General features: G+C 36.7%; 8 protein-coding genes across 11 annotated transcripts; 4 read left to right on the top strand and 4 right to left on the bottom strand.

The window, feature by feature from the left end:
• The first annotated feature begins 6,260 nt into the window (after positions 1-6,260).
• Positions 6,261-7,490, top strand: LOC121808539 (transcription factor MYB2-like). Its single transcript, XM_042209083.1, has 3 exons — positions 6,261-6,431; positions 6,614-6,743; positions 6,834-7,490. Exons 1-3 carry the CDS (start codon positions 6,278-6,280, stop codon positions 7,258-7,260), a joined length of 711 nt encoding a protein of 236 aa, XP_042065017.1. The 5' UTR covers positions 6,261-6,277; the 3' UTR covers positions 7,261-7,490.
• A 1,170-nt stretch (positions 7,491-8,660) lies between these two features.
• On the bottom strand, positions 8,661-11,630 carry LOC121808538 (haloacid dehalogenase-like hydrolase domain-containing protein At2g33255). Its single transcript, XM_042209082.1, has 5 exons — positions 11,192-11,630; positions 10,314-10,356; positions 9,661-9,721; positions 9,314-9,448; positions 8,661-9,126 (listed from the first exon to the last, which is right to left on the bottom strand). Exons 1-5 carry the CDS (start codon positions 11,520-11,522, stop codon positions 8,938-8,940), a joined length of 759 nt encoding a protein of 252 aa, XP_042065016.1. The 5' UTR covers positions 11,523-11,630; the 3' UTR covers positions 8,661-8,937.
• A 130-nt stretch (positions 11,631-11,760) lies between these two features.
• Positions 11,761-22,768, bottom strand: LOC121808536. Of its 4 annotated transcripts, none has more exons than XM_042209079.1 (4): positions 22,166-22,768; positions 20,996-21,609; positions 20,794-20,868; positions 11,761-12,460 (listed from the first exon to the last, which is right to left on the bottom strand). In XM_042209079.1, the coding sequence occupies exons 1-2, from the start codon at positions 22,448-22,450 to the stop codon at positions 21,076-21,078; spliced, it is 819 nt and encodes a 272-aa protein (XP_042065013.1). In that variant the 5' UTR covers positions 22,451-22,768; the 3' UTR covers positions 11,761-12,460; positions 20,794-20,868; positions 20,996-21,075. The 4 variants fall into 4 exon arrangements, with proteins under 4 accessions (XP_042065013.1, XP_042065015.1, XP_042065014.1 ...); XM_042209081.1 differs by lacking the exon at positions 11,761-12,460 and adding an exon at positions 20,234-20,324; XM_042209080.1 differs by lacking the exon at positions 11,761-12,460 and adding an exon at positions 20,335-20,440.
• On the top strand, positions 12,852-14,555 carry LOC121808535 (ammonium transporter 1 member 1-like). Its single transcript, XM_042209077.1, has one exon. The coding sequence runs from the start codon at positions 12,866-12,868 to the stop codon at positions 14,363-14,365; it is 1,500 nt and encodes a 499-aa protein (XP_042065011.1). The 5' UTR covers positions 12,852-12,865; the 3' UTR covers positions 14,366-14,555.
• A 645-nt stretch (positions 22,769-23,413) lies between the features above and the next one.
• On the bottom strand, positions 23,414-29,677 carry LOC121808534. The gene is made up of 15 exons (XM_042209076.1): positions 29,212-29,677; positions 28,044-28,196; positions 27,833-27,949; positions 27,650-27,734; positions 27,351-27,459; positions 27,179-27,246; positions 26,977-27,102; positions 25,981-26,912; positions 25,688-25,888; positions 25,537-25,597; positions 24,701-24,814; positions 24,353-24,466; positions 24,180-24,269; positions 23,939-24,019; positions 23,414-23,823 (listed from the first exon to the last, which is right to left on the bottom strand). The coding sequence occupies exons 1-14, from the start codon at positions 29,334-29,336 to the stop codon at positions 23,993-23,995; spliced, it is 2,322 nt and encodes a 773-aa protein (XP_042065010.1). The 5' UTR covers positions 29,337-29,677; the 3' UTR covers positions 23,414-23,823; positions 23,939-23,992.
• Positions 29,678-34,324: 4,647 nt separating this feature from the next.
• On the bottom strand, positions 34,325-35,421 carry LOC121807060. The gene is made up of 2 exons (XM_042207248.1): positions 34,935-35,421; positions 34,325-34,869 (listed from the first exon to the last, which is right to left on the bottom strand). Exons 1-2 carry the CDS (start codon positions 35,296-35,298, stop codon positions 34,619-34,621), a joined length of 615 nt encoding a protein of 204 aa, XP_042063182.1. The 5' UTR covers positions 35,299-35,421; the 3' UTR covers positions 34,325-34,618.
• Positions 35,422-46,022: 10,601 nt separating this feature from the next.
• Positions 46,023-48,288, top strand: LOC121807950 (probable indole-3-pyruvate monooxygenase YUCCA3). The gene is made up of 3 exons (XM_042208288.1): positions 46,023-46,694; positions 46,997-47,368; positions 47,796-48,288. Exons 1-3 carry the CDS (start codon positions 46,023-46,025, stop codon positions 47,997-47,999), a joined length of 1,248 nt encoding a protein of 415 aa, XP_042064222.1. The 3' UTR covers positions 48,000-48,288.
• A 5,833-nt stretch (positions 48,289-54,121) lies between these two features.
• On the top strand, positions 54,122-57,705 carry LOC121809961 (beta-glucuronosyltransferase GlcAT14A-like). Its single transcript, XM_042210824.1, has 4 exons — positions 54,122-54,876; positions 56,324-56,399; positions 56,494-56,609; positions 56,852-57,705. Exons 1-4 carry the CDS (start codon positions 54,366-54,368, stop codon positions 57,349-57,351), a joined length of 1,203 nt encoding a protein of 400 aa, XP_042066758.1. The 5' UTR covers positions 54,122-54,365; the 3' UTR covers positions 57,352-57,705.
• The last annotated feature ends 2,746 nt before the right edge of the window (positions 57,706-60,451 follow it).

Genomic DNA, 60,451 nt, shown 5'->3' with positions numbered 1-60,451 from the left:
AGCCACGAGACGAGCTGTCTCGCCACGCGCCTAGGCGACGTGGCGCAGCCCGGCGTCGTGCGTGACGCCCACTCGCCGGCCCGCGAGTGGGCGTCGTCACGTGCTGACGCAATAAATATTTTTTTTAAAAAAAATTCGAATTTAAATAAAAAAAAAATTTGTAACGGTATTATTACCGTTTTTTTTGTTTTTTTTTATATTTTTTTTGTTTTTTATTAAATTTTTTACTCTATAAATACTCCTAAACCCATCCTCATTTACACACAACTACACATCTATTCTTCCTATCATCTAAATTTTCTCTCAAATTTTCGCTGAAATTTTCATAACCCAACTCAAGATGTCCGGCGACGGCGAGGGCAACTATGGCGGCTCCGGCTCCGGCGGGTGGGATCTCAACTCATTCGGCGATTGGGAGAACATGATCAACACATTGGGCGGTGGAGGTTCGGACACACTTATGGTGGCGTACATGACCGCCACAATGGCGGACACTTCCCGCTTCTCGCACTCCCAATTCGCGGCCTGGTGGAACGGAATTGTGCATATGGCAGCACAACTTGGCCTTCCGACTCCCCCTCAACCTCGACCGCCTCCGGAGGATGATTAGCCCTTCCGATTAGTTTTTTTTTTTATTTTGTGTGTTTTTTTATTTTGTGTTTTTTTTAAAAAAAAAATTTTTGTGTGTTTTTTTTATTTTGTGTGTTTTTTTTTGTTTTAATTTTAATAAAGTGTGTTTGTTTAAATTGAATTGGGTTTTAAAAAAATTATAAATTAAATTGAATGAATAGTAATTAAGAGACGGTATAGAGACGGTTAAGAGACGGAGCGTTGCAGGTTCCGTCTCTTAGTTAAGAGATGGAGGAAAAAAGGACAGTGGGGCCCTCAAATAGTGCTCAAATAGTAGTTAAGAGACGGTTTAAGAGACGGTATAGAGACAGCGTTGTGGATGGCCTTATGCTTGGTTCCATGAATAAAATTTCAATGTAAATTGCCAATCATGTAAAAATCACAAGAGTTTATGCTTTTGATGTTATATTTTTAATTTCAATGTAAAATAAATTATAAGATAAAATGGTAAGAATGATTTTCGAATAAGAGAAGCAAGAAGCATGATTCACCGATCCCCAACTAAAATTTATATCAATATTTAAATTTGAGCTTAATTAGAAGGGTTTACTTAAAAAATAAATGTACAAAGCAAACCATTAGAAAGCATAGTAGTGTACAGCAGCTAAGTGCATAAATAACTTATAATCTCATCATAGTTAGCAATAACAAATCACATCTTTGATATGACTATTCAACTTACCTTTCTAAATTGATAAAGAAATGAAAATCAGTAGTACTACATAATTATGAAAAAGAAATTTTTTTATGCTCTTGATCATTATTTTATATTCCTAAATATTTTTTGCTCTGTTTCATTTTTTTTAACAAAAAAGAAAGAAAAAAGAAGTCGATCCAAATGATGCAAGATTATTGCTTTGTGGTCTTCCACTTTACAAGTCCTTTTCCAAAGCTATTCATTCACTAAATTATGCTTCGAAAACTTTTGGCAAAATAATTATTCCATCCATGTCCGTACCTAGCACGGATTATTTTTAATTTCTATTAATTAAAAAAACTAAAAATAAACCATGAATTATGTGCTCATATTTGAAAAAAGTGGCGCATGGGCCATACGAACGATACTCCACTGAAATAAAGTTATAATTTTTTTTCATCATATTTTGTATATATATGAAACTATGAAAGTATTGAACGTGTATTAAACATAGTAAAATATACAGTATATATTAATGATTCAAGTATTATTTATAATTTGATGAATATATTTGTTTAGTTAATGATAAACAGTAGAAATATGATGCAGGTAGAAATTACCTAGATTGAAGGTTATATGCATGAATATGAATTTTATCAATATTTTCTAAGTCAATGTTTACTAATGGCATGTTTAGCACATAATCCTATTTAATAATTGGATTGTGAAATAGTAGATATAAAGTTTATTAATCCAAAATACGCCCACCAAACTAGTACGAGAAAATTCGATTAATTAAGTACAAATTAAATCAGTTGTCCAATTCCATGAACCCTTCATTAATTACTTCTGAGAGCATCTCCAAGGGTCTCATCTCCAAGTAGAGAAAGTATATAGAAAAGGTATATTATGTACTCCCTCCGTCCCGCACTACTCGCACCTTTCCTTTTGGGCACGGAGATTAAGGAATGAGTGATAGACAAAGTCAACAATTACGGCTGTAGGTATAAATTGTTACTAAAAATGGAAAGAGTGCAAATAACTTGGGACGCCCAGAAAGGAAATAAGTGCAAGTAGTGCGAGACGGAGGGAGTATTTACTTTCTTAAAAAGTGAAATATACCCTTTTGAAAAATAACACATTCCAAAGGAAAAAGGTATATAGAAAGGTAAATTATTTTTTAAAAATAAAATAATAGTGCATTAAAAAACATAAAGTGTAATACATTTCCCCTTGGAGAAGGGTTTTTCATGAAAAGAAGGCAAATATGGTAGTTATAAAATTTTACCTCTCCTTTGATGGGAGGTAAAGATACATCTTCAAGATGGGAAAATGTATAATACCTTCTCAAATACCTCTTCAATTGGAGAATGATTTTTCATAAAAAAAAAAGATAAATATGGTAGTTATATTAGTTTACCTCTCCATTTACCTCTTCCCTTGGAGATGCTCTAAAGATAGAATTAAGGTCATGTTTGGTTGTCAGGATTCTGTATGAGAAAGTAATCTGATTCCTTAAATTTTAAATTCATGTGTTTGTTTCCGTTTTTAATCAAACTGGGAAAGTAATCAAAATCCTGAAACAAGGAAAGTTAGCACAACTTTTCAGGATTCTGAATCCTAACTTTTCTTAGGTATTCTTTTTCCCAGTTTTAGGATTCATACATATTTAATGCAATAGAGTACAGTTTATTATTTTATTATTATTATTTATTATTATTATTATTATTATTATTATTATTATTATTATCATTATCATTATCATCATCGTCATCATTATTGTTATTATTTATTACAATGTTTTAAAAATAATTTAAAAGTATAAAACATACTTAGTTTCAGGATAATAAATAACTATAATTCAAATTATCATAATTATAACTATATTATTAATATTTATTTTTATTTTTATTATCATAATAATAAAAATTTATTAATAATTAAATATAATTATAATTATATAATAATATAATAATTATTAATTTATAAATTAGTAATTAACAATAAAATTGTAGTGAAATTTTAAATTATAAAATTTATTCAATTAAAAATTAAGTAAATATAATGATAATAATAATAATAATAATAATCTTATTTATTATTATATATTATGATGTATAATCCATATTTAAACTATCTATCGTAATAATAAATAAAATAATATAATTATTATCATTTGTAATTAATAATTTATTAAATAATATATATTATTATTTTTTATAAATAAAAAATGATAAGTATATTTTTAGTTTAGTGTTTAAATCAAATATATACGTTCAAATCTTGATATTTTCCAAACACGGGAAAGTAAAGTTATTAGAAATCATATTCCCGGGATTCATTTTCCCAGGAATCATTTTCCTTGCCAACTTTACTTTCCCGCCAACCAAACATGGCCTAAACGTATTTCTATTGCCCTGCATAATGCGATCTTTAAGAGCTCTGACGTTTCCAAAAAAAACCACAAAATAGATTTAAATCAATTTAAAAAATAAACAAAAACTCTTTACTTAATTAGACGATCAAGTCATAAATTTTTGATAGAGATGCATCAACTACAGTACTAGGCACTTTTTTATACACTAAATTAATAATGCACTGTCCGAAAAGCCATCATCCTAGTACACCTGTCGCCTAATGACGCAATTAGAGCGTAATTAAATCAATAATTAATTCCCTCAATGCCCATAAATAGCATCAAACAAATCATATTTAATCAAAAGGATAGTGATTAGCTTGCATCTATCGCCTTAAGAAGTAAGCAAATTCAACACCTGGTCACATCCCATTGGCCACCTAGTGGTTTTCAACCTTAAAAAATTAGCCACCCACTTAATTTAATTTGATTTAGGAATAACAAGACAGTGCTTTGTGTCTAGATGCACAAGCCCTTCGTTCTACGTGGCCAAATCTAAATGAAACTCACCACCTTTTCTTGTCCAAACTTTTACATCAACATCATTATTTGTTTTGATTTTAGTTAATTCTTTTGGAGTATCATACCATGTCACCTATGTCCTTAACAAATCTTTCTTCTTTTTTTTCTATTTTTATGGCGTAAGAAGAATTTTCGATATGCACTCAATAAACTCTTAAAAAGATGCAAGTCATATCTTAAAACCAATTGTGACATACTTATATTAATCAAGGTTATATTGTAATGTTAGAGTATAATGGACATTCTAATGTAAGAGCATATGGTGATGGGTTACTAATTGTACTCCCTACGTTCCATAATAGAGGAGTCATTCCATAGTTATGGAGTACTTATTTTCCATAGTTATGGAGTACTTATTTTCCGTTTTAGTAAAAGTCAACATATTTCTTCTCACTTACTTCACTCTCTCTTACTTTATTCTCTCTTTATCTCTCTACATTTTTCATTTCTTACTTTATTCTTCTTTTACTTAACTCATTTAGGCCATCCGCAATGGGCGGACGATGGCACGCCCGATGGCGCGCATCGTCCGCGCCATCGATCGTCCGCGCCCATTGCGGATACGGACGATAGGTCGCGGACGATCGTCGCGGCCGATACTAAGGGCGCGGAGGATGGCGCGCCCGATGCCTATCGTCCGCGCCATCGTCCGCCCCATTGTGGCGTACACGGACGATGGCTGCGGACGATAGGCATCGGGCGCGCCATCGTCCTCCCCATTGTGGCGTACACGGACGATAGGTCGCGGACGATGGCACGCGGTTTGGTTGTTTTATAAATAGAGTTCATTCGTTTTACATTTCATTTCACAATTTCACTTTCGAAACTTACATTTACATAATTACTACGAAATGGCTTCAAGTCCAAATAGTCCTATGTTTAGTGGAGATGCGCGTTGGCCGGGTACAGAACCCGGCCAATATCGTTCGTTCGACACCAACGCCCAATACGATCCCGATTTCAGTACGGACGATGGCACGCGGTTTGGTTGGGAATTGCACCGACTTAGTTTTTTTTTTTGTAAGTTGAACGGTGTAACTTCTTTTTTTATTAATGTGTCCCCGTTTGTTATTTCGACCTTTTTATTTACTCGTTATTAATTGTTAGTTGAAAACATTTAAATCAATTAAACAAATAAATAAAATGATGATGTGGCGCGCCATAGGGCGCGCCTTAGGGCGCGCCTTAGGGCGCCCCACTGCAGGTGGGGAGGTAGGAGGATAAAACTGCTGACGTGGCGCGCCATAGGGCGCGCCTTAGGGCGCGCCTTAGGGCGCCCCATTGCTAATGCCCTTAACACAATATTTTTTAATCTCCGTAACGAAAAAAAATGTCTCCATTACTATGGAATGGAGGGAGTACATGCTTAGGTTATATTCGATTAAATAAATTGCTCGGGCTAAGAATGGCGAACAATAAATTAGTAGCTCAGATGCAGTTCAAAATATAAACAATAACAAAAAAATAACGAAATCAACTTATTGTGAAAAACAAACGCGATTGATGAGTATAATAGACAATCTAATGTTAGAGTATAGGGTGATGGGTTCGTAATTAGACGTGCTTAGGCTTTTCTCGATTAAAAAATACACTCTCCAAGAATAACGAGCAATAAAATAGGGAGTAGTACAAAGCAGTTCTGGAATAGAATTAACAGTGACAAAAAAGAAATTAATGTATAGACAAAAGCTAACGCTACATCTACAATCACTACAGAGAAAAAGCAGCGGACGAACACAAGAAAACATAAACATCGGACGTGCTTAGGTAAGAAGTGTAATGACATTTGTATAGTATCATGGAGGGTATTTAAGTAATTTCTCCATGTTATTTGAGGTGGGATAGAGTTGATCTTTAGATTGTGTGAAGAGGTGTGATTATACTGATTATGTGACAATGACATCAAATTTTGACTAAAGACCATAGTTTTTTTCCTCCCCTATATAAATATGCACTTATGTCATGGAATTTTGAGGACAACTAAGTAAGATATCTTACATAAAACACACTATTACATAACCCCCCCCCCCCCCCCCCTATATATCCACACTAATCATAGACTTGAGTTTTTCATGTCTTGGAGGGTAATGTCGCAACATATGGGGTGGGATGCCACAGATGAGGGGTGGCGAAAGGGGCCATGGACTGCCGAAGAAGACAGACTTCTCATTGAGTATGTCAAATCCAACGGCGAAGGCCGTTGGAACAATGTGGCTAGGCTTGCAGGTACGTCCGAGCACCCATCCTTTTGTGTGCTCGGTAATCTCTTCTTAAACTTTTTTTGCACCAAAAACGACATAGCAGTTGCCAAAAAACCTGGCAAATGCTCCGTGCTTGGTAAATTATGCTAGCTAAAGCCCTTTTATTAGTGGTATCTTATGATTGAAAGCTTTATACTTGATTTGTAGGGCTAAAGAGGAATGGCAAGAGTTGTAGATTGAGATGGGTGAACTACTTGAGGCCTGATCTCAAGAGGGGCCAAATTACCCCTCATGAAGAAATGATCATTCTTGAATTACATGCTAGATGGGGCAACAGGTGCAATTTTCGTAAAAACCCTCACTTTTTTTTATATATTAATAATAATAATAATTGTTCCCATTTTACTTATTTTTTGAATGAATATAGATGGTCAACTATTGCCAGAAGCTTACCGGGAAGAACCGACAACGAGATAAAAAACTACTGGAGAACTCATTTCAAGAAAAAGTCCAAATCCTCCTCGGACAACGCAGAGAAGATGCGGGCCCGTCTTTTGAGGAGGCAGCAGTTCCAACTTCAGCAGCAGCAGCAACAACAACAACAACGACAACAGCAGCAATACGAGCAGGATCAGATAGACATGAAAAGGATCATCGCAGCGCTGCTCGATGATCACGAGACGAGTACTCCCTCTGACCTGACCGCCTCGGACGAGCAAGGACTCTTGTACTCGGTGATTAGTAACTGCGCGACGGCAGCACCGGAGGAGGAGGTGGTGTGGGATGGACTCTGGAACTTGGAAGGTGTCCATGGGAATTACGTGGTAGCCAAACCAAATTTAGATTTCTATTGAAATTTCCCCTTTTACTTAATTGATCAGTACTATTAAATAGTACTGGTTTTTTATGTTTGTGTGCTACTACCCAAGCAATTGACAACCAAAGAAGGTTTTCAATTGGGAGATTGTGATTTCTTCTTGATTGAAGAAATTTATGTTTTGCAGCTAATAATTTGTCATGGTCTCTCATAATGTATGAATAGTTTGGACGTGGTAGCATGTCCAAATTTATGTTTTGTAGTAAACAACAGTTTTAAGTAGCCAAGTTGGATATATTTTAGTGTGTTTATGTCTCTATATTTTTATATAGTTATATATACACAGACACAAGTATAAATTATCTGAAAATCATAGTACTAATTTTCATTAATATCGAAGTATTTATTAGCATATGAACTAGATGACAGTTTAGGAGCTTATAGATTCTTGATTTTTTCTATCATTAACTAGTAGCTATAACTGAAAAGAACAAAAAAGGGAGAAAAGAAGAAATTTATGTTATAATATGTCCTTTTTACTTTTTAGCCATATAATAATACTAAAATGTTCTAGAATAAGAAAGAGGGTGATAGATTAATTAAAAACTAGTGTTTGGTGATCAAATGCTTTAGCGAAGTGTTTGCTGATCTGTAAGATTTATATACTTAAATATTTAAGAGTATTGTTAAATCAGATAGAACTGGTAATCAAATCGAGCATAGTACTATAAAATTCTATATCGACTTTTTCTACTTATATTAGATTTCATATTTATATCACACATGTTTCGTTATATTTTGGGGTTGGCTTCATTAAGGAACAAAAATTCCAACATAAAATTAAGAACAATTATATGAGTACATTCCAACATAAAATTCCAATGTGCATTATTTAGGAAATGATTTAGAAAAGAAAAATAGTAGTAATAAAAATAAAAACTGTATGAATTCATCCAATAAGACGGTTAAATGGTAAAATTGGATCATGAATGGACTAATAATAATAATAATACTAATACTAATACTAACAAATTAATAACAATATAGTTAACTACTATATCATAATTTCCGTTCACCATGACCCTAACAAATTAATAGTCGTGTTGGAAGATAAACAAAATGGAGAGAAGTTTTTGCTTTTTATTTTTGTGAGAATTTTATTGCTGTAAACTACAACATTCTTATTTCCATTCCTAATTCTGAACCAAAAAGTATCGTATTATCTTACAATTTTTACATTCTTTAAAATTTTATTTTAATATCTAAATCACATAGTTAGATGCACATATTTGTGGCAATCAAAAGGCACCGGATTCCTAACTTATCACATAGTCACAAAATATTTACTTCTTGAAGGTTGAGTGTGATGGATTCTTCCATACAAAACCGAAAACAACAATACAAAATAAAAACAAATAAATCAAAGTAGTCCAGAAATTAACTGAACAATCCACACATCTAAAGAGGTTATGGTACAAATCACATAATGTTTTGGGTCCTCCATCAGGCAAGAAAAAAAATGACGTTTTTAGTTCAAGAAGCCTTCTCTACCAATCTAAGCTATTCAGTTTGAAAGCGAACATTTCGTTCACTTAAAAACGCACCTCTTGTGAATTTTCCTACTACCACAAACATTTAGTAACCATGATACATTGCAAGACAACTACAGAAATATAGAGCTTACACAAATGCCAATTTCCCATTGTGAGCGTCTTCAATTGTGAACCATCGAGTTGGGCTCAGAAGTAAGGTTGAAATTCTTTTCCAGAATAGTACGTAGTTCAGAAAGAGAAGACACTTTGTAATCTGGCTTGAATTCGACATCTTGGTATTCAGGGGCATCATACCTTCCCGTTTCATCGAGCAAGCATGCAAAAGCTCCTGCTCTTTTCCCACAGGCCACCTGAAAAGAATGAAAACAAGATCTTACAGTGATAAAAGACAGCAAGGTCAACTATGTCAACAGACTTAGTGTTATCTACTGTCACAAACTCTTACGAGCATTCAACTATATGAGGAAAAGGAAAAGGGTTTGATTGCCTAACATCAACTATATGAGGAAGGCCTTCTCATCAAGAAAGTGAACTTACGTCATCCTTGAGACTATCCCCAACCATCATAACCTCATCAGGTTCCATATTCCAAATTGCACATATATGTAGAAGTGGAGCAGGGTCCGGTTTGTAAGGTCGATACTCCCTGCTTAATGCAGGGGAAAATGACATCTGGAACAAAAAAAGAACTGGGGATTTGAAACAGATATTTCAAAACTAGACTACATTGGTCAATCCTGACCCAGCTCATGAGTGCCAATTTTAAATAACTCGTGTACGGAAAAATTGTGTATAAAAAAACAAAGTATAAAGTCAGTATAAAGACGATAGTTAAACATGATAATAAAAAATTAGCATCATCTATAAACCATTTTGAATCTTACCCCAAACCGCTTATGGAATATATCAACTGCATCCTTCACATTTCTTGTGATTAATCCTCTCCTGCAAACAAAAACTAGCAATGAAGTCAATACTTACATCATTGGTGTGTACTCTTAAACCTCTCCATTGTATTCAGCATATACACATGGAAGCACATAAATTAGAGAACAATTTAATTTTCTTTTATGGTCAAATGTGTTTGCTGAGTTCTTCTCACTAATTATTTATATTATATCTTTACATAATCTAGATAAAAACTTTACTACTCCCTCCTTCCCACAAGAATATGCACTCTTTCCTTTTTAGTCCGTCCCACGGGAATATGCACTTTCCAATTTTGGAAACTTTTTTCACTCTAATGAGGTGGGACCTATTTTCCACTAACAATACTTTAATTACTTTTTCTCTCTACCCCTTTCTTACTTTCCCAATTTTGCATTAAAATCCGTGTTGAATCCAAAGTGCATATTCTTTAGGGACGGAGGGAGTACTATTAAAGAAGAGCAACAAAATAGAATAGGAAGCCAGTAACAAAATACATATAAAATTTTCTTATACTGCTTTTGCAGACATAAAAACATAAAACAGTACAATATCCAAACAAATGTACTACACCAATATAGTATGCATGAACTATGAACTAAAAAATTACCTAATATTCTTCGAGTTGAGAAAGTCACAAAGTTCCAATGCACCTGCAGCAATACTCAACTCTTTAATCAAAGCAAAATATAAAACCAAAACTTAAGACCGAGCCTATCAAATTCACAAAACATTAAAAATCAGATTCAGAAGTAGGATCCATATAGAAGAATGCTGACAAAAAGATTCAACTAGATGTTTTAGTCCCCTGATCCATACAAGATGAAGCACCAAGCAATGTCATTCACTCATTCTACACTTTGTGCAGCTGAGAAAGCATGGAGAACCCCTCATATTTTGGGAATTCACATTAATCCTAAACATTTTATCATTCATCCATGAATGAGAGTGCTTAGGCATCAGTTGTAGATCCTCCTTTCATCTACGATCACATGGTGTCTTATGGAAGTATCTCCTTCATCAAACTTTTTGGTTTATAGAGCAATGCTGTTCAGCTAAGACCACATGGTGAGAGGTGACAAGTTATCTTATGATAGTATCTCCTTCACCAAACTTTTTGGATAGCAGCAGCATGCTGTACGAAATATTGGAAACCACTAAAAACAGGAATCAAACACGGTTCTTAGAACTGAAGCAAAAATAAAGGTGTCCTGACTCCTGAGCACCGGAGTTGAATGTTCTAGAAAGCTCTATGCTATTGGCTGATTGACTCTATTGCAAGAATAACACGTTGCAAAATCGGAAAGGAGCTTAAGCAACTAGGACCACCTAACAAGATTAAAAACAACAGAGCTTGAAACACACAATTGTTGAATGGCTTCACTTTCAGGCGAGCCATAACTTTGAATCCTTTACATGATATGATCAATTAAGAATGAAATCAAGCAAAAAAAAAAAAAGAAATTGGGGGAAATGAGAAAGGCTAACCAGGCATAATTTGGAGCTTATCCGATCCCTGTTTCTCAAAATCGGCAATAATCTCGTAGGCCCTCTTCTGCTTATCGGGTCTCCAGGTCTCAATGTGGTGCAAAATATCGATGCCGGAGGGGCTCTGGGACTTGATCCTGAGGTACTCTTGGTCGCCGAGGACGGCTCTGTACATGGCGGGGAAGTCGATGACGGGGACGGTTAGGGTTCCGTCCATGTCGAAGACGACGCCTCGCAGTTTGGGGGTAACGGAGGAGGTGGTCATTGACGAGAATGCCCTGGCGGGGTTGAGGAAGAGGAAGAGGAGAGGTCGGAAGCAGAGGAGTGGCATAACATATGGAATGGAGCTGCCCGATAATGCCGGACGGATGATTCAATGGCCTACACTTTACCCACCGTCCAATTTTCTCCCACTAAATTTATTTTTTATTTTTTTATTTTTTATTTTTTATTTTTTATGTTTTTACACATTAGTACTCCATTTTTTTTTAAAAATTTGGAGTTTCATAATTCTTACTATTGACATACAGATTAGCAGTCCATACATTTCAATTAGGGCAGTTTTCATATATTTTCAAGGGTACATATTTTTCATAGACAATCTGTGGACTTGGGCATTTTTAGTTAAGAAAAAGATTGGTGGATGTGGTTTAAGTGAATAAAGTGTATTAATAAAGAAAATGTGGGATTCTTTTGTAATTAAAAATGTGTTTTTTACTTCATTTCTTTAATTTATCTTTTCATTTATTTACCAAACTAGGTAACTATGTAGTACTCCATCCCTTCCACGTTAGCAGTCTCATTTTCCATTTTAGTTTATCCAATATTAAGAGTATCTACTCACTTATCACGTAAATGTTAGTATGCCCCACATTCTATTCACATTTTTAAATGTGATTCACATTCCATTATTTTCTTTTATCATTTAATACTGTTATTTTAATTTTTTAAAATTCATATCCGCCTCAATTGAGATTTTTACCATGGAACGGAGGGAAAGTGTAAAAAATAGAGGAAATTCAATTCTGTGAATTCTGAAACTGATAATTCTCAAAAATTTGTAGTTAAAGAGAAACCACCCATTATAATCAAGAAGATAGAAGAAATGCTGCTGACCACAGAAGAATCTTGGCTTATGCAAATCCCACCTTATTTTCCGCACGTGCCATAAATAACAGCAGTCGTAAAGTCCCATGAATCTCTCGCCCAAGATTCGATTCTACTAGGATTCTTTAAATCAGAAACTGATACTCTCGCATATGTACCTTCCTATCGACAAATTACAGCTAATTACATTCAATTCATCCCAAAACCTCAATCGATACTTTCCTTACTAAAATTCATACCATCTTTAAGTAGGAAGATAAATCATGAACTTCAATTTGCATGAATTCAATATTTTCATTTTATAGGTTCAAACACAAAATACAAATTCATTCAATAAAGTCACGGGTCCATCTAAATCATTAATCATATGGGCTAAAAATGATTCTTAATTTTTATCAGTAGATGTAATTAATACTCCGTATTATAGTTAATTCCAATAAATTAAGCAATATAAAACCATAATCACTCAACAGAAAGTCCTTTTTTTCCTATAAATCTGGTGGCCAGCCCTAATTTTCCATCAAATTTTCTTGTATTATAATTTCTCCGAAAATCGGAAGGCAATCCATGGCTTCATTAGACTGCTCAGCCGCCCAGCTGGCGCCGCTCCTCGGCGGCAACGCCACAAACGGCGCCGCCGCGGCAGACTACATCTGCCGACAGTTCTCCGCCGTGTCGGAAAAATTCACGGCCACCTCCTACGCTGTGGACTCCACTTACCTCCTCTTCTCCGCGTACCTCGTCTTCTCCATGCAGCTCGGCTTCGCCATGCTCTGCGCCGGCTCCGTCCGCGCCAAGAACACCATGAACATCATGCTCACCAACGTCCTCGACGCCGCAGCCGGCGGCATCTTCTACTACCTCTTCGGCTTCGCCTTCGCCTTTGGATCCCCCTCCAACGGCTTCATCGGCCGCCACTTCTTTGGCCTCAAAGAAATCCCCTCCCCTCTCTTCGACTACAGCCACTTCCTCTTCCAATGGGCCTTCGCCATCGCCGCCGCCGGCATCACCAGCGGCTCCATCGCCGAGCGGACTCAGTTCGTCGCTTACTTGATCTACTCCTCCTTCCTCACCGGCTTTGTTTACCCTGTTGTTTCCCATTGGTTTTGGTCCGCCGACGGCTGGGCCAGCGCTGCCAACCCCGGCCGCCTCCTCTTCGGATCCGGCGTCATCGACTTTGCCGGGTCCGGCGTGGTCCACATGGTTGGCGGCATCGCTGGTTTTTACGGAGCAATAGTTGAAGGCCCGAGAATCGGGAGATTTGACCACTCTGGCCGCGCTGTGGCCTTGCGAGGTCACAGCGCGTCCCTAGTAGTACTAGGCACTTTCCTATTATGGTTCGGGTGGTACGGGTTCAATCCCGGGTCATTTCTCAAAATCCTCACCCCGTACACCCACCCGAGCGGCGGATACTACGGCCAGTGGTCTGCCATCGGGCGAACGGCGGTCACCACCACTCTGGCCGGATGCTCCGCCGCTCTCACGACATTATTCGTGAGACGGCTCGTATCTGGCCATTGGAACGTGACCGACGTTTGCAACGGGTTACTGGGCGGGTTCGCTGCCATCACGGCTGGGTGCTCCGTGGTGGAGCCCTGGGCCGCGCTGATATGCGGGTTTGTGGCCGCGCTCGTGCTCATGGGGTGGAACATGGCTGCGGAGCGGGCCAAGTACGACGACCCGTTGGAGGCCGCGCAGCTGCATGGCGGGTGCGGCGCGTGGGGCGTGATATTCACGGCACTGTTCGCGACGGAGGAGTACGTGAACGAGGTGTACCCGGGGCGGGCGGGTCGGCCTTTCGGGTTGTTTATGGGGGGCGGGTGGAGGCTGCTGGCGGCTCATTTGGTTCAGATTGTGGTGATTGTCGGGTGGGTCAGTGTAACCATGGGTCCTTTGTTTTACGGTTTGCATAAGCTGAAGCTTCTACGGATATCGCCCGAAGACGAGATGGCGGGTATGGATCTGACCCGACATGGTGGATTCGCATACGTGTATGAGGATGATTCGCTAGATAATGGGATGCGAAATGGTAGGGCAGAATCATTTCCAGCAGTGGCTTCAATTTAGTTTATTTTATTTCTAGTATAGTTATTTTCAAGAATCATATTTGTGATTGATCAACTCTTGTACATTCCTTTTATAAAGTTTATTATAGACTGTGGTTCGATTAGATTGGCGGTGCTTAGGATTATAGGCTTTGCTTCATTACTCTGTCAGTGGTTGAAATTGAAGATAGTGTGAGAATGGACTACATTTTGATTTACATATATGTTTCGTATGTTTACTGATGAATCCGCGAATTTTTGATGATGATGAATGCAGGAAGATGCAGATCACGACACAGAGATTTTACGTGGTTCGATTTACTGAGGTAAATCTACGTCCACGGGAAGAAATGAGGGCAGAGTTGTATTGCTTGATCTGTTTTCTTACAGCTTACAATACAGACTTGCTATTTTGTATTTTATCTCTAGAAAGCGAGAGAGTCTATTTAGAACTTCCCCTATCTATCTGATCTAGGTTCTATTTATACATTGAACCTAGATCGTGGCATGCAGCCATTTACTAGGTAGTGGATGTCGTGGAGATCGTGGCGATCTTGCATGGGTCCACTATCCTGCATGAGTTAATGACTGCTTGACACCACTAAATAGATCGTGGGTAGTGGAGGTGGAAATCCTGCATGAGTCCACTATCTCCTAGTTCGGTCGAATACTGAGATCGAACTGCTGAATTATGGCCGAGCAGCTTTTGCCGATCTGAGAGTAGAGCTTGATGCCGACCTGAGAGCAGAGTTTGATTGGTTGGCTTTTACCGAGCTGTAGGCTGGGGCCGAACTCTTTGATTGTGCCGAACTGAACTCTTTAGTCATGCCGGACTGATACTCTTTAGTCATGCCGAACTGATACTCTTTCTTGGGCTTTAGGCTGATGGGCTTTGCTGCTGTTGGGCTTGTTTAGTACGTACTCCATCACTACCCCCCCCGAAAAGTGAAGTGAATCACTTCGGCATTCTGGATAAAGGTACGGGGTAAGTTGATGTTTGTCCTCGGTCTGATGAAGTGAACTCTTCTTTGACCGGACTTGGTTTGCGTCCTAATTTGGCGAGTTTTATCGCTCGGATCGAACTTTCCGTTGTCCTAATTTGGGGATCGGACTTTCCCTTGTCCTAATTCGGCGAGTTTTATCGCGTGGATCGGACTTTCCCTTGTCCTAATTCAGGCAAGTTTTATCGCGTGAATCGGACTTTTGTTGCAGTTCGTTTCAGACGAAGTGCTTGATTTTTAAGCCGAATTGTGGTCTTGTATCCTCTTTAGAAGCTTGGACTTCACAATCGTTGGCTTATTGCAGTTCGTTTCAGACGAACTGCTTGTTTAAGCTGAATTGTGGTCTTGTATCCTCTTTAGAAGCTTTGACTCACAATCGTTGGCTTGTATATGTTCTAAGAAGGGGATCAGCCTTCGAAGAACAAGATACCTCAGTAACATTTGTAAGAGACGACACGCACAGAGACAGACAAAACACACAGACAAAACGCACAGAGACAAATAAAGACCAAGTAAACCAAATAAAGCACATTGACCGAACAGGACTCAAGACTGACTGACCGGACTGTCTCTTACAAATGGAACTTTTTGAGGTTGGAAATGTGCCATGTTCGGGGTACCTGTTCTCCTGACACGTGAGCCAATTTGTAAGACCCTTTGCCGAGGACTTCTGACACCCGATACGGACCTTCCCATGTGGGTTCGAGCTTGCCCAGCTTTTCTGCTCGGCTTACTTCGTTGTTTCTCAAGACGAGATCTCCCACTTGAAATTGCAGCTTCTTCACCCTTTGGTTGTAATACCGGGCTACTTGCTCCTTGTACTTGGCTGCTTTTATGCATGCCAATTCTCTTCTTTCTTCGGCAAGATCTAGCTCGGCTCTCAGTCCGTCGTCATTCATTTCTGAGGAGAAATTTAGAGTTCGGGGACTGGGTACGCCGATCTCCACCGGAATTACGGCTTCAGTGCCGTACACCAGACTGTACGGAGTTTCACCGTTGGAGGTTGTGGGTGTAGTTCGGTAGGACCATAGGACTTGAGGGAGATTTTCTACCCATTGTCCTTTGGCTTGTTCTAACCGAGCTTTTAACCCTTTCACCAGGATACGATTTGTTACCTCCGTTTGTCCGTTTGCTTGTGGATGAGAGACCGAAGTGAACCGCTGTTGAATATTCAGCTCTTGGCACCAATTCTTGAACGTCTTGTCGGTGAACTGAGTCCCGTTATCCGAGATGAGGATGTGGGGTATGCCAAATCGGCACACTATGTTCTTTCAGACGAAATCCAATGCCTTCGAGCTCGTTATCGTAGCTAATGGTTCAGCTTCCACCCACTTCGTAAAGTAGTCCACGGCAACGATTAGGAATTTCATTTGCCGAGGAGCTTGAGGAAGTGGTCCCACTATGTCTATGCCCCATTGCATGAAGGGCCAAGGGCTCTGCATAGTGGATAGATCGGTCTGCGGCATCCTTGGGATATTTGCATGGATTTGGCACTTCGGGCAGGTCTTGACGAGCTGCACTGCTTCTTGTACCAAGGTTGGCCAATAATATCCCCATCTTAGAACTTTTTTAGCTAAAGCTCTAGCTCCGATGTGGCTGCCGCACGATCCTTCATGAACTTCTCTGAGGATGTAGTCCGTCTCTTCTGGTCCTACGCACCGCAATAACGGCTGGAGGTAAGACTTTCTAAAGAGGACTCCTTCATGAAGTTCGTACCGAAGTGCTCGGCACGTGATCTTCCGAGCTTCTCTCTTATCCTCGGGCAATTGTCCTTGATCCAGATACTGCAAGATTGGCGTCATCCAGTTCGGCGAGCTGGATACTGAACGTACCTCGGCTTCATCAATGCTTCGATGCATTAATTCTTCCGCCTTTGAGCTCGGATCTGAGGCCAACTTACTTAAGGTATCTGCTCGGCTATTTTCCGCTCTGGGAATGCGGATTATCCGAAAATAGGAGAAACTTCGGCTGATGCTTTGCGCTTTGTCCAAATACTTCTTCATTCTCTCGTCACGAGCTTCACTTGTACCCAACATGTGATTTACTATGACTTGTGAATCACAATGGACTTTGAGAGATTTGACGAGCAGACTTTGCGCTAACTGGAGTCCGGCAAGGAGGGCTTCGTATTCGGCTTCGTTATTAGTGGTTGGGAATGAGAACCGAAGTGAATAGGTTACCTCGTGTCCATCGGGAGCGATAAGCAGAATACCAGCTCCACTTCCCGTTTTATTCGAAGCTCCATCTACGAATCCGCTCCAGCAGTCCGGCGGCTTTTCTTCGGATTCCAAGGGCTGTGCTAGTTCGGCATTGGCAGAATTTTTCTGTTCGGCAATGACAGGGATTGCTTGATCGAACTTGGCCTCTGCAAGAAAATCTGCCAAGGCTTGTCCCTTGATGGCTTTTCGAGGTAGGTACTCGATTGAGTGTTCTCCCAGCTCTATGGCCCATTTGGCGATTTAGTCTTCTCGGCAGGGAGAGCGTGAATAGTTAGGATTACTCCATCATATTGCGGCTCGTTATCGTCTTCGGGATCCCGTTGCCTTTTCGGATCCCGAGGAGCGCAGTTCGCACCTCCCTGCTTTTTGTTCCTTTTCGGCTGCTTGCTTTGGTATTTTTTTAACGTCCCTGCTTTCACAAGGGCATCAATACCTGCAGCCAAATGTTGGCACTCCTCGGTATCGTGACCGTAGTCTTGATGGAAGGAGCAATATTGATCCTGAGGTCGGCGCGCGGCCGATTTCGTCATCCGCCTTGGCTTTTCGAACATATCGGAATGTAGTTCGAAAATTTCCGCTCTTGACTTGTTTAAGGGTACGAACTGAGCGGGCGGCTTCTCAGGATTGAGACGTGGTCCCAATCTGCCTTGTACCGGTGCCCTTTGAATTCTTTCAAAAGGAGTTCGGCGAGGAAGCCTCTGGTCGCTATGATCGGGCTTCTTTTCGTCTCCTCTAGATGAGCTGTCTAAAGACCGTTTTCGACGGTCTGCCTCATCGGCACGGGCGAACTGGTCCGCAATGTCCCACATCTCTTGAGCTGTTTGCGGACTGCATTCCACGAGCTTTCTGTAGAGAGCTCCGGGCAGGATTCCATTTTGGAATGCCGAAATGACAAGTAGATCATTGAGATCATCTACTTGTAGGCATTCCTTGTGGAATCTCGTCAAAAAGTCGCTGATCTTTTCGTCGTGACCTTGACGTATAGAAAGCAGCTGAGCCGAAGTGATCCGGGCTTCCGCTTTCTGAAAGAACCTCCTGTGGAAAGCATCCATTAGATCTTGGTAGGATCTAATGCTGCCTTGAGGAAGGCTGTCGAACCACCTTCTGGCGTTCCCGATGAGCAGCTCGGGGAACAGCTTGCACATATGGACCTCATTGAGACCCTGGTTCGCCATATTATACTGATAGCGTCCCAAGAAGTCATGAGGATCCACTAGCCCGTCATAAGTCATTGACGGTGTCCGGTAGTTCCGCGGCAAAGGAGTTCGGGTGATATCGTCCGAGAACGGAGTCTTTAATGCTCCGTACATGGCGAACCCGATATTTCTTCGGTACGGAGGAGATGGAGTTCTCCTGTGGTTCCGGTACCGAGGAGGAACAGGAACATGTCGGGGTTGAGGATTCTTTCTCCTGGAAGACACGTCACTACTGCGGTAGTGACTTTCATGTCTGGATGAGGAGGGAGAATCCGCCGTTGTCTTCTCCGGCTGTTGGCTCTTCTGCAGGAAGGTTAAGAACTCCTCCTGCTTTTCGGCCAAGAACAGCTTGACAGCTTCATTTAAATCGGGCTGCTGGGAAGACTCGGTGCGATGACTCCTGGAGTGGCTTGTTCCTTCTTCGTGAGAGCCGGAGGTAGATGTCTCCCGAGGCCGTTTTTCAGACCTGCGAGCTGGACTAGCTTCCTCACGGTTATCACGAACGGTATTATGGGTGTTATGTGATCTGGTATGCATTTTTTTGGGGTGGAAAAAGGGTCAAAAATTCGCTTTATCACAAATTTGGTTCTCTGTTTCCCACAGACGGCGCCAGTGATGAATCCGCGAATTTTTGATGATGATGAATGCAGGAAGATGCAGATCACGACACAGAGATTTTACGTGGTTCGATTTACTGAGGTAAATCTACGTCCACGGGAAGAAATGAGGGCAGAGTTGTATTGCTTGATCTGTTTTCTTACAGCTTACAATACAGACTTGCTATTTTGTATTTTATCTCTAGAAAGCGAGAGAGTCTATTTAGAACTTCCCCTATCTATCTGATCTAGGTTCTATTTATACATTGAACCTAGATCGTGGCATGCAGCCATTTACTAGGTAGTGGATGTCGTGGAGATCGTGGCGATCTTGCATGGGTCCACTATCCTGCATGAGTTAATGACTGCTTGACACCACTAAATAGATCGTGGGTAGTGGAGGTGGAAATCCTGCATGAGTCCACTATCTCCTAGTTCGGTCGAATACTGAGATCGAACTGCTGAATTATGGCCGAGCAGCTTTTGCCGATCTGAGAGTAGAGCTTGATGCCGACCTGAGAGCAGAGTTTGATTGGTTGGCTTTTACCGAGCTGTAGGCTGGGGCCGAACTCTTTGATTGTGCCGAACTGAACTCTTTAGTCATGCCGGACTGATACTCTTTAGTCATGCCGAACTGATACTCTTTCTTGGGCTTTAGGCTGATGGGCTTTGCTGCTGTTGGGCTTGTTTAGTACGTACTCCATCACTTACCAAGTACTAGTAGTATATAGTTAGTATGATTTCGTAACACATGAAAATTCTAATGACAAGATGTTTGTGGAAGCCACTGTTTTGTATGTTATGTTTTGATTTGCTAAATTCTTTCTTCAATATTTGTGAATTTGAATTTGTGCGGACTGTGGAGCAATCTCCAAGTCTAATGTATACATATGTTCTCAAACTTAAAATATGGAAATTGGATACAACAATCCTTGCTTGCAGTTTCCGATATAGGAAATCAATCGCATCCTGTATATATAGTCTGAAATTTATTAATATCGACAGATACATTAACTGGTTTGCAACTTGAACAAGATTTGGCGCTATCCCTAACCATATATCACGAGAAGACTACCCACCCCTGTCTGAAAAGGAGGAAAGATTCTCGTGATGTTTAGAGAATGACAAATAACAAAGGTTGCTTGTGCTCAAATTAAACCATCGGTATACTTACTGTGAAATTGCTCACAATTTCATGGTCTAATTTATACTTTCATCCTTTATGTTCTATAAAGAATTCATACTTTATTGTGTACATGTACAAAAGCATGTGATGAGACTGTAAGACGACTTAATCCATAAAAAGTGACATCTCATAATATGCAAATCCATGCTAATATGTTGCTCTATATATATCCATGCCAATTACCAAACTGATAAAATGGTCAGTTATCAAGAAAGTTCAAAGTTGAGAGCAAAATCTGGGAAAACAACTTACTTTGGCTATAAAACAGCACGTAATGGTGGTGCTGCGGGCGCGATCCTTGCCTGACTCCATCATGGAGGAACCAACCTAGGCAAAAAGGCACATAATGCAATGCACAAGAATACGATAAGTATGCTTCCGAGGCCATATAGATGAGTACCGTGTGTGAGTAATCATCCAAATTCAGAATGAAACTACACCACTATTCACCAACCTTTCTGCATAATGTGATCTGAAGATTTCCATTTTCTTTGCTGGGATCGAGCAACAGACGGTGAAGTAAGCGAGCCTCAACTACAGCATCTTAGTCCATGTGCTCAAAAATGGGAAAACAGATATCAGCAACCTCAGTAACAAAGGCCCATCACTCTCCCTCAATATCCTTTTTCCACCCTTCTTTGCAGACGCCCCTCGTGACCCACTCGTTTTTCTCTGTTCCCTTCTGGAAGAGCCTCCTCCTACATTGTAATCCATACCTGAATCTAGCTCATCCCATCCACCAAAATCGGCTGCAGTTGTAGTAAAATCATCTTTGGAACCCCATGATTGATATCCTTTCTGTTTCCTCTGCGGCCTTTGCCCATAAGTGTACTCAGGTGATTCCACCGAACCAGCATCTCTTGAGCTATAGACACGTGATCTTCGCTTCTTCGTCTTGTCTTTCCGCTTTGGCTTGTCCTTGCCCCGGTTCTGGAACCTGTTTATGGCAAATGCAAAAGTTGACTGTCCAATTGGCAGAGCCAATGCCAGAAGAAACGCTTTTAGACCATTCGCTAGCAGCAGCGACAGTAAAATAGGTGGAAGCATCCAACCATACGATCCAAACACCTGCATATAACCAAAATGGTTAGCCATGAGGTATGACTAAAGAATATCTCATAAGATGACAGACTCGTTTCGAACAAAAAACACAGACCTTACACCTCCCCTCCCCCCAAACCAAAACTGTGAATGCAGTAAGTTCATGTGTTTATTGCTTACATTCATATTAATCAATGATGAAAACACACAGGCTTTTTGTAGAGAGAATCAATAAAGGGACACATGGAGTTACTCCCACAGGCATCAGCAAGTTCTTGATTCACATTGGTAAAACTATCCTCAAAATGGATCCACACAAGAAAGTCGAAATAGTATGATTTAGGGATTCTCAATCCCTTTTTTACAATCAGTAGCACAATCAATGTATCAACAATTTCACACTTATCAATTCAAGCAGCCGAACTAATGAAGGCAATTCCTCTAATAACGCCTTGCTCAAAGTTAGGTTCGATCGATCACGTTAATTCGCGATCTAATCTATACCGTGATTCAATCTATTAATTGCAATTGAAGAATCAAAGCAAAAAACTGTAAATAATTAGTACACTAACTTGAAGATCACCTTTAATATCCAGATGCTATCGATGTAATCCTCAAGAGCTGCAGTCCACTGCTCGTCGAAATCCTCAATTTCTTCGGCAGCATAGTATTCAGCGTTGGAGTCCCAACGGCGACACTGGCAGATATGAAGCGGCCATTGCCGAACGAGGAGAAACCGGTGACCGGATACAGAAAGTGGGCGGCAATGGAGATTGATACCGGAACTTGGGGCATATAGGAAAACAGAAGCACGGTGAGAGAGAAACGGAGGCGCGTGGAGATGAAGCGCCACCTCTATCACCGCCATTGCCACAGGCCCACAGTTCGCTTATCTGTTACTAGTGGAAGACCGCCAATCCATACAACAGTTCTTTATTTTTTATTTTTTATTTTTTATTTATTTTTAATTGTATTTTTTTTATCAATGTAGGAGTAACAACTATGATTATTATACAAATTTAAATATTGTACTAGTAGTATAAAATTGTCATAACTAATTTAGTGTAGATGGGTCCGGCCCAGGTCCATCACTAAAGGCCCGTTTCTGTAGTAGCCCGTATAAATAAGCCCAGTCGTCACATCAAATTACAGCTTCAAGCGGAGAAATAAATATCGAAACCAAACGACAGGGCGAGGCACGATGAAGACGGTGGCGATGGATTACTTCGGGGAGGCGGAGGAGCAGAGTGGCGGTGTCTCGGTGGCGATGGACGTCGACGACGTCGATTCATCATTGGATCTCTTCGGCGAGGGGCCAATTTTGGACCTCCACCGCCTTGCCGATGCGGATTTCTTCAACTCTTTCCAGGACGATTTCGACGACGAAGACATCAACTAGTATATATCGTGTGATTCTCTCTTCTTTTTTGTTTGATTTTGTCGCCTTTATATTTGCTGGAAGTATGCATCGGTTGTATTCGATCTTCAAATCTATAGTCGCTTGTACGACCAGCAGCTGTCCTCTTTTTCAATGGTGAACTGTAGTTGATCTTCAAATCGTACACCAGCCGGCCTCTTGTTTGATTATGAAATTTTAGTTGATCTTTGAATCTGTTTTTTGATTGATCGATGCTTCTGAAAGTGATGTGTTCCTCGTCTTAATTTTAGCAGAAACCCTAATTTTGCAATTCGTTCCAACCACCCTATTGACGAATTTAATGTTTTCTTTAGCCTTTAGTAGTACGAAATAAAATTCAACAATAACAAATTTTGTAGTTGAAGCATGTGGTGGTGTTTGATAAAAGAAAATATAAGGGGATCAATCACCAAATAGTGTAAAACAAGTGTTACATTCATGAGAAACCACAATGTTAATATACAAGGGAGTAAAATTAGTCCCCTCTCAATAATCAATCAAGAAATTCTGCAGAACTGCCCAACAAATTCACACTCTAAGCAGCTAAACTTGGTGCCACAAGCAAACTTTTGGTAGTTGTCTCTGTACACAGAATGTAGAGTCGACCACAACCTTCCTTTGTCTACTTCCTACCATACCTCCCTCTTTACCAAATTATCAATTGCACATAATTTAACTCCACACAGTTGTTAGATTCGAAACCAACCTGCCACTAACAAGAGAGGCCGTTAAGACTGCTGGAACAAATCGAGATTCGAGGTGTTTTTCCTCATGATAATCATGTGCTTCATATGAGCCCTTTCATTCTTGCAAGTCGGCATCACCTGAGCAATGAAGCACGTTATTCTCATAGAAAATTGAGTTAACATCATACACTCAACTACCACTCGATTACTTCCATTTCTCAGCTACATTTTGAAGAAGAGAGGTAGAACTAACTGTGTGATCGAGTTCTGAGGTGGTGCATAATGTAACTGCCTTGAGAATTAACAGTCAACCTTCCAATGCAAAAGTTGGAACCTTCAACCAAAAAACATACGTTGATATGATACAAGCAATTGAAGAGGAAAATATGATTTAGGTATGAACATATTAACAACCATTAAGTGATTCACCGGATGGATTGCCAAAAGTTGCATCTATATATGATTACAAATAAGTGTGTGAAAGAATTATATACCTCCACCATGTTATTATCATCAGGAATGCGGGATTCCTTGGAACTGAAGCTGTCCGAACCATCACATTGAAGGATCCTCAGCTTTCCTTCCTGTCACGTTCAAAAGAAAACCATAGTTGAAGTAAAAACTTATCACAAACTCGAAAAACATATGAGATAGTTTCCTTTTTTACCTTGGTTCCGTATACCAGCCCACCTCCAACTAAAGGGTGAAAACAAGCTACATTGACCTCATCTTCAGCACTTGGAAGAACTCGCACAAGTTCCATATCAGAAACTCTGTAGATCTGTAAGATAGCCGAAGATCTAAGAGATGTGGTAGACAAAATAATTACACCGAATTTTATGGCCCTCATGTTCTTAGGCAGGGTTTAGCAAGTAAATCTTGAGATGCACATAGTTCCAAATTCAGAATTAATTTGTACACCAAAACAAACGGGAACAGATAAACAGCCGGTGCAAATCATGTGAAACCTGACAGAGCACAAGGACATCAAATAGTAATTTACGAAGCAGCTTACCTCCAGAATAGTGTAAATGGGTACTGTTGTATCTCCATCAATGACAACACTTTTAAGAAGTGAACTATGGCGCCGGCCATAAGCAAGTAAAAGATGCTCAGAGGTTGGAGAAAACTGCAAGCTCGGAAAAAGGACATAACACATCAGAATCCCCATGAAAAATACATTCAGATTACTATAAATTTGAGCAAGCAACAAAGATTTCAATACACCAGTGAATCAGATAAATGATTTATGTCCAGCCAAAAATGCATTTACAAACAACTTGATCGAGAGAAGCTCACAGCCATAACCGAAAGCAAGATAACAGAACATCTTGCGCCTGTGTAGAACCTAGCCATAGGGACACCAAAGACAGGATATAGTACGTTGAAGTTCTGGCAACTAAAGCCATTGTCCTACCACAGTCAAACCCAGCTTCTCCTACATTTATTTTATTTAGCAACAAACTAGATCTCATAAGGGTATGAAAGTAACAACTAACACCAAAGAATAACCCTACAGAGAAGAAGACCAACAAAAGAAATGATTAAGTATGATATCTAGAAGTCTAGAACAGAGACCACATATGCACTATTTCACCAACCTACTTAGAGTAGATTGATGCAACATATTCTAACGTGATATATAACTCCATAATGTCGGTGGAATCTGCACCCATTATTTAGCAGTATCATAAGCAATGCTACTTATCAACTTTAAATATGGAAACTTCAAACTTCATAAAATCACTTGAAAGCAATAGATATTCAAAATAGGATAAAAGATGGTTTCATAACAACTCTCTTTTAGACATCAAGTTATTACTTCCAAATAAATCTCACAATACAACTAACCTGTATTGATGTCAAACAGTGAGCAGCTCTGATAGCCCGAGAGGCCAGAACAAACCCAAATCTACACGAAACAGAATCATCATCACTTTATAAAATTATTTGACTTGAATGATTATGAAATATTGCAGAAGAATATAAGAAGAAGACTCACGTTGACTCTTCTAAGGAATATATCCTTAGCTCATACATAACCCGCTGAGCTGAAATTGGATGTCTAGTAGGCGATGTTGAGGTACCGGTAACATCATGAATTTGGCTATGAAACCCTGGATCAGCATCCGTTGTTGGTAAAACACATGCTACGCAGACTGCCAAAAACCTTCCACAAGGTGAAAAATGAGCACCCATTTCACTGCAAAAATATATTTCATGTAAGCATTTGGAAGTTGGATCAATCCGTTGATTGCAAAGCTAATAATGAGGTGAAGTCAGAAACAGCCATACCTACAAAGTACAGCATGAGGAATTGTTAATCGACAGCGGTCTGAATCAAGAGGTGCACATGGATATTTCACATTATGAGACCATATTCTTAGCTTTACAGTACAAGGCAACTCAGCAGCTGCTGCTGCAGCTAATGATGTGGCTACCTCAGACTGGATTTGGTTCATGAAAGGCTGTGAATTGCTCTGCTGGGGGCGGCTATTGTTAAAAGCAGCAGCATCTCCTGATCTGGCTGTTGGTATTGCATGGGTGCGTGATGAATGGTGCCGCGAGCCAGATCTTCCAGGAACCCTTAAATTGCCAGCGGTATTAGGAATTACTGGAGGAACCACTGTTGATAGGTCCCCTATACTGTGGGAAGGCAAACCTTCATTACTGCCTCCATTTTGTGAGTGAACTGCACGTTGGCCAGCTTGGCTTTGACCAATCAGCCACCCCTGCAAGAATGGCAGCTCCCAATTTGTTGGGTCACCAAATTGGAAAAATTGATTGTTTCTAGCTTCAGCTGGCATATCTGTGTCCATCGCATCCATTGCATGCTCAGAACCAGCATTACCAGTTTCCCTTGTTGAAGAATTATTTAGCCGCTCATCTTGTGCAGTGGCACTACTAGATTCTATGGGAGACAATACCAGCTCATATTGTCCAGATGGAGTTGAATATGTGAGCAATCGTACAGAGGCAGAATTCTCCGCCCTTTGTTGTGAAGCATTGGAACTCATGTCAACATCACTTTGTTGTGAGGTCCCATCACCTATGCTGACTGAGGGCCATATTAAAAATGGTACAGACATGACAGGAACATCACTTCCTGAATTTGAACGATAATTTGAATGTGCATCTGCCAAATATATGGTAGGAGGAGGGTAGTGCAAGTAGCCACGCGAAGTTGCTGGGGTCATGGAAGGGTCTGATGAGTCTAGATCATTGACCTGGAAAACTCAGCATCATAAACTGATCACTGAATAGATTTACTAACAGCACCAGAACCAATACCTCAGCAGTTAGAATAAATGGTGCAGCGTGTGGGTGGAAATGTACTGCACGGAGCGAACGACGAGTCTTTAATATAATTGTTGGAGAGGAAGCCTCCCCTCCCTTGTTGTAATGCCACATGTAGAGCTGCAACATAACAAAAGTTAAAGGCATATAGTAGCACCAAATCTGAATCAAAGGTGCCACAATCTAGGTTCCTAACCTTGTGACCAGAAGCAACGGCCAAAATTTCCCCTTTAGCATGGAATGCAATCGAAGCTATTGGACGATCTGCAAGAAGGGTATTTCAGCAAGCAATTTGATAGGATTAAGGTGATGTCTGAACAGAAACAGAAAATGAATAGTCTAAACACAGGAAAGTTTTCCAAAATTACAAAAATCACGCGATCCTATGCACTCGGCAGTTTTGGCATCCCATAATCGAACTTCATGGTCCAGACTTCCACTAGCAAGAATGTCGGGATAAAGTGGATGAAACCTAACCTGCAGGAAATTCATAACCTTAGACTCACAAATAGATGCAGCTTCCATGCAAAATAAAGCTATTAGTAATTTACTTCTCTCGCGCCCACTTCTCTTATCACGTTTCTTCAGTAATTACATGTCCAAACATTTCCAGTTATCACAAATGAATCAGATTACAAAAAAATGGCGGATAAGAAAACAGGCTTACCACCCAAGGAGTCCTCCGATGACCACTCAACACTTTTAAGCATTTTCCAGTCTGACAATTGATTATTTTCACCGTATGATCTCCACTGTCACCATGAAAGATTGTGTTTATTTATTATCCAACTGAGATTTTGTATATCACAGCATATCATGAACTACATATATATGTGAGTGAGAGAGTAACTGTGTCGATGCAAGCGTCTTTCCATCAGGACTGAAGGCTGCAGCAATTGTTGACCTAGGTGGAGGCTGCAGGGGACAATACTTGGCTGATATATGCAGCAATGACCCTGACTCTACCCTATGGTCCAAATAAAGATTTGACTTTAAACAATTGTTTACAGTTGATTTGATACTAGCTATAATCCATATAAAAACAGATAAACCACAGATACCATGAACGAAGTTCTTGTCTTGCGTCTTTAGCAGATTCAAATCTAGTTCTGCAAGCGTGAGCACAGGTACTGGAATCCTGGCCCCAAAATCTTCTGGCTGAATGCTTGGTTTGAGGAGATACCTCTCTCCGAGCTAACAATTGGAATACATTGCTGCATGTGGAAGAAAAAATAGAGAATGAACATGATAATAGAAGACATCTGGATTGAAAAGAGTTCCTTAGGTTCCCAATGACCCAAAGTAGGTCATAGTACAGTCATAAAAGTCTTAAAAACTTTCTTCGTACAGATTTTGATAATAAGTTATCCCGCTCAGGTATCTTTTGCAAAAAGCCAAAATTACCAACTCGCTGAATTGTTATAAGTCAAGAATAAGAGCATAGGTGCAGGTTAAAATAGTTATAATCCCTGGAAACAATATCAAATGCACATTCTAGAACATAAGAATCACAAAATCTCTAAAGACAAACGAATAGAACATAAGTTATCAACTGCACATTCTAGAACATAAAAGATTCACTGAAATATAAAAATGCACACACAAACGAATAGCACACCCATATTATCACCTAGATGTTAAAAGATCTCTCATCTCCAATGACTGCGAATCAATTACCATCAAATTTATTCATTGCATATAATGTCTAGCACATTTGAACTAATCATATGACCACATTTAAGCATAGCAGACCAAAGCCTTATAGCTCAGCCCTTCTGCTGTTACAATAGATATAACACCAATACCATAAATTAAAACCATATTGTCATTAAACCCCCCAAAAAGGATCTGTGATTAAACTGCCACAAAGTCATTCCAAATCTTCGAGAGGGATTGATACCAATTTTCAACTAGCGCTTAGGTATCTTTCCAAACATGATTAACAAACATAAGATAGAGTTACGTTAACTAAATTTAGCAGCAAATATAGCAATTTAATTCTAATTTAAGCTTTCTTTCCAAAAATACAATACTACTAATTTATTTAACCGCGTCTGGATTCGCTCATTGACTTCAATTTTCTGAGATTGATTACCGAAAAAGATATCCTAAATTTTCAGGAAATACATAAAAATCATCTAGACAAATTCGAGAGAGGACTACACCAATCGAACTCCATCCGTGTAAAATAAGGCAAAATTGAGGTAAGATTGGGGTACAAAATTGAACCTTTGCCTCGGACGAGATTTCTCGGGAGTGCCCGTAGCCACAGGCGGAGGCACGAGCTGCTGGAAACTCGACGACGAAGACGCGGCAGCGGCGGAATTATCCGGCCAGATCGAAGACGACCTCATCACAGGCAACGATTCGCAATTTCAAATCAACAATTCCGAAATCCTTCTAGATTGAAAATTCAATTACCATACTAATCCCATGCGAATCCAGATTGAACGAGGCTTACACACACAGGTATACCGATGGAAATACCGAGGAAAAGCCCCTGGATTTCGGATAATTCACGGGATGCTGGAGGAGAGGGAGATCTCGGAGGCAGGGGCAAAACGGGGAGGGAAAATTTGTTGGTGGAGGCGGAGAGCCGAGCGCGGAGGAGGAGTGAGATTTTCCGGCGAACGGAGCAAATAAATGAAATAATTCGATGTAAAAAGGGGAATGAATTTGACGGAAATACCCCCGGTAAGGGTTCTGGAGCATCGACCCACGCGAGTTTTTGTCGCGTGAGACAGTACCTCCTTTGGAAATCCCACTAATTTTATTTCTGTGATTGTTTGTATCAAAAAAAGAAATCTATGTATATATCACTAAATTCCTACTAATTTTTGTGTGACTGTTTGTATCAAAAATAGAAATTTAAAGCACTACCATCACATCGAAATTAGAATTTTTACTTTAAAATGTATTGATAATAATGATCGAAATTTTTCCATGAGAACAAGTATAACCATAAGTTTTCTCTAATAGTGATTTACTATATCTCAAAATTTTGGGATATTAAAAAAAATCTCTAAATTTAGATTTCATTAAATACCCTACGCTTTAGCGTTCTCTATTAAATATCGCGCAATGCAAAATTTAATGGAAAGCCTATTCGTCTAAATGAAGTGAACTTAATTAATTACATTGTAAACTTAATTAATTTCGTTGTAAACTAGGGAGTTTGGCTTAATAAATTGTTTTGATTTTATTCACAAGTCAAATCAAATGTTGGTCATTAACTACTCTATAAAATAACAATTCATAACTAAAAAATTATTGAGATTTGTCCAACCAATAATTTATTAATTGTAAATTAATCTTGAGTCATTCAAGATAAAATATATTATTGTGAATCACATTATTTAAAAATCAATTCACAGCTTAATCTATTGTGACACTATTCATTTATGATTAAATTGTGGGATTATTTTAGTTGGAGGGGGGAGGCTATGACTAATTATCATGAGATTATCCATTTAGGATTAAGTTGAAGGGTTCAATCTTATAAACCAAACATGATACATATTTAATCATGAGATTTAATCTTGCCAACCGAACACCCCCTATTGGTCCTGAATTAAGATAAACTAATATGAATGACATTTTATATGTTAGCGGCTACCTTTTTTATCTTTACTATCTTAATATGGATATTTTATTAATCCATCCTCAAATTAGTACTAATATTTTTATTTTATGCTTTTTAGGTATTTTTATTTATAATCAGTGGCTGTCCCACCATATCATCATCCATACTAACAACATAATATCTTCATTTTGTTCCACGATTAAATATATGGTTTTTTAAGACAAAATGTATAATTCATGGAGAAGCACATTTCATGCTAGCAATGAGAGTCACTAGTTGACAACAATTCACTCTTCACCAACAAAATTTTCCATAAAAAATAGTACTACTACCATTTTCAGTCATTCAATAATAAATAACATTATAAATACCCCATAAAAAATCCAAAACTGCAAATCGATAAAACCGTATATTATCTTCATCCATCAACAAATATCAAACAAAATGTCTTCCCAACTCCAAGCAGGCAATACTCAGGTAAGATATTTGTAGGTAATAGCATTTGTCATGTTTTGGCCAAAAGGGCGAAATAGCAAAAACAAAATGAGTTTTGTCAAAGTTTTGGCAAAAAAAAAAAAGAAAAAAAGATATTAGTCCATAAAATCATGAACTTTGGTCAAAATTTGGTACTTCCACAAACTTTTAAAATTGGTCTAAAATATCACAAACTTTGCTTTTGTTTGTTATTTCCCATGGCAGGTCAATCACCATATCGAACGGACTTACGTGCATTTTTTTATCATACTTAGCACTAAATCAATGTGGTTTCTAACTGACCTTTTTTTTTATCATACTTACCATGAACTTAAAAAGTGGTCTAGAATATTATAAACATTTCACGGATGCCCACATAGAATAAGTTTTTCGTCAAATATATCTTACTTGTGTTGGGTTTGAAAATAACAAACAAAATGCAAAATTTGTGATATTTCAAACTAATTTTAAAGTTTGTGAGAAATACCAAAATTTGACCAAATTTTATAATTTTAAGGACCAATAATGAAGTTTTGAGTTTGTACTTAATTATCTCATGCTAATAAATTATATATATATTGTATAATATATTATTCACATTCTTCAATCAATCAGTGTTGTTTATTTCATGAATAAAGAATATTGTTTAATTTATCGGTAGTGGCACCCAATAGTATCTGTATTTTGGTGGCTAGAATCTGACTGAACTTTATAATTTTTTTCAATAATTTTCCCATAATAATAATAATCAGTAATACCTTCTCATTAACATTGCGAATATGGTGAATCAAATCCCAACATATTAGTAAGAGAAAACGTTTTACCAATCAATCTGAATTTCAATTTTTCATACAGGCCAAGATACATGAGTTTGAAGAATCAGCTGCAAGTGCGGCCCATGATAAGGCTGCGGATTTAGTTCATCCGATCCATGTTAGGGCCTCAGAGGCTGGTGGGCAGGCCCAAGCACAGGCCCATAGAACCCAAGAAGAAGCTTCTTTTTTTGAGCAGGTCTTTTTTTTAACACAATTCAAATTTAATTTTTTCAAATCTATGGTTACCATTTTGATATCATCTATGATGATTTTGCATATGAATGAATTTTATTATTTTTTTTATGATTTATGTAGACTGGAGAGCAATTTGCTAACTTGGCTCAGGGTGCCATCGATGGGGTGAAGAACACTCTTGGTTATGGGGAAAAGAAATGAACCGAGGGTACTTTTGTCATTCCACTTGTTTTTTAGGAAGTTTTTATTGTTTTTGGAAATTGGGATTAAGAGAGTTCTAAGATGTAAGAGGTAGATATCGTTTAGGTATTTGGATTTTTTGTACGTACATTTTTTATTTTAGAAAATTTGTATTAGTAACTAATGGTAACGCAGTGTGGTGTACCATATTATCGTAATTCTTTAAATGTGATAAATAGTAGTATTTAAAGTGTATATAACCAATGGATCGTAGTATAGTTGGCAGCGAAGAATTGTGGTGACCTTGAGGTCACGAGTTCAAACGGCGCCACTTGTACAAGTTTGTGATAGATAATGTTTGATTGGTGTCATGTGTCTCATCAGATTAAATAAAAAGGAAAATAATTTAAATTTAGATGTTACATTTTTCCTCTCTATTTTATTTATAATTTGTTTCTTTCTAAATTTCTAAAGTAAACAGATTCTCTTAAATACTACTACCTCAGTCCCTGAAAGTTTGTCTCATTTTTCTATTTTCGTCCGTCCTCCAAAGTTTGTCCCATTTCACTTTTACCATTTTTAGTAGTTGACCTCATATCTCACTAACTCATTCCTACTCACATTTTATTATAAAACTAATATATAAAAGTAAGACTCACAATCCACTAATTTTTTCAACTCACTTTCCATTACATTTCCTAAAACCCATGCGGGGTCAAAGTGTGCCAATATTTGAGGGACGGAGGTAGTAGTATGTTTGAGACTTGAGAGCATCCACTATAGGCGGCCTTCCCCAATAGCCCCGCCCCCTTTTTTGTCCACAGTCCCAATTTTTTGTCTATAGCCCCAATTTTTTCCTCCACTGCCCCACTATAGGCGGACACTTCCAATAGCCCCGAAATTTAATAACCAATTTTCATTTTAATTTTTTCGTTTCGTTTTTAAATCGGCTGAATTGAAATAATTATAAAACGAGGTAATTGAGACCGAATATCCCGACGGCTGGGAAGGATTGCCGCCATATCCCGATTCGTGCGAGCCGGGAAATTCGTCGTCTCCACCGTGCATTTTTTGAGAGTGAAAGTGTAGATAGTGAATGAAGGGAAGTGTGTGAAAATGAAGGGTGTGAAAGTGTGTAAAAATAGATGGTGGAGGAGTAGTATTTATAGGGTGATTTTCGAAATAAATAAAAAAATTTCAAATGGGGCGGACGCCCATCGCCCGTCGCCCCACTATAGGATCGCCCGCCATCGCCCCCTAGTCGCCCCGCCGCCACCACCATCGCCCCGTCCTCGCCCCCTAGTTGCCGAAGCCTCTACCGCCCCAGCCCCGCCCCTTTTTTTCTGTCCGCCCGGGGGCGGACGTCCGGTCCACTATAGATCGCCCCCTCCTCACCCCGATTTTCCGTCCGCCCCTTTGAGCCTATAGTGGATGCTCTGAGAGCTACGTTTATTTGATTTTCAGGAATAGTCAAGTTAACAAAGGCGCCACTTCCACAATATAAACCATGCTTGCATTTTCCAAATCATCGGCGGATAATAGGGCTATATGGGCTGGTGTTTAATTTCATTTCCTCCTCTTCCACCAACTCCAAAGAAAAAAAAAAGTAAAATGCCGGAACTCTGAAAACAAATCTTCATGTTTTGGGTTGTCATTATAAAAAATTAGTTAGAAACCCCATAAATTTTGGATCTATGTACAATTTATCCCACAACAATTATTTTAGATGAAATTGTATCTGATATGATAATTGAGATATCATATGTGCATGACATTACCGATGAGTTATATGATGTTAACTCACAAAGAAGACGACGTTCTTTGATTGAAAAACATCAACAATATATTATACGTACTCATGCGACTTGTAGACTTTTTCCTCAAAAAATACATTACAACTAAAGCTGAGCTTTATAGGTTTCCTGACTATTTTTCAAAACCATAAAAACGGATCAAAATTTAATCAAACTTTATAATTTTTCCAATAATTTATCTTTTTATTTTTTAGTTAACAATAACACACTTTATTCATAAATATGCCATATTATTCCACCATTTGAGTCTAAAATGGCTCACCCTATGTACATGCTGGACATTTTTAACCCAAAATATGATACATAGCATAGATTGATACATTTTCGAATAACATGTCATGCCAAACGATCCAACAAAATCGATAACATATTAACAAATGATCGATTTTATCCGATCGATTCCTATAACATAGGAAAGCACAAAACATCCATCGATTCAATCACATTAATCATCACATAAAAGAAAGCAAGTAAAGACATTGCTTGTATATTCCCCCTCTCCTTCAAGCAACAACACATGCAGAGACCCCTAATTAATCAACCAGAAAACCCTAATCATCACTAATTAACAGCATTCATAATTCCCGAATTGTTGATCTCCTTTGATGTTTAGCAATGGCCGCCACCGACGATCTCTTCTTATGGCTCATAATCCTCAAACTCTGCCTCAAAATATCCATCTCCCTCTCCCTCTCCACCTCCCGCCGCTCCATCGCCGCCAGCTTCGCCTCCAAAAACTCAATCCTCTCCCCCTTCGCCGCCACCTCCCGCTTCATCTCCAGCATCACATCCCCATCCCCCTCCGTCTTCCAGCACAATCTCTCCTCTGCACATCAAAATTCATCAATCACCGCATTCAATTTCACAAAAAACAACTCAATTCGAACTCACCTTCACGCGTTCGCCGAATCAGATCATCGAGCTCCACTTTAATCGCGAAATACAGCTCCTTCCACTTCTCGAGCGTTTGATCTCTCTTCGCCTGCTCTTCGTCGGCAATTATGTGATTGTGATCATTATTATGTTCTAGAACCTTCCGGAGGCTTCTAATTTCTTCCTTGAGGCGCTTCCTCTCTCGCTTCCATTCAGCTTGCTTGAAGGCGAACGCCATTAATTCTCGCTCGTAAACCTCGCTCTCTCGCTCTCTGATGCACATCACCTCGTGGATCTCGCCTTGGAGGAGGTGGACCTTGTTTTTGAGGCCTTCTACCACCGCGTCGCTTGGGCTCTTCTCCTTCGTTTGCCAACTCCCCATTTCTCTCTCTCTTAACTCTGTTTCTGCAACTGGTGTTGAATAATAAGACAGGGGAGTGGGGTAATGTGTATTTAATTCTTCATGTGAGGATTTTGGTTTTTTGAGTGGGGATTCAAGTGTCGTTGAGCAAATAATTGAAATTTTAGTCACGCTAAGAGCATTCCCAACGCTTGGGGCCGGGCCGCAATGAGCAAGTCCCGGCCCGGGCCTTGCGTTAAGCGTCGAAGAGTTGCGGCCTGGGACCATCCCGAGGACGCCGCGCCCGCGGTCCGCCCCGGCTCAGGGTAAACTATGCCCGTGCCGCAATGAGCTAGTCCCAGCCCGGCGTTAGATGTCTTCGGGCTGGGCCGCAATTCCCCTCGATTTTAATTTTTTTTTAATTTTGTTTGCCTATTTTGAGGATCGGATACCTTCGCACACAAATGAAGAAGAAATAGTTTTTTAAAATTTTTAGGATTTGTGATTTTCTTTTTCTAGGATTTGTAATTTTCTTTTTTTCGATTAAACAATGAATTTTCTCGGTTTTAATTGTTCAACGTATTCTATTTTACGAGTAAAATATGTTGGAGTTGTGAATAGTGCAATTTAATAGTTGTGGCCCGGGTTGGGGCCTGCAGGGTTAGAGGAATTGTGACGTGAAACTCAAATTTAAGGGAATGATGACTTAGAGGGGACTTGGAGCCTGAATTTGGGATGGGGTTGTGGCCCGGGTTGGACCCTGCATGGTTAGAGGAATTGTGACCTGATATTCAAATTTATGGGTATGATGACTTGGAGCCTGAATTTGGAATGGGGTTGGGGATGCTCTAATTTGTATGAATATCTGATTCAAATTTCAAAGATTTAGTTAGGAATGTTTGGTGGCAACCTCTTTCATGTTGTTAAATAATTGGATGGACCTACAATTTGTTTTAATTGAGGTTATTTTGAAAGAATTTTAAAACAATAATTTTGTATTTAGTTGTGAAATTTTGATAATGTTATATTAATAAAAAATAATTTTGAAATTTGATGATATTATACTAGTATAATCTAGATTTTGAAATTTATAGTTTCAATATAATAATTTTTATGTATTTCATAATTTTTATTGTGAAAAATTGATGATATTATACGAATAATATCATAAAATTTTGTGATAGAAAAAATGTTGTAATTCAAAGTTGTAGCATATATATAATTATTTGAGAATAAAGGGAATATATAAAATCATAAATGGACAGTTATGTTATTTAGAAATTTTCTAATTTTATTAATTTTCTAATTTTTTAATTTGATCAGTGTTCAGGTTATTCGGTCAAGTAAGTTGAAAAATAAGTGAAATACTCCCTCCGTCCCGTGCTACTAGCACGTTTGCTTTTCGGCACGGAGATTAAAGAATGAGTGTATAGCAAAGTCAACAATTGCGGCTGTAGGTGATAATTTTTACTATAAATGGAAAGAGTGCAAATAACTTGGGACGCCCAGAAAGGAAATAGGTGCAAGTAACACGAGACGGAGGGAGTACTATGTTTTAACAATTTCTACACATCACTAATAAGAATGGTCCGAATTCGGTCTCCCCTTTAAGTTAGAGCTACAATATCAGTAAATGAAAACTGACTGTGATAATATTTCTATCATTAAGTTCTTTACCAACAAAAATAACTATCACATAATATAAACAGAATATTCTCTTAGGCATAGATTTTTGGCCATGATGTGTTTGTCGTTGTCCATATATTAGACCTAAAACGCATTTTTTTTATTAAATAAAATGTCCGAGCCAACACAAGCAACATAGTAATATAAATACAAAAGCAGTTCATAATAGACTCTTAACACATATTATCTCAAACTTGGCTCTCAACTAGGTTTATATGGAGTATATATGTGATGTTCAAAATTCTACATTTTGAAAATAAATCCAAAATTTATATACCAATAAAGATAAAATTAAAAAAACGTGATATTATTGGGGAAAAAATTCAACCGACGTAATATTTTCTCTAAGACTAGAATACGCATAGTATTTCAGAATCCAATGTTTACAAATTACATACACTCAACTGCAATATAGAAAAAACACAAACAATTTTCGATTCGTTTACACTACACTCCAACCCCACACATATTAAATACGTTACGAAATGAATTGTGTAAGATTCTTGCATGGCCCTCTTCCAATACATAAAATAAGCTCCTCCTCATAAATATGGAGCCCCCAGTTCTCACAATATTTCACTTGGTCTTGTCTCAATAATAAAAAATCATTTATTATGGTGTCAATATTTACTCGTGAGAGGGTGTGGGGGTCCCTTTTAAAGATGTTGATATTTTGTAATTAAATAAAACATAATTAAATGGCAATCAAATATACACGCTCCACACATACATATCTACGAGTAGTTAAATTAATGAAGTGTTTGAAATTAATCACAAGTATTCACTCGTGATATATGTAAAATCTATCATATTTGGATAAAAGATAACGGGACACGATTAAACATAAATCTTGTGAAAATTAGAATTGGAATAAATAATTTTGATTGATATAGAGTCACATGTGAATTATTTTGGTTCATCAAAATTGGAAGGATTCAACGTTTTTGTCCACAGAATGGTCCTACATATTTTGCAGAGAATGACTTTAAATTGTGAAATAAGCATCCTAAGTTTGCCTCAAAGGGGACTTTTTTAATAAAAATAATCATACTTTTATTTATTTTTAATATTTTATCTACCCTAAACAAACATGATATGCAATCTTTAGGATTTAATTCGAGGCCAATACCGTCTGAATAATGAAAACACCTTTTAGTTGTTCATTAATATTATCAGTGGCACGAAGCCAAATCAATCTAAACCATTAGAGCATCTCCAATGCCGGCGTCAAAATCGCGACGCCGATTTTTCGCCGACGCCGGTTCTGACGCCGAACCATTGGAACCGGCGTCGGCGAAATCGGCGTCAAAATCGGCGTGGCCATGCCGATTCGCGCGATGACGCCGGTTCCGACGCCGATCCTCATGGCGCCATTGTAGGACCCCTATTCGGCGTCAAACCGGCGTCAGATTTTAAAAAAAAAATATTTTTCGAAAACACTATATATACGCGCTTTGAACCGGCGGGAATAGCCGCGGCGTAGGTAGCGACGGAGGCGGCGGCGACGACGGTGAAGAAGCGCTGGGCGACGACGGAGACGAGGACGGCGGCGAGGAGTGATTTTGTTTTACTTTTTTTAATTAATGTACTTTTTAATTTTTGTACTTTTTTTAAATTATTGTACTTTTTTTTTAAAATTAATGTACTTTTAAGTTTTAATATTATTATTCGAATTTTTCGTAGTTGTCTCGTAAATTAAATTCCGTATGTTGATACGAGTGTAAATTAAATTATATAATTGTTATTAGTGATGTGGATAGGTAGTGTGAGGGCTATTTGATGTTCAGTTGATGTGGCAAGCTGATGTGACAGGAGAATTGTAGTGCTGATGATGTGGCAGTGTGAAGGCTATGTAAGGGTTATTTGACGTCCAGTCTTACTGGAGATGCTCTTAATATGTTATACTCCTCAAACACACACACGCATACACACACATATAGTTCCTAGTTCATAAAGTAAAAGAAATTTTTGGCGAAACTATATTGAGTTGAGGCTATCATATAGTATAAGAAATATTTTGTTTATTGCTTACAAGATAGATTAAAAAAATAAAAACATAAAAAGTTCCACTAGCTTTTTCATTGACATCCCGCAGAAAGTGGTGGTTAATTACTCACAGGAAAATGTGCAGAAGTGGAGGCCATTTCCTGACAACACATGACTCTCTATTCCATAGCATATTGCCAAAATTTGTTGCCTGCAATTCTATATTTCTGACACCAAAACAATTTTAATTATAAGAAGGTGTGTATCAGTTCATGTATGGCAGTTCTGACCATCCTATATGTTAGGTCACGTTACCTAGTATTACAAATTCTCAGTGGAATAGTAGGTAGTTATTTTTAAAAGAGAATTAATAATAGTTTTCGGATGACTCCATGGCCGCGTTTACTCAAATATATAGGCAATCGATTGACAGAGAAGCGTCTTACTATTCTTACCGACTAGTATAATACTCCCTCCGTCCCGACCTAAGCGAGAAGTTTTTATTCTTACCTACTAGTATAATACTACTATTCTATTTTGGCACAAGAATTGATTGAGAGAGAAGCGTTTACAATATCATGACCTTATAGCTTCTGTTTAGACTGTTTATTGTGAAAACAATTTAAATGTTCTACTCCTGTGGGCTGTAGGTCCATTTTCCCATTTGGAAAACAGGAAAGCCCAAAGTATAAAGGCTTACAAGAATGGACGTTTTTCTTTGGAAAATACAGTGTTATGACAAATGGAGTGATTCTACCTCATTTACTCAAATATAATTTTCTATATAAAACAGAATATTCTACTTTATGGTGATTCTCGCTGCAATATTATTTAGAGAAAAGATAAATGTACATAAATTATACGTGTACATAATATTCTTAAATTTTTAAATTGAATTAAATTTAATTAAAAATTAGTTTTGTTATTTATGGTATTATATGTAGCAATAAGAAAGAAGTGATATAGAAACTTTATGTCAAATCGTAACATGATTTCGAGCTTGATTCAAATTAATTATACAATATTTAGTAAGAAAATACTCCCTCCGTCCCGCACTACTTGCACTTATTTCCTTTCTGGGCGTCCCAAGTTATTTGCACTCTTTCCATTTTTAGTAACAATTTATACCTACAGCCGTAATTGTTGACTTTGTCTATCACTCATTCCTTAATCTCCGTGCCCAAAAGGAAAGGTGCGAGTAGTGCGGGACGGAGGGAGTAATTTTTTTCTTAAATATATAAATAATTAAGTTAAAATTTCAATTTTTATTTGAAGTGTTGCAAAACGATTAGTATGAAATTTATTTTAAATAAATTAATATTTATAAATGGATTTTCAATGTAAAATATTAAAAAAAAGTTTGATTATGTACTTTTATCAGTACCCATTTATTTATTTTAAATTTTCGATCATTTGAGTAATCCGTGTATATACAAACTTTCAATTAAAAACTCTATTTGAAGTCTAACATAGGTAGGGTGTATACCCAGCCGATCAAGTTTCTGATCCTGTCTTATTTGGACTGTGGGTCAATCGAATTGAAAATTTATCAAGGTATAAAATTCAAATCTTAGGGTTTTGGGGTTATAAATCGAACATTACAATATATTTAGTTCTTGAGAATCTAACTGAGTATATAAACTTTCACTTAAATAAATGTTGTAGTATTTGAAATTTTGAAGGTCCTAAAACAGTAACATGGTTTGCAATCATATAAAAAACGGGTCGAGTCAAATAAGTAAGTACTTACTTGATAATTTAATAGCCCATAACCCAAAAGGAGTGGCTACATAGTGGAAATGTCCATATAAATTCAATTATTTATCTATGCAAATAATCCATTCTATAATTATAAATTAAATGATTTCGCGTTGATTAATAGAATTAACCAATTGATGATTAGTCAAATTAAGCCTTTTGGAGTATTTTCCACACCATATTTCTGACATAGCATGTTACAATTAATCCAACACCGTTTTTATTATTTTTGGCCATCTATATAATAAGAAATTTGTTGATCATCCATTGATGAATCATTGTCCATCTCCACTTATAAAATGGACATTGTAGACTAATTATCGATTCAACTTTATTTGCACATGCCAAAATATTAGTTCTAACAAAAAATATTGATTAGTGCTCCATTTACCATTCTTGGACAATTTTATAACAAAACTCTCATATGATCACATGAATTAATGAATTCTCCCAACAAACACACACATGCACACAATAATATAGACCATATTCTCTCAAATATTTTAAAGATTTCAGTTGTTACCGTTATTGAGTTAGTTGCGAATATAAAAATAGCCAAAATTATTAATACAATCATATATGATATGAACCTTGTTCTTGGGGTACTTAAATTAATTAATTATGGGGAAGATTAACTTGAATTATGGGGCGATTCTTTGGATGAAGACAGCTTACAGTTAATTTAACTATTTGGCAATCTTAAAAACAGTTAAAGGAACATGAAATCTATGGATCTGGCTTGAGAATTAAGCACGAAATCTTAATACATTGAACTTTGAAAAGAATTGGTGAAAAAATAACCCAAGAAACTAGCATAATGAATACTCAGTATATTAATATGAAATGCTTTCGATCGGGGTAGATGTTTCCTTTGAATATTGTTGAATGTTTTACTTGTAATTAGTGGAGTATTACTAGCACGATTAATGTGTTTAACTCTAATTATTGAACTAAATTGATCTCAGACCATGTCATATGATAGGCCTCGTTTGATAGTTATGGTCAAATGAGACTTCACTCGAACCTAGACTTGCTTAGAATATTTATCACGGGCTTCACTTTTGAAAATATTGACTATCATTCGATCAAAAAAGCAAAACCCACTATTAAGTCAATTTCACTTATCTAAAACACACTATTAAGTCAATTTCACTTATCTAAAACACACTATTAAGTCAATTTCACTTATCTAGTCTTGGATTCTTGGCTTAAATCAAGCTATTAAAGGGTGCCTAATTAAACATAATCGGCATTTACCGGTTTTATTGTACATAGGTAGTAAATAATCAAGTTTATGAAATACTCCCTATATATACTAGAAAAAAAACTAAGTAATACTTTCTCATACAAAAAAATGTCAATATTGCAACAATGGAGTACCACATTTTATAATTCGTTGCATGTAATTTTCGGTTTAATCGATATTATAAGTTTTAACTCTATTTAATTAGTTAGTAGTATTATATATACGATCAAAATTAGAAACATATGATATCATATTGACAATTTTAATTAAGTCATACTAAGATGTAGATATTTTATTAGGTAATATAATCATGCATATTACCTAACAATATATATGAGACAGTGATAGTGATATAAAATATACCCGTTAAAAAAAGTTACCCACATGACTAGACAAATAATTTTCTTTTCTATTTATTTCTTAGGAAACACTAAATAGGAGTATTATATGTTCGTATCACATATAGACAAATTTTGTGGTATCACTACATGATTATAATTCATAACGATCTTTAATATTGACTATTACCGAAAACTGAATTTCAACCTACTCCCTACAAGAGTGTAAATATTAACACACACTATTAACTAAAGTGTGACATTAAATGTACATATACACAAAAATTTAGCATGCATCCACTTTGTAAACCACCAGGTCAAAGTGCACCATATATTCAACCATTTACACATGTTGTAATCAAGGCAACATTAGTATGGGATAATATTTATGAAAAAATGAGCTACCGCCTACCACTATAATTAATTATTTTTATTTTATTTATTTTTTTTGTGGGGAGAGGTCTATAGGCTCTATACGAGTAAAGTTAATTAATTAGACTTTCCAATTAAGCCGCAAATACCCAAAATGGGTAATTTCAAAATGATGAAATGAATCACATATTTCGAGGATCCAATTCTATTAATGAGTGAATGAATGGAGACTAATTCCATCAATAGTACTCCTATAATAAACTCCAAAATAAATCTGCTTTGCAAACTTCAATTAATTGGATACGAATGTCACCAATTTTATAGCCAAACTAACCTCGTGTTACCCATCCCTCAACTTTTTTTACGTATTTCACAATTCAACAACTTATTATTTGGTTTCTTTCTTCTTCTTCTTCGTGCTTGAGAAAATGAGCAAATTTATATACTCCATACTGTACTTTGATAAATTGATTAATTTATAACTTATTTATGCATTATCTTTCAGCTATTTAATCTTATTTTTATCAGTAACGATAAAATTTAATGCAAATAGCACGTTTCCATACAATACACATTTCGTACCATAAAATCCATTTCCATACAACACGCATTTCGAACCATAATTTCCTTCTCCTAATAGCGATAATCAAACATGACTTAGAAAAACAAATATCAATAACATGAATGCTGTATTAATCGAAAAATCTAAAACATTCAAATATAAACACTGGTCCTGCTGAAAACGTGCTAGAGTATGGGTAGGCACAACCTTTGAGCTTTAACGTGGGCCTAAAACAACAAAAGTTTGAAGTCTCGAGCATACAAAAATTTATGTAATGAGCTAGCTAATACATGGAGTATTTCACATATCTCATTATTTTTAGAGTGATGCTAAATGGCCATAATGTGGTTGGCCATAAAGAGTTAATTTAGTTCATTTACATGTATAAAAAAAATTAGAATTACCGATATAGACTTATATGTGTGAATGGACTTGTGAGTTGATACTTATCTTTGAATTCCATTACGTAAAACACATTAATATCACGAATTACTGTATACGTTGAGCAACAATCAGGAAATGACAGTAGTAATAAGTTGAGCAAAAACTACGAAAGAGCAACACTAACATGTTGAGCAACATATAATGAAGATGATATAAAAGTAAAATCAAGTAGTATTAAACCAAAAATTTGAAAAAAATCAATTTTTTTTGTTATTTAATTAATTTATGGCTGGCCATAATGTGGCCGCTTAGCATTATTCTTATTTTTAAGCCTAAAAATTACTTTCTCCCTCAACTAAAATGACACACGTTTTTTTTAGTTTGTCCAAATCAAGATAACATATTTCTATTTATAATAAATTTCTCTCTCCAATTAATCCTCCAACAATTATCTTTGTCTCTCTATTTAATACCTATCTTACTCTATATCTCTCCAATTAATCACAAACAATTCCTAAAATTCTGTGCCTACTAAGAAATGTGTCATCTTGGCCCGGACGGATGAAGTAGTAAACAGTACCGAAGCCAAGCCATTCAAAATAGAAACAACAATAAATTCAACTTATGCAAAAGTAAAGGTACTTATGAACATAAAAATATTGAAATATAGAGACAATACACATTCTGACATTATTCGTAACTGCATGCATATTTATAACTCTCCTGTATGTGTAGCCCCCTTCAAAAGCCCACTTCACGTGTCTTAACCTTCTCTCCAATTTGCCTAAGATTTATGACCACCCATTGAATACGATACTATGCGAATTCTATTTATAGATGAATTGAACAATTTTAGGTGATAGTACAAATTTATGCAAAAATTTTCTTATATTTTAAATGAGCAAGAGCATTTAGATAAGGATGAATATATTTTGGCTAAATTTATGTATTTTTTAAATTTAATTAATACTTAGATTGATTAAGCAAAGTAAGTACGGAGTATTTTTTTTATACTAGTATGTAATGGATTGCACTTCCTATTGTAGTTAGTTTTAAAAAAGTGAGACGGACATTTGATAATTTGCCTTTTTTAGAATGGTCACGTCAATATGATATCTAGCGTCTAAAATATTAATTAAAACTATTATTTATATAAAAATTTTACTCCATAAAATAATTACCAAGCTATCTGAAATCAGAAATAATTTGGCGTCGGTTAATACTACATCAAAATTAGTACGTAAAATCTTATTTTATGGAATACAGCATGTAATTCACAAAGCAAGTTTATGCTACCATATGCATCATTTTTCGAGGCTAGGCGCTAATCTAATTTAAATACAATTGAAATAACAACAACAGGCTATTTTGGCCTCACTTAATTTATATTATATTAATTTATGTCTAATAAATTACAATATTACATTGGAATTAGTATCTTGGGATCGGTCTCCATAGCTCATGCTGCCCACTATTAGCTCTAGGTTTGAGAGTTCAAACTTCGATGGATAAATATTTTCTTGATATAGATCGATTCAAGGAATTTATTCACGATTTATACATGAAATTAGTTTTGTAGCATCTCCAAATATTACAAGTAATCTATATTTATTTATTTATTTCAGATAAGTTTTGCCGGAATATATCAATTTATTGGAGTACTATTTGTTAATCGCAAATGAGACTTTTATCCTACTTATAAAATAGGAGAAAAGTCAAACTTCACAAATTGCACATGAAATCGTTTATCAAATTTTCGATGTTTCACATGTATTTCGTTTTTATTTATAATTAGATATCATCTATTTTTTTCAATTATTAACTGTTGGTGTTTCATGAATTAATTCAGTTATTAAAATCAGAATATATAACGTAATGTATAACAGTAAAATGTGCCGGATCGAACTATTGAGATGGAGGGGTATGGACCGTAATTTAAGACGGAAATTATTCAAAATAAGAAAGTTTTTTTTGTTCCTTTTTAAGTAGGATGTTTGAATATTTAGTCCAATTAAAAAAAATAATGTTTGTTAACCCTTTGACCGAAATTTACGAGATACACCTTGTATATAGGAAGACTATGTGTACTAGTTATACAAATTTTGCAGAGTAGGATTGGTATGAATAGTTATCAATATTCATACTAGTACTAAATATACTAAAATTAAATAAAAAAGTAATTAACGAACTCCTCTAACTCGTCTGGTATAACCTACGTGGCATCCTAGATTTGCATAAGATGCAGGCAAGATAATAAAGTTGGGCAAATTGATCTGGAAAAAGACAAATAAAACATCATTTTCAAGTCCTAAACACTAGTTCCATTTTCAGCAATCTCTATATAAACCCCTCCCCCCTTCAATCCCCCTCCACACATTCCCTTCCCTTTCCCCGATCTCACGAATTCCGTTTCCTAGATCCGTCACCATTCCCAATGAGTAGCAGCTGCGACCAGTCGTCGTCGAATCGCGACGACCTATTCTCGGGCCGTTGCGTGCTCGTAAACGGCCCGGTAATCGTGGGCGCGGGCCCCTCGGGTCTGGCGGTGGCGGCGGGGCTCAAGCAAGAGGGCGTGCCGCTGGTGATCCTGGAGCGCGCCACCTGCATTGCCTCGCTGTGGCAGAACCGGACCTACGACCGCCTCAAGCTCCACCTCCCGAAGCAGTTCTGCGAGCTCCCCTACGCCCCCTTTCCGGCGGACTTCCCGGAATACCCCTCGAAGCGCCACTTCATCGACTACCTCGAGTCCTACGCTAGAAGGTTCCAGATTGCTCCGCGCTTCAACGAGTCGGTTCTGTCCGCGAGCTATGACCGCGCCTGCGCACTCTGGCGCGTCAAGACCGTCTCCGGCTGCGGCGCCCCCTCCGTCGAGTACATCTGCCGCTGGCTGGTGGTGGCCAGCGGCGAGAACGCCGAGAAGGTGGTGCCGGAGTTCGAAGGGATGCATGAGTTCGGCGGCGGAGTGATGCATGCCTGCGATTACAAGTCAGGCGAGTTTTACAGAGGGAAGAAGGTTTTAGTCGTCGGATGCGGGAATTCCGGCATGGAAGTTTCACTCGATCTCTGCCACCACGGCGCGTCTCCATCCATGGTGGTCCGGAGCTCTGTGAGTCACTTTTTCTCTCTCAATACGTTATTTGTTTCAAAAAATTGATCGAACTATACATGTGAATCTACTACTTTAAGTATCTATATGTATGCCAATCTGATCAGGACAATTGCCTGACATACTAAAAGTTCTAAATTCTTTTCTATTTCTCTATAATTGAAAATACATTAAGTGTATTATAGACTTTTGGACCATATAATTATATTTGACTGCATTAATTAATTAAAGTCAAATCTGAATCTATTGTACTATTGAAGTGTGATATACTATACTAATCTAGTCCATATATCTTTGGTAAGGTTCATGTGTTGCCTAGAGAAATCTTGGGAAAGTCGACGTTCGAGTTGGGGGTGTTTCTGATGAAATGGCTGCCAGTTTGGGCAGTGGACATGATACTCCTAGCGGCAGCTAGGTTGATTCTCGGAAACATCGAGAAATACGGTCTGAAACGGCCGCCAATTGGGCCGTTACAGCTCAAGAACACGCAGGGCAAGACGCCAGTTCTTGACATCGGCACGTTGTCAAGAATTCGAAACGGCGACATCAAAATCGTCCCGGGAATCAAAAGATTCTTCCAAGGAGGAGCCGAGCTCGTCGACGGCCAACTTCTTGAGATAGATTCTGTTATCTTAGCTACAGGATATTCTAGCAACGTTCCGACATGGCTCAAGGTGAGAGAATCTTGCATCTTTTTATGTGTGTGAACAGTGGTCGGTTATACTTTTGTGCAGATTCATGTGACAGTTATGGAAGTTAGCTTCATTCTAGATTCTATTTTATGAATCTGGTCATTACAAGTTTTTTAATGAGCTGAGATAAAATAAATAGATAAAATAATGTTCAGGACATTTTTTCCCCTCTGCCTTTGTGTTTCTCAGAGTAGGAATTGATTTCTCCAAGAATAGGGAAGTGAGAAAACTGAGAAATGGATAAATGGGCACATGCAAGATTGATTTTTTTTAGCTTTGTGAAATTCCCTTTCTACCCCTGATCACAATTAGGAATCATCCTCACTGTTGCTCTAAAAAGGTCTCTTTTTTTCTTTATACACTTATAGTAATGTGATTGATTATTAATTGGGAGAATATTTATTTGCAGGAAAATGAATTCTTTTCAAAAGATGGGTTTCCAAACTCACCATTTCCCAATGGATGGAAGGGCAAATGTGGTCTATATGCAGTTGGTTTCACAAGGAGAGGGCTGTCTGGTGCATCTGTTGATGCTATCAAAGTTGCAAAAGACATCATCAAGATTTGGAAGACTGAAACCAAGCAGAAACATCACTCAGTCAAAGTGCTGTAGTAAAAAAATTATTGTCTTTAAACTTTTTGTTATTATCATGAAATGGGAGAGTAGCCCTCTCCATGAATAGTCCCAAATCAATTTTGTTTATGGGGCAGTTTTTTGTACAAATTAAGGAAGATGAGGCTTTTCCCCCTTTCTTTTTTTAGTGGTTAAGTTAAGTAAGTGATTCGTACAAAGTGTTGGATGGAATGTTTGGGATCATTTCTTTTTCTTTCAATTGGTCCATCTAGTGTTTAATAGTGTAAGTGATAGTGTATGTATCTATCTACAAGAACTTGGTCCATTTCTGGACCCAATAAATGTGACAGAGCCCCTATACCCATACTTCCCAGTATAAATAATTTATTTAATGTGATTCCGACTCTTCACTGTTTTTCTTTGGGAAGTACATTGGAAAACACTAGAGAGAGTCCATGTTAGCCAGCACATGGATAGAGCCCACACCAAGAAGAAGAGAGATTGTGCCATGGATTATGTTCTATGCCAAAATTCGAGGCTTGTGTTAGCATAAAGTCGTATATACTTATAACTCGTCACTCTCGTAGACCACAAATTAGATTGATTGGTAACTAAAATCTTGAATATCATAAACAGTACTCCCTTCGTTTCAATTTAGGAGTCCCGGTCACTTTTGTGCACTCATTTTATAAAAATGATAATAAATATTTAAAGTGGAAAAATGGTAAAGTAAGATAAAAAATAAAGTTTAGAAGACTCTATAAACAAAAAGAACAAAAGGAAAAAAAACAAAATCGTATATTTTCGACATGTGGTGCTCCTTGATTGGCCAATTCCATGCTGCTTGGACTGCTCTCAAGGCTGCGGAGGCGGCCTATTCCACATCTGCGCCTCAAATTCAGCCAAATGTTGTAATAAAAAGAATAGAGGGATCAAGCAATAGAAAGGGAGGTAGGAAGATGGGTAGTTGAAGGTGTGCATGGGGTGCATTTAAGGATTATAACCCAACATCCATTATTCCATGCTTTGAAGTTACGACACAAAGCAAGTCATTTTCAGTTTTCACAACCAGGTTCATATATTAAGTTCCAAGAAACTTATGGATGGATGAGAACCTTCATATAATCCAAATTTGAAATTTCCAATGTTATTTTATCATGTCAAACAAACTACTTTCATTACCCTATCTAGTTCCAAATTTGCTGGCTATTTATAACCAAATTGGGTAGCATGTCAATTTAAATTTATTGGTGGGATCAACTCAATATATAAGTCCATAACCGAATCATACCTTGATTGCATTATTCAAACCGACGAAATTCGTACTGGCTTGCACAAATATATTTGGGCTGAAACAAAAAATGACGGTTCCAACCAAATATTTGATCTTTAAAATTGTCCCACAATTAGAACCACTACATAAGTCGGCTGAGATATTAATCAACGTATCACTAATTGGTTTAAGATAGTACTCATGGCTTTTGGGTGGCAAAAATGAAACAAAATTCACTCATCGATGAATAATAGAACTGGAACAACATATATCAAAAATTGGTTATAAGATGGAACTCACATACTTCTATCGTCGTCAGATCTTGAGTAAATCAGTCGAACAAACTATGCATGCATGTTTTGCACAAGTGAATGAATATAACCAAATGACGAATGTGAACAAGAGAATCTAGAAGATATAGAGAATGAAAAGCATAACATGCACACATATATAGAAAGACAACCCACATGAGTTCCCATGCTTTGAGTGATACAACCATGGTAACGAACTCCCAAGAATTAATTAGCCTCTCCTCTAATGCTTCACCACCACACACAATAAATTAGAAAAAAAACAAAAATAGGTGAATCTCAAATCTTGATCAACTTAAAAACAAACAGTCAGAAGAGACATGGTAGTGTCCTTCCCTATTGAGATTTCAAATGTTTCTATTTAGTCATTTGATTTATTATTTTTGTCAACTATGAAAGTATCAATGTTAGACATCTATACTACCAAGAGAAAGAGAAACACATGGGGAATATATCACCCATCCCTTCTTGCCTTGCATTTGAGCTCTGTTTTCAAAATGTCAACAACATGCTACTAAATGCATCCCATGAATTCAAGTTTATATAAGTCGACCAACATATCCAAAACTCTACATATATGTCTGATTAAGGAACTGACAATATAAGTACATTTTTTTTATCAGAATTAAAGGCTCAATAGTAAGATCTGTGAGCAAAGAACAAATAAAATTTTAGCCAAAAAAAAACAAGTAAAACACAAAAAAAAACACCCTCCTCCCACCATCACTTATAGGTCATTAATATCCTAATTTATTTTTAATATTTTTAATAATCTAATTCTCACATACATTCTTCAGTTCTGATTATAGCTATGGTTCTCATATGAGATTTCTGATTCTTAGTTTTTCTTTTTCTGTCGAATGTTTTTCAATCCGTTTCTGAGCAATTCAATCCTTACATTTTTATGAACTCTTTTCGGCATTTAAAGTGCTAAAATTAACAGGTTAGAAATGTTTTCTTTTTTGAGACAAACTGGTTATAGCCGCCGATGCATCTCTTGTTTTATTTTTAAATTTAATTTTATGTTTGTAAAAAATAATTACTTGTATTACTATATGTGCATTTAGAGTGTGATTTAATTCTTATGGATTAGAGCAGATCCTCTCTAATTTTATATTATCAGGTAGTGCTTTGTATTATACTTTTGTGCTTGGACTATTTACATTTCACTAATTCAAGTTAGAGTGATGTGCATGATGCAGCCACAAATTATTATAAAGAGACTCGTTTATCTGAAGTTTTAAATTTCTCAAGCATAATCATATTTAAATTCATAATAATCTTATTAATAATGCATTATAGAGCCACAACCTTCCATAAAATTGGAATGATACAAAGAAGATTAGCATGACCCCTTAGTCCCCTACGCAAGGATAACACGTATAAATCGATGGTCCAAAAAAAATTTCTTTCTAATTTTGTTTTTTTTTTCAATTAACAAGATAGCATTGTGTTCTTAAGCATATTTTATGATCCCATTTTCAGTATAATTCAGATTTTTTTTACATTTAGGGTTTTAACAAACTGTCCAATTAAACAAATCCGACCACAAAAAAGGTGAATAAAATTATTGGAAAATTTTACCCACTTTTGAATTTAATATATATTTGTTACTAACAATTAAATAAATCATAGTTATTAAAAATTAAATTATGCCTCACTTTTGAATTTACCAATCTAATAAAAATCATACTGTATTAAATTTTAAAAAGAATCATATATCCTGATTCAGTATTATGAACTCTCTAAGTCAAAATTAAACCAAAACATACAAAATTTAAAATAATACTCATTTTATAAAATATTTATGTTTGAGGCTGTTGGTGGATTTTGAGATCATGCATTTGGTTGATGCAGTTTTTTTTCCTCTTGTATTAGTCATGCATTCTTGCTAAGCCTCACAAACTCATTAAAGTCAGGGTAGTTTATGTTCAACTTTTTTTATTTTTTGAAAGAACAATAGATCTTAGAGAGTATTTATATCTACCATGCTTTCTTTTCTATCCTTAAAAACTCATTACTTTGAGGGCGGGGGGGGGGGGGGGGGGGGGGGGGGGGGGGGGGGGGGCTAAATATATGTAACATTCCCATCCAATTTTCTAATATACAGTCAAGAAAATGCAACATGTAGAAAGTACTCCTCTTTTTGTAGTGCCCTCTTCGATACGGCAATGAAAATCTTTTTAGTTCTGGTTATTCTATTAGTTATTTTTATTCAAAAATATCGCTCTTAGAATCACAAGATCACAGAAGGATACTCAGTTTATTGAAAATCAATGAATTACCTGAAAATTCTCCAATATTAAGAACTCATTGTTATTCTGGAGACGATGATTTGGGAAATCATACACTTCATGAACACCAATACCATCATTGGCATTTCCATGTAAATATTTTTCAGACGACTCGTTTCTCTTGCAGTTTTTGGTGGGATGGAAGACATAAAGCTTTTGATGTGTTCTATGCAAAAAAGGGACAGATTTGCCAAACTGGATTGGGTATTAACGTGTGTAGTTGGATCGTTGAGGATAACAGATTTTATTTTAGTCCTTCTGAAGAACATGAATTAGACATGAGAAAAATGAACGATTGGGATGAGAGTGATTTTTGTAAAGAAAATTAAGTAGTAGTACAATAATTTTGCTACCCTTATATGTCGTGAACCAAATTCTTCATATGAAATATGGTGTGGAAATGCTTGCATTTATTAATTAATTTATAAGATATCACTGTGTTCTAGTTCTATATTTGCGAATAGTAATCATATTACTAGTATTATTTATGTCCTTCATATTCGCTAGGTTTTAAAAAATAAAAAATTACAAAAAATCATACTAATGAAGTCAAATTTCATAATCTTAAAAATTAGTCTAAAAAAATATGTAATTTGAATTTATTATGAACTATCCCATGACAAAAAATTTAGATGAAATTATATCTAATTTAGAAGTTGATAAATCATATATGGACACCACCGTCTATTTATAAACAAAAAACAATGTCGTCGTTTAGTTGAAAAACACCATTAATATATTATACGTAGCCAACCATATTTTCTATCACGGAATAATTTAGAACAAAATCTTAATTTCATTAATTGTTCTATCAATTTTTAAAATGGCAGGATGGACCAAATTTGGCAAACTTAATACTCCATTTGTTCCTGAAAAAGTATGGACATTTACTTTGACACATATTTTAATTTATAATTGATAAAGTAAAAAAAAACAGAAAGAAAAAGTAATTAAGCCATGTTTGGTAGACAGGAAAGTAAAGTTGGCAAGGAAAATGATTTCTTAGAAACTGAATCTCGGGAATATGATTCATAATAACTTTACTTTCTCGTGTTTAGAAAATATCAAGATTTTAAATTTTATACATTTAAACACAAAACTAAATATATTCTCCTACTTATATAAAAAACCATAATATAAAATTTTTAATAAATTATTAATTACAAATTATAATAATTTTATTATTATATTTATTATTTGTTTAAATATGGATATCCATCGTGATATATAATAATATGATTGTAATTATAGTTGCATGGAGTATTATAATCATAAATGAGTACAATCATAAATATGATAATTATAATTATGATTATAATTGAATAAATTTTATAATTTGAAACTTCACTAGGACTTTATTTTTTTATACTACTTAATATATAAAATAATAATTATTCTTTATTATTATATACATTATACTATTATATACTCCATCCGTCCCATTTAAGATGACACGTTTTCCTTTTTAGTTTATCTCAACTAAGATGACACAATTACTTTTTTGGAAACTTTCTCTTTCCAATTAAAATATCCAACCACTTTTTCTCACTCCTATTAAATTATTCATCTTTCATTTTCTCTCTATTTTAATATTTACATCCACATTTCTCTCTCCAATTAAACACATTAACTCATAACTCATAAAATCTCGTGCCAGCCAAGGAATTGGTCATCTTAGCCGGGACGGAGGGAGTAGTTATATTTTAATTATTATTATGATAATAAAAAGTATATATAAATATTATAGTAATATAGTTATAATTATGGTAATTTTAATTAAAATTATTTATTATAGCAAAATTAAGTATGATTTATAATTTTAAATTACTTTTAATAGATTGTAATTAATAATAATAATAATAATATATTGCATTAAATATGTAAGAATCCTAAAATTGAGAAAAAGAATACCTAAGAAAAATTAAGATTCAAAATCCTGAAAAGTTGTACTAACTTTCCTTATTTTCGAGATTCTAATTACTTTCTCGGTTTGATTAAAACCGAAACAAACACATGAATTTAAAATTTAAGAAATCAGATTACTTTCCTAACCAATGACCTTCACAAAATGTTCTAAACTTTGAACGTTTTTCATCCAATGCCCCCAAGAAAAATCCGATCACATGAGGATATTACAATTGAATTTAATTATTTTTAATATAAAAAAACATAATTATTGAAAATTTTTAAAATAAAAAACTAAACTCTTTAAAATTAAAGAAAATAAATATACATATAGATGAGAAAAGGTGGAAGTTTTATAATTGAAACGGATTACTACATTTGATCAACATTTTCTTTGATATCTCTACATAGCTTCATCACACTTGCACAGTTACCGGAATCCGAGCTGATTAAGCTGAAAAAGATGATCGGAAAATGCAAATACTGAGTAAATTAGCCTCAGCCACCACCCACCAAGTCGTGTAATTGAAGCAAAAAAACGAATCCCAAACCCCCCACACACTCGCACACTATTCCCAAATCAAAAATCTCAAATCAAATCCCCCAATTCCCAATTCCGGCAATGCCACCCGCCGCCGCCATCCCTTCCCTCTGCGTACTTACCCTCTTCTCCATCCTGCTTTTCCTCTCCCTCACCACCGCCCCCCGCCGCCCCCCGTCGCCGTCGCTCTTCCCCAGCGGCCACCGCCTCCTCCTCCACGACAACCAGACCGCTCCCGCCCCGTCCCCGCCCAGACTAGCTTACCTCATCTCCGGATCCGCCAACGATTCGGGGCGGGTCCTCCGCCTCCTCCACTCCGTGTACCACCCCAGGAACCAGTATCTCCTCCACCTCGATCGCTCTGCTAGCCAATCCGAGCGCGACGCATTGGCCGCCACCGTCGAATCGGCGCCGCTTTTCAGGGCAGCGGTGAATGTTCATGTTGTTGGCAATGCGGATTATGTCCTCTCCAATGGGCCTTCGGCGCTCTCCTCCACGCTTCACGGCGCCTCTGTTTTGCTCCGTTTGTCGGACAAGTGGGACTGGTTTATCACTCTCTCTGCTGCTGATTACCCGCTTGTCACTCAAGATGGTAACTTTATTTGATTGCTTAACATTCTTTATATTTCTGTGCCTTGTTTTAGGGTTTATTCACAGTTAGTGTTCTTGACAATTTGCAATTGGTAGTTGCTTGGCAATCAAAATGACAACTCTATGTCATAGTTGTTTCTGTTGTGTGTGTGGTGTGCTTTGAGTTAAGCTAGTTGATGTGTTAGTTACCTAATATGGTCCTCGTAGCCTCATTGTATGTTTATCTTGGCTTCGTTGGCTGTCGATTACTAGATCAAGTTTGGTATTGTTTGGGATTCTAGATTTTGCTGCTTCGACTATTGGTTGTTTTGTGCATTTAGTATGTGTGTTCTTCCGCATTTTTATGGATATGCGTTTGGATTGCTTCATTTTGCGTATTGGAGGGGAATTGGGCCACTAACTTTTCTGCTAGACAGATATGAGGTACTACCATATATACTTCTTTTGTGTTTGAAAAATGCAAATGCGAGTGTTACAACTGAACTTTGTTGTAGTTGGTGTATGTAAGTTCAACAAGCTCTGTGTTTATTGTCAATCTAATACTTGAGCTTTTGCAATTGATAGTTGCTTGGCAATCAAAGCATTAGCTCCATACCCTAGTTGTTTCTGTTGTGTGTGTGTGTGTGTGCTTGGAGTTAAGTTAGTGGATGTGTTATATTTTTAGTTTGCTACATTCTTTAGCTTCTTTTAGCTATGCGTTTATTGTGGATATGATATTCTAGAGCTTTTTCAATTGATAGTTGCTTGGGAATAAAGACAGTAGCTTTATATCCTTGATGTTTCAGTTGTGTGTGTGTGTGAGCGTGCACGCTAAGTTAGTGGATGTGTTAGTTACTTGTGACTTACCTGATCTGGTCTTTGTAAGCTCAATGTATGTTTTTCACGGCTTTTATGGTTGCCGGTTACTATATCAAGTTTGGTACCGTATGGGATATAGATTTGATGCATTCTCAAAGCTGTTTCAACTAGTGGTTGTTTTGTGTATTTAGTAGTATGTGTTTTCTTGAGCATTTAATGGATATACGTTTAGATTGCTTCATTTTTCGTATAAGTTGGAACCATATACTTCTTTTGTGTGTGACATATGTGACTATGTGAGTGTTACAAACTTACGACTGAAGTTTGTTGCAGTTGGTATGTGAATTCGATAAGCAGTTTTGGCTTATATAGTGTTGCACATATATATGCATTGCATACAAATTCGTTTAAAATCAAGATGGCTTCCCCCATCCCAGTTACACCATTTTAAGCAAAAAAACAGTAGTTTCATGTACATGTATGTGTTCCAATAAAGGCTTACTAAACCATCTACTTCGACACATTGATGTGTCCGTTTTTTCGAAGTTGACATAGGATTTGTTGATTCTTCCAGGTCTATAAACTTCATATTTTTGTAATTTCATAGTTTTCTTGTTACAACATTTGTGATGTGGAGCTTTTGTCTGCAGATCTTCTGCACATATTGTCATATCTACCTAGGAATCTTAATTTTGTGAATCATACAAGCTACATCGGCTGGAGGGAGTAAGTTTTCTTCATTTTCAGAACTTCCTTGAAAATGCATTAGTTTTCTCTAGCAGTTCTTATCGATGTTTCTTTTCGTGTACTTTTATCTTAGATCGAGGAAATTGAAGCCAATAATAGTAGATACTGCACTCTACCTTACTGACAACATCGAGACGTTTTTTGCAACTCAAAATCGACCACTCCCAGATGCCTATCGCTTATTCACAGGTTTGTTGAATTCTCATTGTTTTATTTGGCAACGAAAATGAAGAAAGGGACGATAAATTGTAAAATACAGGTTAAGACTGCGTGATCAAATAGTATTGAACACCAAACATACCATTACGTATGGATTTGGATCCGTAAATTGGACAATCGTAATGAATCTCAGTTTCGTTAGACCATCTTACACAAGTTTTTTTGTTTTTGTATGAGAGTTATAAAGAACATCTTGTTTATGTTGCTTCTAGGTTCATCGATGGCTCTATTGAGTCGAAATTTCGTTGAGTTCTGCATCTTGGGAACAGACAACGTACCAAGAACTCTGCTGATGTACCTCTCCAACACACCGAAACCAACTTCCGTCTACTTCCCCACCCTTCTGTGCAACTCCCGTCAATTCAAACGGACAACAATCAACCACAGCTTGCTTTTCTCCTCTCTCGACTCCAGGCAGCGGATCCGCCAGCTCAACTCCAGTGACTTCCAGGAACTGGTCCAGAGCGGAGCAGCCTTCGCCTCAGCCTTTCCCCAGAACGATCCCATTTTGGACCGTATCGATCTAGAGTTCCTGCAGCGTTCTCCCAACAAACCAGTGCCCGGTGGCTGGTGTTTAGGTGACTCCGGTGACCATAAATGCAGCGTTTGGGGTGATTCCGACGTTCTAAGGCCCGGCCAAGGAGCTAGAAGGCTCGAAAAACGACTGGTTCGGCTTCTGTCGAAGGAACTGACTCAATGTTTGGACGAGTAATCCATGCTTCTGAATCTGATCTGTGGCGATTTTTTTAATATTGCTAAATGCATTTTTACTTAACTAATTCAAAATCTCTCCAAAAATAACTTCTACCAATTCTTTAAGGCGACCCTAGTTGTTGTGGGCTTTGGCTTAGGCTATAGCTTTTCTTTCAAATAGGAAATGTAGTTACTAAACTGTTGACCAGAGAGGAAGCGTGTTTAACAATCAAGTCACGCTTCATCAATTTAACAAGAATATCTAACCATATAATTTATCTTTTGTCTTTTAATATATAGCTACATGTTGGAGCCAAAGTTTTAATAATAACGAGTGTTTGATTAAATATATTTGGAAAAGCTTGTATGTTAATTTTTATCCAATATTTTAATTGAGCGTATAATTACGATGCTCTTTCCATTTAAGTCTTATTTTATATTCTTCCGTTATTATTAGTGGCTTACATGATTTGGGCACGTAATTTAATGAAGTATTGTGTAAATGTTAAGTGATGTATGAATTTTTTTATATATAAAATTTACTCCATATATTAATTGTTGAGTTATTCGGACTAATCTATAGGTTTTAAGCAATTTAACCTTACTCCTTTTTTATTGGGCCTAAATCAAACATTAGTTTTAATTTACCTAGAAAATCTCACATTTTGTATATTTAATTTCATTTGCATAATAAAAAATATTAAATGAGTAATAGAAAAGATGATATTTATAAATCAATATAATATAATCATAAAAAACCACACACTTGAATAATAAATTATATATTAGATTAAAAATGTGAGAGGCGTTGGTGTTGTTGTAACAAAACAAAAGTAAGACACAATACTCCTACAAAATTAGCCTAATTTATTTGGCAATTAAATCTTAGCTAGGGTTACTGCTGGCCGCTGGGCATGGATGCATGTAGCCTTTAGGGCATTAGGATGAATTTTGCGACCCTCGCAATGAAAACATATGGTCGAAGGGTATGTTGGGCCTCGACCAGCATAACCTTCAACAAATTATCCATGATTGGTGCAATAAAAACCAAAAAAAGCAGCGGAACAATAAAATTATCCATGATTGGTGCAATAAAAACCAAAAAAAGCAGCGGAACAATAAAATTATCCATGATTGGTGCAATAAAAACCAAAAAAAGCAGGGTATGTTGGAACAATTTGTAATGCACTCAGTGTGATCCAAATTGGAAGAGATAACAATCCTAAGTTAATTTCTTATTTATTTATTTATTTTAAGGATTATTTTGAGTTATCTATAAGACGGTGATTTTTTTTTCGTCTTAGTTAAATCTGTTTCATTCTTATCCCATTATAAATTCGGTATCGGAGAAATTCCAATTATGAGAAAAAATAGTGAAATTCCTATATTTGTTATCACTTATCAGTTATGAAAAGTATATAAATATAATCATAAATCTCATTTGCCACGTTTTACCAATATAAAAGCGGAATTGGAGAAATTGGGACAAAATTAGTGAATCCTATCAATTGTGTTTGACGGAAAAAATCAATTAATTTAGTGGCAATGCATATTAATCGTTTCACGAAGAATATTTTGACTCTAGATTGTTCTCGTAAATATAAACTCCTTATTCAATTTTTTAATTTTAGTTGTTATGCACTTTTATTCTTAGTACCATAGTCATTAATTTTATTGGTAATATGTCACTACTTCACATGAACTAATTTTTATGCAAGAGCACACCAAGAGAATTTATCATTGTCTTTTTCAGTGATTATCATCAATAAAAGCCTAATTTAAATGACAACAACAAGGCTTCACAAGACTATTCATAGAGAGCTTTTGGAGTTTAATCTCACGTGTAATAAAATGTTCGAATTGTGCATTTTATGAAATTGAGATGTGATCCATGTACATTTTATGAAATTTGTGACACTGTCATATCTAAAACTAGACATACCTAGCTACAAAATTTTATGCAAGAAACACCAAAAGAATATATCGTTGCCATTAAGATATGTTACCAACTTTTAAAATCACAAAAGGTTATATATATATATATAGGGAGATGATCAAAATAAGTATGTGTTTAAATTCAGAAATGCAGACCAAATCTCAGCCCTAGGATTAGATGATCTAATGGTCAATAATTAACCAAAAACACGGAAGGTCATAATTAAGCAATTTTAGGTCATATTATAATATTTGGATTTAATGTCATACTAAGATCGTTTTAGGTCATGCTTTGTTAGCATGACCTACAAATTACCTAATTATGACCTAAAAGTGCCCTAATTATGATATTGTTCTGCGTTTCTGTATTTAAATCCAGTTTTGCATAGATCAAAACCCTATATATATATATATATATATATATATATATATATATGAGAGAAACAGTATTTGCGATTGTCACCAATAATGTCCACGTTTTTATGACAATTTTGAGACATCACAAAGCTTTCCGTAGAGAGATTTTTGAGTTCAATCTCACGTAATATAATAATTCAAATACTATGATCACATCATATGTGATTCTAAAAACATAAAAATGAGATGCAATCAATGTTAACATTTTATGAAATTTGTGACATTTTTTATCATATCTAAAACTAGACATAACATAGACGTATGTACAAATATGCTTACTCAATTAATCACACTCCAACATCATCTAATCGTGCTAAGGTCGTACCATAATAATGCTATGATTATTAAACAAAAAGACAACTTAATCACTATGGTTTGGCTACTACCCTACATGAAAGTGCAATTATTATAAATATTAGAGGAATAATCCTTTTTCCAGTACGAACTTTCATTTTCTGAATTAATGATTTCCTTCATAAAAGAATAAAATAATAAACAAATAATTTCCCCCCTCAAACTATTGCTTCCATATGGCAAAAATTCCATCATCATATAAGGTCAAATAGTATCAATAATAATGCTAAAAAAATAATACTACATGGCAAGAAATTCCATGACATTTATAATGCATTATTTGAACATGGACAAATATGGATGTGGACATATTAAATAATATAGGAAAACAGTATATGTTCAATCAATCTTAATATTGTTCGAACAAAATCAAGTAAGTGGGACACCATGTTCTCATCACCATATTATTTGTG

This window comes from Salvia splendens, chromosome 6 (genome assembly GCF_004379255.2).
Source record: "Salvia splendens isolate huo1 chromosome 6, SspV2, whole genome shotgun sequence".
Taxonomy (NCBI): Eukaryota; Viridiplantae; Streptophyta; class Magnoliopsida; order Lamiales; family Lamiaceae; genus Salvia; species Salvia splendens.
Note: the sequence above shows the minus strand (reverse complement) of the source record. Positions and strands in the feature narration are given on the sequence as shown.

Bases quoted from the DNA above. Each gene is read 5' to 3' on its own strand.
- LOC121807060 (XM_042207248.1), bottom strand. From the start codon at position 35,298: ATGGGGAGTTGGCAAACGAAGGAGAAGAGCCCAAGCGACGCGGTGGTA. The intron at 34,870-34,934 runs GTGAGTTCGAAT...TTTGATGTGCAG, and splicing joins GATTCGGCGAACGCGTGAAG to AGGAGAGATTGTGCTGGAAG.
- LOC121808538 (XM_042209082.1), bottom strand. From the start codon at position 11,522: ATGCCACTCCTCTGCTTCCGACCTCTCCTCTTCCTCTTCCTCAACCCC. The intron at 9,722-10,313 runs GTAATTTTTTAG...TTTTGTTTGCAG, and splicing joins CTCAACTCGAAGAATATTAG to GAGAGGATTAATCACAAGAA. The intron at 9,449-9,660 runs GTAAGATTCAAA...TTTTTGTTCCAG, and splicing joins TATTCCATAAGCGGTTTGGG to ATGTCATTTTCCCCTGCATT.
- LOC121808539 (XM_042209083.1), top strand. From the start codon at position 6,278: ATGTCTTGGAGGGTAATGTCGCAACATATGGGGTGGGATGCCACAGAT. The intron at 6,432-6,613 runs GTACGTCCGAGC...CTTGATTTGTAG, and splicing joins CAATGTGGCTAGGCTTGCAG to GGCTAAAGAGGAATGGCAAG. The intron at 6,744-6,833 runs GTGCAATTTTCG...GAATGAATATAG, and splicing joins CATGCTAGATGGGGCAACAG to ATGGTCAACTATTGCCAGAA.
- LOC121808535 (XM_042209077.1), top strand. From the start codon at position 12,866: ATGGCTTCATTAGACTGCTCAGCCGCCCAGCTGGCGCCGCTCCTCGGC.
- LOC121807950 (XM_042208288.1), top strand. From the start codon at position 46,023: ATGAGTAGCAGCTGCGACCAGTCGTCGTCGAATCGCGACGACCTATTC. The intron at 46,695-46,996 runs GTGAGTCACTTT...ATCTTTGGTAAG, and splicing joins CCATGGTGGTCCGGAGCTCT to GTTCATGTGTTGCCTAGAGA. The intron at 47,369-47,795 runs GTGAGAGAATCT...ATTTATTTGCAG, and splicing joins ACGTTCCGACATGGCTCAAG to GAAAATGAATTCTTTTCAAA.
- LOC121809961 (XM_042210824.1), top strand. From the start codon at position 54,366: ATGCCACCCGCCGCCGCCATCCCTTCCCTCTGCGTACTTACCCTCTTC. The intron at 54,877-56,323 runs GTAACTTTATTT...TTTTGTCTGCAG, and splicing joins CCCGCTTGTCACTCAAGATG to ATCTTCTGCACATATTGTCA. The intron at 56,610-56,851 runs GTTTGTTGAATT...TGTTGCTTCTAG, and splicing joins TGCCTATCGCTTATTCACAG to GTTCATCGATGGCTCTATTG.
- LOC121808534 (XM_042209076.1), bottom strand. From the start codon at position 29,336: ATGAGGTCGTCTTCGATCTGGCCGGATAATTCCGCCGCTGCCGCGTCT. The intron at 26,913-26,976 runs GTATTGGTTCTG...TGAGTTTTCCAG, and splicing joins CATTTATTCTAACTGCTGAG to GTCAATGATCTAGACTCATC. The intron at 24,020-24,179 runs GTATATAATTCT...TTTTGGTTGAAG, and splicing joins ATGATAATAACATGGTGGAG to GTTCCAACTTTTGCATTGGA.
- LOC121808536 (XM_042209079.1), bottom strand. From the start codon at position 22,450: ATGGCGGTGATAGAGGTGGCGCTTCATCTCCACGCGCCTCCGTTTCTC. The intron at 21,610-22,165 runs GTGATCTTCAAG...GGTTATATGCAG, and splicing joins ATAGCATCTGGATATTAAAG to GTGTTTGGATCGTATGGTTG.